Raw genomic sequence first — 65,077 nt, forward strand, 5'->3', positions numbered from 1 at the left:
AGAGGAGAGGAGAGAGAGAGAGAGAGAGAGAAAGAGAGAAAGAGAGAATAATGGAAGAGTAAATGTTGTATAGGAATGATTCGTTTTGTAGAGAAAGAACACTGTGAAAGTTAATCAATACTAATGGCGTGGATTGCCGCTGAAAACACAAACACATGGTAGACACATGATCTAATGATGTCTACAGTAGATTCTCAGCACTGAACCAAATGATTGCTCCAGATGAAGACCACGAAATTTGATTTTTTAAGTAACAAAGCATTCGAAATGTTGAAATGTTGAGATCATATGACCTAAAAACTATTACTTGCTTTCTCTTGGTTGTGAGTGCACTTTTAAATAAAATGGGTGTTTATGTCAGACTATATTTTGAAAATGTTTAAATGGTTCTTTTTTCAATGAATGAGTTACGAGTTAATTCTTGCTCATATTTGCTTTGAGTTTTTACTGTTTGTGTCCTCTCATAAGGACATTACCTTACCTGTCAAATTAGTTTCCAAAGATAACAAAGACGTATTGTCACAATGCAACCAATATGCACTGAATTGGCATTCTAAAGAAGACAGAAACATTTTTGTAATCCATCTTATTTAAGGGTGAAAGTTGAAAATCACCTCTTAGATAATTATTTTTCAAAAAGGTAATTGCTTCTGTATGATTGACAAAAATATTGTGCATTGTTAAGCTTGAACGTGATTTGCATTATAGTTGCTGTAGCTCAGGGCGAGAACAGTAAACAGCATCTGGAAATGATCAGGTTTCCAAGAGTAAATGGACAATATTTTCACAGGCTTAACTTTTAAAACAACGGTATCCCGGATGCATGGCAGACAGATGGAAAATTGCGTCGTTCACCTCTATTTCTCATGTTGTCAGACCCAATGAAAACTATGCAATAATGGTGTTGGGATTGGGTTTTATTGCAAACATATGATTTGGTCAATTTAGTCAGAAAATATTGTTGATCAGTATTTTGGTTTTTAACCAGTACAATTAATTTGATATAAACAGAGCAACCCAAAGCTGGACTATGACTGTATCATTCCAGTTAAATGAGAAGTTTAAACCAGGTCAACCGATTCACTGAAAAGATATGACTTATTGCAACTTCTCTCATGAACATTCCTACAAAATGTATCCATGTTTGAAAGAAAAAAAGGGTGAATTCTTTCCTCAACCTGTAGAAAAGTCAAGTCATTTTTATTTGTATAGTGCTTTTCACAACACACATTTCATTAACAAAAAATAAAAATAAAAATAAAAATAAAAATAAAAAATGAAACTGTAATATCTATAAAGTCTTAGTGTGATCATTGTGTATTTTTATTAAATATGGTTGTAAATTGTGTGTAAAAATTTAATAATTAAATAATAATTGTATTTAGAACCCATGTGAGCAAGCTGAAGGCGACTGTGGCAAGAAACACAAAACTCTATAAGATGTTGGTTAATGGAGAAAAATAACCTTGGGAGAAACCAGGCTCACTGTGTGGGCCAGTTCACCTCTGGCTAAATAACATGAATATAATATTAGTTTTTTGTGTGCTGTGCAAGTCATGGTTTAAAATGTGTAAATTAAGTAAGCATTAAGGTCCAGTGTTTAAAAAAACAAACAAAAAAAATTTTTTTTTAATTAACTTTAATATTAATGACTAATGTCTTTGAAGTTAACGTTTCTGCAGTTAATCCTGGATTAACTGCAGAAGTTCACATAGATGCATTGTCCTTTGTTAGTTGGCTGATGAAGGCTTTTGTTGGCAATTAAATGATAGTCTATGTTTTCCATTTCAAGAGTGTAGTCCATCAATAGACATGCAGGCAGAGGTCAATGAGGTACATCGCAGTTCAACCGGCAGGTCATTTCGGTGAGGTTCGGTGGGGTCCATCCTAAGTCCAAGTTTCAGGCAGTGGCATATGAATTATCCGATGTCTTACAGTTGGAGTTGGCATCAGTTCATCCTCTGAAGTCAAAAGACTGAAGTGATGTCTGGCTAGTACCGGCTGTAGTTTGTCGTCATCACTCAGCGACACGTAGCAGTGGAGTCCGACACCAGGAACGGAGCTGGATCTGGCCGGCTCTGGTTGAGACATGGAAACAAATAGAATAATATTAGCGTAGATGCCATTCAATTTTATGCAGAGTTATAGATCATGATAGATGTTTCTGGTTCCAGCAGACCTAACTAAAGCAGCATAATTGTGAGTTGATGGATAAATTAGGTGTATGCCTGGCTAAATAAATGAGTCTTTACTCTAGACTTAAACTGATTAAGTGAGTGAGTGTGTCTGCATCCCGAAAAGAGTTAGGGAGACTATTCCATAGTTTAAGAGCCAAATATGAAAAGGATCTACCTTCTTTTGTGGATTTTGAAATTCTTGGAATTATTAACAAGCCAGAATTTTGTGATCATAATGATCTTGACGGAATATAGCATGCCAGAAGGTCACTTAAGTGCTGCAGAGCTAGACCATTCAAAGCGTTGTATGTAGTTAACCGAATTTTAAAATTAATACGAAATTTAACAGGTAGTCAATGTAACGACAATAAAATGGGGCTAATATGATCATATTTCTTGGTTGTAGTCAACACTCTGGCAGCTGCATTTTGAACCAATTGAAGTTTATTTATTGAACTTGCTGGACATCCTCCCAGTAATGCATTACAATAATCTAGTCTTGAAGTCATGAACGCATGAATTAGTTTTTCAGCATCAGCAACAGAGAGCATGTGTCGTAATTTAGGAATATTTCTGAGGTGGAAGAATGCTGTTCTACAAACATTGGAAATTAGATTTTCAAAGGACAGATCGGTATCAAATATAACACCTAAGTTCTTTGCTGTAGAAGACGACATAACAGTACATCCATCAAGTCAAATTATATTTTACCGGCTTTTTCTTTTTTTCTTTTTTTTAGAGGTTTTTGGTCCAATAATTAGTACCTGTTTTGTCGAACTAAGTAGAAGGAAATTTCTGGCCATCCAGTCTTTGATTTCATTGATACACTGATAATTTGGAGAATTGTGAATTTTCGTTGGGTTTAGAAGAAATATAAAGTTGGGTATCATTAGCATAACAGTGGAAACTTTTTCCATGATTCCTGATAATATCACCCAGGGGAAGCATGTATAAGAAGAAAAGCAGAGGCCCTAAAACAATTCCTCGTTTACACATACAAAGTAGTAGTGGTCTGATAAATAGGACCTAAACCATACTAATGCAAGTCCACAAATGCCAACATAATTCTCCAGCCTATTCAAGAGAATGTTGTGATCTATCGTGTCGAAGCACTAAGATCTTAAAGCACTAGAAGAGAAATGCAGCCGTGATCAGATAATAAGAGCAAGTCATTTGTAACTCTGATAAGTGCAGTCTCTGTACTGTGATGGGGCCTAAATCCTGACTGAAATGTAGAAATGAACATAGTTGGGAGGACACTACCTTTTCTAGTATTTTCGACATAAAAGGTAGATTTGAAATTGGTCTGTATTTAGCCAATATTCCAGGATCAAGCTGTGGCTTCTTAATAAGCGTTTTGATAACTGCCATTTTAAAGTTTCTTGGGACATGTCCTAAGGATAGCGAGGAGTTAATAATATTAAGAAGAGATGTCTTTAGATGAAAGAAGAAGATAAAATACATCCCTATGCAGTTCTGTGGATTCCAGAAGACATTTGGGAATTGAAAAGGAGAAATGGAGATCTATGACCCTGCACACCGTTTATCTTTCCACTTGGGGTCATTCTTACCTAAAACTTGCAAACACAGGTCAGTGCGCATGGCACCAATTAAGAGTTCAACAAGGTGTCTACAGACATTAGGTTGGGGTTTGTGAACAAGTGAGCCAGACATGTATGTGTTTTAAAACTGTGCAGAGACAAGAGTGAAGGACCTGAAGGAGTGAAGGACTTAATTAACATAACCTCCAGTTTCATGTGGAAGTAGTGAATAACTGAATATAAACATATCTTTTAATTGTAATAGTATTCAATAAAGAGGTCATTTCAGAGAGTGCATTCATAGAAACATTTCATCTTTGTTTTCCCTCTGAGGTCATGACCTCCTGTGGCTTTCCAGAAGGTCTGCAGACACTGCACATATTAGGTAAATCCCTGCAACCATATGTATGTTTATACAAAGCAGTGTACCATATTACTGGGTTTTATTGAGACTTTTAGTCATTCATCAACATCTCTCCTAACATCCTCAGTGTCATTATGTCACCATTTAATTCATTATGTATTTGCTTTCTAAAACACACTCATAGTCATATTGCCTTTAAAGGGATAGTTCACCCAAAGATGAAAATGCTGTCATCATTTACTCACCCTTTTGTCATTCCAATTCCAAACTGTATGACTTTTGTTTTTGGTGGAACACAAAAGAAGATATTTAGCCTAATGTCCCAAGCTTCTCTTTTCTATACAATGAAAGTGGATGGGAACCAGAGACAATTTATGTTATGTATTGTGCAAGAACAAAAGGCTGTAAATGATGACATAATTATCATTTTGGGTGAACTATCCCTAACATTTGTTTTGTTTTATTTACCAGTTTGCTCTTAGATGCTCTCACCTTGATTATAGCATCTCAAGGTTTCAGATTCAGGGTGAGGAAAAATATTGAACTGATTCACACAAAAACTGTTTCCTCACATAAGTCCCGCAAGGTTTAAACATGGAGGGAAATTGACTTGAGCTCTTTCTCTTTAGAGTAACTGAAACAAAATTTTGTGCATGAGCATTCACAGCTTTGGGCCTGTGAAATCCCCAATCTATTACTGCATTCAGCAGTAGGGCAAAATTAGTTCACCATGTTGCAGAAGTGTCCAGTCCTCCACTCAACATCTCCCTCTCTCTCTTTCCTCAGAACCACAGAGGGACCACTTATGCCTGTCCACTCCTTTTCTCAGCATCCTTCGTTATATAATGCAGTGCTGCTATTTAAATGCCTATACTGCAGCCTTACAGTAATCAAAGTGTACACTATCTAAAGGGTTATCTAAACTGAGAGGCTTATTCAGATATTTGCTTTTAGCTTCTGGCTTTTGCAGATTTGTGGTCTTAAATCATACCATTCGCCTCATTAGACCATGTCCCCATTCCTTCCTTATACCTCCTGAGGGCTGACAGACTCCACGAATCCTATACTTTGCTCTGTTTTTATATTCTTAAAGTCTCTCCATTTTTTTTAAGAAAGACATCCTATATATTTTCAAATGACCCACTTTTGTGCACCTTGTGTTGTGGTTTTCGTGTCCCTCTCAATTTCCTCAGTAGCTGTTGGATCCGTGGCACAGTGGGTGGTGCACAGGCCGTCAGCATGTAGAGGAGTGTTGCACTTACAGCGATTCAGGTTTTGGCCAGCCATTTCCTGATCCAACCTTTCTGTCTATTCTTCCTCAATATCACGTACATTCTGCAGCGAAAAAACAACCTAAACCAGCATGGTTTTTCCTACAGTAACCATATTTTAACCTTGATATCCATATTAAAACCAAAGTACTAATACAGGAAATCAAAAACTATGGTAAAAATCATAATTTTGTGGTTATTATGGTTTTACTACAAATACCATGGTAAAGCCATAGTAACCACGAGATTAGCCATGGTTAATCCATAGTAAACCCATGGTTACTATATGGATACGGTATACTGTATTAAAACCATGGATTCCACCAAAAAAAACATACTTTTCTTAGTTACTACAATATTACTATAGTAAAAACATGGTTTCTGTAAAAAAAAAAAAAAAAAACATTGTTAGCCTACAACAGTCATTATAACAATATTACTATAGTAAAAACATGAAATCCGCCAAAAACTGTGGTTACTACAGTCTACAAAAAACAAAGCATGGAACAGTCATGGTTACATATAGTAAAGCCATGGTTTTACTACAGTAACCATAATTTACCTATGGTAGTTGTATTGTAAAACCATAATAACAACAAAATTGTGATTTGAATTACCACAGTTTTTGTTTTCCTGTATTATCACTACGGTTTCACAACGAATATCATGGTTAATATATGGTTACTGTAGTAAAACCATGGTAAATTTATCGTGAAGTAACGCAAAACTATTGTGAGGGCACACAAAACTATTGTGAGGGCATGCAAAACTATTGCGAGGAATGCAAACTACTGCGAGGTCAAGCAAAAATATAAATAAAAAAAATACAAAATAAAAAAATACTCTATAAGGGGATCTGCAGTAAGGCACTTACAATGGAAGTGAATGGGGCTAGTCCATATACGCTAAATAAATTACACACATTTTCAAAAGTATAACCACAAGACATACACTTTATACCTGGGGTACTCAATTAAAGTTCCAAGAGGTCCAGTCTCTATATTTCCTTACCAGCAATGTTCTGGATATTAATATGTAGCTTACATAGTGTCATGTGGCTATGAAATTATATTATATATATATTTTTTGAATAGTTTTTATAACTTGCCATATTGGCAGAAATAGTACTTTGTAAAAAACTTAAAAAATAAATCCTTAACAGTCAAAATAGTCTCTTCAGAACTCTCAGAATAAGATCAGCAGTTCATTTTGAAGCTGAATGACAGCAGTTCAGTTTTTGTGTTTAAATATTTTTAAATTCAGAATATGAATGGGACATAGCATAGGAGGCCTTTTGATGGTTAAAAAAAATGTGGATGGGGTTCAGGGGTGTCCCCTGAGAGAAAATTTATAAAAATGTAAAAGTCTGAATGGACCATTTTTATATTTTCCTTAAAGTGAGAATCTACTAACAAACAATGTACATAACAACAGTGAAGCATAAAAATACTGTTTAATTTAATTTAAGTATAAATAGGCTTCCCCTGCCACCCATGCCATGATTAAATCTCTGAATAATTTTCACAAAATTAGAATGAAAATCTGTTTATTATGAAAGGCTTACATGCTGATTAATGAAGCTAAATTTAGACAGAAAAAAACGTTATAGTGGCACTTTAACTTGTCCTGACACAAACCTGGCTAAACTGAACTACATCAGACAGTTGAAGATAGTTTCACTTCATTTTTGTTTTCTGCAGTGTGTTTAAGCGAAAGATGCCAGTATCTGTAGCGGTGTCTCTACCACTGTTGTTAAAATAACCACGCCTTCAACTACGTACAGTTCAGGCTTTATGCGGCGCCTCTATAGCGGGGAGAGGCAACGTGTGCAGAACGGGAATAAAGCACGTTCAGCGAGGGAATAAGCGTGTAGTGCTGCACGCCTGTACAGGTATGCTTACACAATCGCTTAGGCAGGTGTCAGATAACTAGCACAAAAATTTAGATCTCCGACCGGATTGAATTGTCCTTCGGTCCGGATCCAGATCGGAGTCCGCCTGTTGAGTACACCTGCTTTATACAGTACATGTTAACATGATTTTAGTCTTACTAACCTTATTTGTTTAAAGATATTCCCAACAATTTCGTTGTCACAACAACGAAATCCTGTAATGCCAGTATTAGATGTAACTTTACACTAAAGACTAGTATGAGGGTGAAGATGGATGAAGACAAGTAAACCAGTTTAGGCTGATTTAATATCTCTTTTTCAGAAGGGGAGGAAAGGCAAAATGTCCTGTGCACCCTGCTGAAAAAAAAAAAAAAACCTAATCTTAAGCCAGTATAAGATGGTTTGCTGGTCTTATCTGGTTTGAGGTGGTCTACCTGGTCTCCCAGACTTGCCAAAGCTAGTCTTCAGTTGGTCTAGCTGTTTTACTACACAGACCAGTCTGACTGGGCTGGAAAACCAGCTAAGACCAGCAAAAAAACTGCTGAATACACAGCCGAGTAAAGACTACTCTGTGCCTGCTCAAAATTCTGTTTAAAGATGCAATGCCGCATAAAAGCCAAACTAAATGATTCCTGCTCTGACCCACCTCAGCCCCAGGGATGAAAGGCAGTTCTGATGGTGTTTTGGCTCTTTTAAATTAAATGCAGCATCAGAGCATCCCTAAACTTGGCTGTTGTTATGGTAGAGCTTTAATTAATATAATATATAGTTTAATTTTTTTAAGTTTAATTTAATTTTTCATTAATTTCCTATTTCTTTATTCATAATTTTATATTAAAAAAATTAATCTCATATCATTATTTATGCAAATGTAATTGCTGTGTAAATGCATTTATGCCACCTCTGAGCAGCATTAAACAGTCTGTGTAAATGCACATTTTCTTGGTATGTATATATATATATATATATGCCACTTCAGATAAAGCTTTGTGTCACTTTTGCAGTGTAAAGATGGCTTAAGTTGGTTTGCTGGTCTTAGGTGTTTTTAGATGGTCTAGCTGGTCTTCCAGGCTGGTCAAGCTGGTCTAGCCATTCCCCAACTGACCAGATGACAAATGCCTAAAACCCCTTTAAAACCACCAAAACCAGACCAGCCTGACTAAGTTGGGAGAACAGCTAACCAGTTTAGGCTGGTTTAGTTTTTTTTTAGCAGAGCAGGAAAAAAAAAAAAAGCCCTGTAAACCCTGCTGAAAACAAAACTGCTTAAACCAGTCTAAGCTGATTTAAGATGGTCTAGCTCGTCTCCCAGGGCGGCTACAGTATGTTGGTCTTCAGCTGGTTTAGTTGTTTTACAAACTGACCAGCTGGCAAGTGCCCCAAACCCCTTTAAATACATGCAAATCAGACCAGTCTGACCAGGCTAGGAGATGAGCTAAGACTAGCAAAAAAGTTTAGGCTGGTTTAAGCTTTTTTCAGCAGAGAAAGACAGGCAAAATGCCAATACATACATTTTTACTATGTTCCGCAATAGCTGAGGTATATGTGAAGTTCACCCTTCCACCAAGAAAAGCATATGTTACATGATGTTTTAACTCATAGAACATGATGAGCACTCTGCTACATCACAGTCAACAGGCGGCGATATGCGACAAAGTGCTAACATCTGTGAGACCGTCTGCTCCAAGATGAACATACTGCAGACATACAATAAACCCCTGCTTATACACTTCCTAATGAGTGCCATATTGAGTTCCCGCTTTCGTATGATTTTCCCCTCTCACAGGCTTTTGCAGATGTCAAGGGAAACTCTTAATTTAGCACCAAGCCTCTCCACGTCAGCAATGCTCGATCAGCGAGAACGCAAGGCTCTCTAACAAAAACAGTAGCCGTTGACAAGAAAAACACAGCCCTTTCAAGAGGCCCTCCTGTCTCACAGTAGCCGTGCTCATGAAAGGAAAATAAAGCCTGGTGTTCCAGGGGGTTGAGAGACAGAGCCTCTTCTATATCCAACCACACAAACCTTTGCTAGGTTAAAAAAACCAATGAGAACAGATTAATTGTTGAGTGCAAGGGCACCTTACATGAATGATCCGATGAAGATGAGAGTTGATAAATGAGCCTGAAGAACTACTTAAGGCTCAAGGACATCAAACTTTCCCAACAAACTTTAAATCTTCATGAAAGTCTTTTTTTTTTCTTCACTTACAATCACATTTAAGATTAAACTTGTAGTAAATGGCTATGGCAATAATCAAAATTACTTTAAAATCCTTGGATTATTGATGCTTCTGAAGTAAATTATTTAAAGATAATGTGAGGACTGCCCTACCGAATTAGCTTGAGGTTTCATAACATCAACTATACAGGTATCCTTGTCCATGATGAAACTAGTCTGGAGTTGTGCTTTGCTCTCTAAAATATTATTTTTTTTTAAGTAGTTTGTGACATTAACTATACAAAATGGTCCAAGGTTCTATTATGTATGATGTGTTCTCATCTTTAGACATTTTTAAGCATAACTAGATTTTCTTGGATAAATTCTTTATAAAACAACTTTACGGCTATGTTCCTACGGTGCATTCCGAGCACCTAGTGTTCCAGAACATTTCAGGTTCACTTCAATAAATCATTCTAAATGCCAAAAATTGTCAGTTTTCAGTTGGCTTCAAACTTTTTAAAAAGTCATATTGAATGTGTACAACGCAGAGCGGCTCTGAAACAGCCTTTGTGTTTTACCAAAAGGTGTGTAATTCATAGTTTTAAATGAGAAACCCAATTTGCAAAATTGGCAACGGTAGAAGTCCCAGCCATTGTTAAAAAAAAAAAAAAAGCATCTGGAAAAAGCATACAGTAAATGTATTGTACATGATGTCTCAGGAACAAACACATCTCAACAAAGACCTTTGTACAGACCACAGTGGAATAAATATCGAGCATAACACTAAGGAGAAATTGACCACCTTCTGTAGACAATCAAAGCAATGCTGTTATTGAGATGAGTTTCAATGAGCTTTGTGAGCTGCCCATACTGAAAGACAGCAAATGATGTGCCTGATAGCCTCATAATTCACCCTTTCCTGGCACAAAAGTATGCTAGTTTTCTTGCCATGCTTTAACTCTTAAAAATGACAAATGGTTCCCTTCCTCTAAGGAATTTATTTTAACCTGCCTGAGTTTCTAGTGCCAATAGCACATTTAGCCACAAACAGATGGGGATTAAAAAGTACAAAATGTGTAGTCGCTCCCACATGTAACCATATAAGGATATAAGGATCACCATAAATTATACAAATGTTATAGTTTGACAGCCTTCTGTTCACTCAAGGAACAACTGGTTTTACAGGATTCCCTCTACAGAAGATAAACTAAAGACTATCTTTAGAGCATGTTCAGTCTATGCTCTGCACACATGCATTGAAAATGTTGATAAATCTCAATGAGAGGAAATGCTGCACTGCTCTGTTTGGATTTAAATGGCATCATTAGTGGCTTTTGAGAGTTATGTATATGCTGGAATATGGTCATGGGAGAAAATATTCTGGAGGTTTTGCCATAAGTCTACTGTTTGATATCAGTGAACTGTTCAATGGAAACATTTTGCAACCAACCGCAGCATGGCGGTAGGTGTATTTGGTATAAAGCAAAGGGACTGGACTCTTACTTCCAAAGCCCATTGGAACAGAAACTGGTCATCCTCTCTTTTTCTCTTATGAACGAGCCCACTGGCGCAGATGAAACCCACGCAATACCTCCCAAACCCAAAGAGATCTATGATTGTGGTCTATGACTGCATTCAAATCACATTCAATCATCATACAGTTGTGCTCAAATGTTTGCATACCCTGGCAGAAATTGTGAAATTTTGGCATTGATTTTGAAAATATGATTGATCATGCAAAAAACATGGATAGTGATCATATGAAGCCATTTATTATCACATAGTTGTTTGGCTCCTTTTTAAATCATAATGATAACAGAAATCACCCAAATGGCCCTGATCAAAAGTTTACATACCCTTGAATGTCTGGCCTTGTTACAGACATACAAGGTGACACACACAGGTTTAAATGGCAAAGGTTAATTTCCCACACCTGTGGCTTTTTAAATTGCAATTAGTGTCTGTGTATAAATAGTCAATGAGTTTGTTAGCTCTCACATGGATGCACTGAGCAGGCTAGATACTGAGCCATGGGGAGCAGAAAAGAACTGTCAAAAGACCTGCGTAACAAGGTAATGGAACTTTATAAAGATGGAAAAGGATATAAAAAGATATCCAAAGCCTTGAAAATGCCAATCAGTACTGTTCAATCACTTATTAAAAGTGGAAAATTCAGGGATGTCTTGATACCAAGCCAAGGTCAGGTAGACCAAGAAAGATTTCAGCCACAACTGCCAGAAGAATTGTTCGGGATACAAAGAAAAACCCACAGGTAACCTCAGGAGAAATACAGACTGCTCTGGAAAAAGACGGTGTGGTTGTTTCAAGGAGCACAATACGACAATATTTGAACAAAAATGAGCTGCATGGTCGAGTTGCCAGAAAGAAGCCTTTACTGCGCCAATGCCACAAAAAAGCCCAGTTACAATATGCCCGACAACACCTTGACACGCCTCACAGCTTCTGGCACACTGTAATTTGGAGTGACGAGACCAAAATAGAGCTTTATGGTCACAACCATAAGCGCTATGTTTGGAGATGGGTCAACAAGGCCTATAGTGAAAAGAATACCATCCCCACTGTGAAGCATGGTGGTAGCTCACTGATGTTTTGGGGTGTGTGAGCTCTAAAGTCACGGGGAATCTTGTGAAAATTGATGGCAAGATGAATGCAGCATGTTATCAGAAAACACTGACAGACAATTTGCATTCTTCTGCACAAAAGTTGCGCATGGGATGCTCTTGGACTTTCCAGCACGACAATGACCCTAAGCACAAGGCCAAGTTGACCCTCCAGTGGTTACAGCAGAAAAAGGTGAAGGTTCTGGAGTGGCCATCACAGTCTCCTGACCTTAATATCATCGAGCCACTCTGGGGAGATCTCAAACGTGCGGTTCATGCAAGACGACCAAAGACTTTGCATGACCTGGAGGCATTTTGCCAAGACGAATGGGCAGCTATACCACCTGTAAAAATTTGGGGCCTCATAGACAACTATTACAAAAGACTGCAAGCTGTTATTGATGCTAAAGGGGGCAATACACAGTATTAATAACTAAGGGTATGCAGACTTTTGAACTGGAGTCATTTCATTTTTTTCTTTGTTGCCATGTTTTGTTTTATGATTGTGCCATTCTGTTATAACCTACAGTTGAATATGAATCCCATAAGAAATAAAAGAAATGTGTTTTGCCTGCTCACTCATGTTTCCTTTTAAAATGGTACATATATTGCCAATTCACCAAGGGTATGCAAACTTTTGAGCACAACTGTATATGCACGATTATTGTTGGAAAATGGAACTTTATTTCAGAATGCTCAAAGTATTTACAGTATAGTGTCAATTTAATACAAATTTGTTAACCCAGACAAAGCTTAGCCATATTGAAAGCATGCAAACTGCACTTGAAATCTGAATTAAATATACAGTAGTAAAATATAATAATGTGAATCCATCAGAAACTCCAGCACTATTAGTAGATTTTTCGGTCTCACTGCTTGCTCTAATTTACTGTAGGCCTTACAATCCCCCACGCAAGCCTGTTGCTCAGCTCCCACAGAAAATGAATTGTACTGTTGAACTTTCTCAAAATCCTTTTTAAAAAGTAGCATACTGTGATGGTATCAAGAACTCCAAGCTACTAAAGTGAATATCATAGTACTACTATGGTACATGTAATGTCAAGACATACTAATATTGGGAGGGCCTGGGTAGCTCAGTGAGTATTGATGCTGACTACCACTCCTGGAGTCGCGAGTTCGAATCCAGGGTGTGCTGAGTGACTCCAGCCAGGTCTCCTAAGCAAACAAATTGGCCTGGTTGCTAGGGAGGGTAGAGTCACAATGGGTAACCTATTTGTGGTTGCGATGAGTGGTTCAGCTCTCAATGGGGCACATGGTAAGTTGTGCTTGGATTGCGGAGAACAGCATGAGCCTCCACATGCTGGGAGTCTCTGCGGTGTCATGCACAGCGAGCCACGTGATAAGATGCGTGGATTGACTGTCTCAGAAGCGGAGGCGACTGAGACTTGTCCTCCACCACCCGGATTGAGGTGAGTAACCGCGCCACCACAAGGACCGAGTAAGTAGTGGGAATTTAAAGTAATGCCAAAATTGGGGAGAAAAGGGGAGAGAGAAAAAAAAAGACATTAATATCATGCTACTTTTTCTAGTACTGTTTTGATACCCTTTAGGGTGGAAATGTGCAGAACAGAACAGAGTTCTTCAAAAGCTGCACATGCTGCTGTTGATTTTAATAAAGCTGTTTCTGCTATTAGTGGCCTCTTTGTCTTTTCAACTTTTTTGTTGCCATATTTATGAGTTTTGGTTATGTTAGCTGACCAAAAAACAAAACAAAAACAAGTGTCAGGTCAAGATTTGAACCCGGAACTCCATTCACTTTAAACAAAAACACTGCCACTGTGTAACAGGGTTCATTTGTGGAGACAAGGAAGAAATGGGAAACGGGACTTGAACTCAAACAGTTAATCTTTTATTTTCATAATTCAAAAACATACATTTTGTGTGCTAGCTCTCTCTCTCTCTCAGTCTCTAGCGTGGTTCCTCCTGATATCAATCTCCCAATTGCTCACTGCAATCAGAAACAGGTGTTAGACATATTGTGCTCAGGTGTGTGCACCCTTACCGCTTATTTCTCTCCGGATGAATGCTCCAACAAGCCCCCCATCTCCACATACCCCCCACCCCTATTTCTGGAGAGAAAGTCAGCAACAGCCATCCACGCCCCCGGTCTGTGGACCACTTCGAACTTAAAAGGCTGTAAAGCCAGATATCAACGGGTGATCCGCACATTAGTATCCTTCATGCGGTGGAGCCATTGGAGTGGTGTGTGGTTAGAACAGAGGGTGTTAGTATCGGAGGGTGAGAACAGCCCATTTGATGGTCAGACATTCCTTTTCAATGGTGCTGTACTTGGTCTCTCTCAGGGATAGCTTGTGGCTAATGTACAGCACCGGCTGCTCCTCCACTACCTGCGAGAGCACTGCCCCCAGCCCCCTGTCTGAAGCGTCCATCTGTAAAACAAAATGGGAGAGAGAAATTAGGTGCATGTAAAAGTGGCCCACCGCAAAGTGCAGCTTTCACCTGTATAAATGCCTGTTGACACTGCTCCGTCCACTGGACCAGGTCTGGAGCTCCCTTTTTAGTGAGATCAGTCAGCGGGCTGGTGACAGCCGAATAATTAGGCACAAACCTTCTATAATAGCCCGCCAGCCCCAGGAACTGTCTCACCTCCTTTTTGGTCTTGGGTCTCGGGCAATCCGCAAACGTTGCGGTCTTATCAATTTGGGGGCACACCTGCCCATGACCCAAGTGGAACCCCAGATACCTCCACCCGTCCAACTGCGCACTTCTTGGGGTTTGCCGTGAGTCCCCCTCATCGCAGCGACCTCAGAACAGCCCTCAGATGCTGCATATGTCGCTGCCAATCATTACTGTATATAATGATGTCATCCAGATAGGCAATGGTGTAAGCAGTGTGGTCTGAGAACTCGGTCCATCAGGCGCTGAAATGTAGCCGGGGCCCCCGAAAAAACTGAAGTATCACCAATTGTTGTAAGCCAAACGGTATAAAAAGGCCATTTTTATACGGGACATCAGCATTAAGGGGATCTGCCAATAACCCATTGTTAAATCCAGCGTCGAGTAAAAGCGAGCTGTGTCTAACCGATGGAACAGTTCATCAATATGAGGCTTTGGATTTGCATCAAATTTAGATACCGTGTTGACTTTTCTGTAATGCACGCAGAACCGAACCGACCCAACGCTCTTAGGGACTAGGACGACCGGGCTGGACCAATCACTGTGGGATTCTTCTATTACCCCCATATCGAGCATTGCATCTAATTCTTCCCGCACTACTTTTTTCTTGTGCTCAGGAAGCCGGTAGGGATGACTATGACCACTACCCCGGGCGTAGTTTCGATGTGGTCCTGTATGAGGTTTGTATGACCAGGTAGAGGTGAGAACATGTCTGAGAATTCTTTCTGCAACTTGGCAACCTCTGTGACATGAGATGGTGAGAGGTGGTCTCCACAAGTGGTGACATGACTGGCTTTTATGTTCACCTCTGGCCCAAGCTCTGCCCTCTCCGGAACTACCATTGCCAACATCACAGAGACTGCCTCCCTCCATAATTTCAGGAGGTTTAGGTGGTATATTTGACGTGCGTCGCGTGCGAGTAATTTGGAGCTCGAGGTTGGGAGTAATACAAGCACTTTATCTCCCGGTGTGAATTCCCATAGCCAAGCCCTTTCATACAGCCGGCTTTGTCGTTCTTGTGCTTCGAGCAAATTCTCCTGTGGCCGAATCACAGCAGTGCTGTTGTAGGGCCATATCGCACTCTTGCTCGTGTGGTATTACTTAAATATATTTAATTGTTTAGTTTTTTGCAGATAGAGTTGATTAGACACATTTTTACGATTTAAATCTTTGATAAAAGTATTTGTATACATGCCATAAAATCAGTTGACATCCTGTAATTAAAATCTGCTGCCATTTTCCAGTGGACTTTTTTAATAACAGGATCAAATGGGCAGATTCAATTCATATCAAGCTTTAATGGCAAGATAAACTTAAATGTAGGCTTCTTTGCCAGTGCATTATTAGACACGATACATACAGATATAAAACAAACTGAATGCTGAAGTTTAAAATCTCAAAACTCAAAAAAAAATTTCTTTGGTTGCTGTTAAGACTCTAAGGTCTTTTTCACGCAGTTTCGTTTTTGACACTGGTTCAGATAACAGTGAGTGAGCGTTTTCAGGCAATGCGAAGAGATACAGCAGCTTGCCCTTATCTCTCCCACACCTGGCTCACTACTTGTTTGTGAAGTCTCTATTCTCCATACAGTAAATCCACTCCTGTGTTTATTATTGCCGGGACATGTGCCACACGTAATGAATATGCGTACACTGCTACACACAATCAGTTTCTGCGTTAGAATGTGCAGTAGAGTCGAGTGTGTGGAAATGTATACATGCCCATTTTAGCCACAGAAAGTGAAGCTTCAGGAAGTGAAATGTTTTATTTTATTTTAACATGTTAAACAGTCAACTATTAATCACAGAAATTAATGCATTAAATTTCCCAGCCCTGGTTTTAACACTATACTACAAATTATAGCAATGCAAATTAAAGTTTTCATAATCATTCATAATAGATTCATATTCATAATAATTTCATGCTATGCACTTCATTTACATATCATCCTCCTCATAGAATTTAAGCATAGGTGACTAATTATATTTATTATATTACATAACTGAAAGGTTTCTAAAAGACAAGTGAGCTGCCTATCAAGGCAGCATTTTGAAGGCATCATAGGAGTACAACACGAAGACCAAAGGTAGCCTACAACATTATGTTCTGAGATACCTCATTTTGGTGGCATCGCATGTATCCTTCACAGATAAGGCAATCCTAGAACACGAGGAGCTCAGTGGAAGAAAGGCAATCCCAGAATGCAAGGAGTTCAGTGGAAGAATTCATGCAAACCGGCTGACGGAATCAAGAGAAATTTTTATTATAAATATTCTTTTATTTCATTATATTTCATTATATATTCTATAATTTCATTAAATATTTCATTAAAAATTTTTAAAAAATGTGTGTGTGATGTGCTTTTATGCTTAGTGTTTGTGCTGTTAGCTTAGCAACAAGCTAACATCAAATTCTTTTGGAATAAATAGTGATTCAAGGCTCTCCAGCACTTTGGGCACTGGATGCTATTTGTGTGGCGTGCGGAGTTGCTAACTGTGTAGAGTGTCCCTTATCAGCTACTTATGAGGTTTCACGACATTAAGGATTAAGGATGCGGCTTTAGAAGGTAGCTCTCTACGTAGTTGACAGAAAGGCAACTCACTAAGATTTGGAACAGGGCCATTATCCTATAGAGATCAAGTTTACTAATAATTTCTATACAAATCATTTAGAAAAATGGGCAAGGCACACTGGAACAACCAGAACTCTGAGACACGCATTCCTCCATGTGGCATGGGGAAAACCACTTGGTTTCTATACAGTCATTCATTACTCACGTTTGATTTTGTGAACAGTTAAAACTACCGGTAATGTGAATGTAGTGCAAAAACAGACCGACTATGTTTTCAAACTAAATGTTTTCATTCCAAGGAAAACTGATGCATACAGTGAGGAATGGCCATATACAGATTCATACTGGTCATATCAAGCAGGGTAATGAAAGAATTTTCAAATCTTACTACAATCTACTACAAGGTAGAGCAGCAGACTTGAAGCAGCCATGGAAGTTAAATCAGCCAAAAGGAATGCTTAAAATTTGGAGGTCTACCACATTAAAAGATCTCCCATGGTTTAGTGGAGAAACCACTGCTTTTCTCTAAAGACAGCCTCCAACAGTTTTAGGATGCTGACGCAAAACTCACTTCCCATTTGAAAATTTTGTCACCAAATAATACTTTCAAGTTCCAGGAATATTTGATTTAGGAATTATGGTTCTTGGTATCAATTAGTCACATAATGTAACTGCACATATAACAACTCATTTTATGACATAAAACATTTTTGTCTGCCTTAAACACAATTATATATCTGACAGAGTGCTGTTGCCTATGCAGATGAATGACAGGAAAGTCCATGATTACAGAACACACATTTTCCATCTAATGTACAAAAGCTGCTGGTCACAGACGTATTAAAGCAGCGATCAAAGGCATGGAAACCTCCATGTGGGAAAAGGCTTAGAAAACTCAGTCACTCTCAGCATGACTCAGAACTGAGCCCGTTCTCTCAGCAGGTAGATCCATTCAGTCCAGTCCTTTTCCCCAACACACCACTCAAACTTTCCCCAGTGTGAGCTGAAAACCAGTCATGCTTACCACCAAACCCCTGCCTCAGTGATGCAAGAGCACTGTCTGCCCACGTCAACGTGGAGGCAGACAGAGAGGTCCGAAATAAACTTTAGAACTGGCCACCTTCATTTTTCACACTCTGACTTTTAGGGTCATATCACCTAAATCTGCCAAAAAGACTTACGAAGCTGTGATCAGCAATATACAGTGCATCCGGAAAGTATTTACAGCGCTTCACTTTTTCCACATTTTGTTATGTTACAGCCTTATTCCAAAATTGATTAAATACATTATTTTCCTCAAAATTCTACAAACAATACCCCATAATGACAACGTGAAAGAAGTTTGTTTGAAATCTTTGCTAATTTATTAAAAATAAAAAACGAAAAAAATCACATGTACATAAGTATTCACAGCCTTTGCTCAATACTTTGTTGAAGCACCTTTGGCACCAATTACAGCCTCAAGTCTATTTGATTATGATGCTACAAGCTTGGCACACCTATTTTTGGGCAGTTTCTCACATTCTTCTTTGCAGGACCTCTCAAGCTCCATCATGTTGGATGGGGAGTGTCGGTGCACAGCCATTTTCAGATCTCTCCAGAGATGTTCAATCAGGTTCAAGTCTGGGCTCTGGCTGGGCCACTCAAGGACATTCACAGAGTTGTCCCGTAGCCACTCCTTTGTTATCTTGGCTGTGTGCTTAGGGTCATTGTCCTGTTGGAAGATGAACCTTCGCCCCAGTCTGAGGTCCAGAGCGCTCTGGAGCAGGTTTTCATCAAGGATGTCTCTGTACATTGCTGCATTCATCTTTCCTTTGATCCTGACTAGTCTCCCAGTTCCTGCCACTGAAAAACATCCCCACAGCATGATGCTGCCACCACCATGCTTCACTGTAGGGATGGTATTGGCCAGGTGATGAGCGGTGCCTGGTTTCCTCCAGACATGACGCTTGCCATTCAGGCCAAAGAGTTCAATCTTTGTTTCTCATGGTCTGAGAGTCCTTCATGTGCCTTTTGGCAAACTCCAGGCGAGCTGTCATGTGCCTTTTACTGAGGAGTGGCTTCTGTCTGGCCTCTCTACCATACAGGCCTGATTGGTGGAGTGCTGCAGAGATGGTTGTTCTTCTGGAAGGTTCTCCTCTCTCCACAGAGAAATGCTGGAGCTCTGTCAGAGTGACCATCGGGTTCTTGGTCACCTCCCTGACTAAGGCCCTTCTCCCCCGATCGCTCAGTTTGGCCAGGTGGCCAGCTCTAGAAAGAGTCCTGGTGGTTCCAAACTTCTTCCATTTACGGATGATGGAGGCCACTGTGCTCATTGGGACCTTCAATGCTGCAGAAATGTTTCTGTACCCTTCCCCAGATCTGTGCCTCGATACAATCCTGTCTCGGAGGTCTACAGACAATTCCTTGGACTTCATGGCTTGGTTTGTGCTCTGACATGCACTGTTAACTGTGGGACCTTATATAGACAGGTGTGTGCCTTTCCAAATCATGTCCAATCAACTGAATTTGCCACAGGTGGACTCCAATCAAGTTGTAGAAACATCTCAAGGATGATCATTGGAAACAGGATGCACCTGAGCTCAATTTTGAGTGTCATGGCAAAGGCTGTGAATACTTATGTACATGTGATTTTTTTCGTTTTTTATTTTTAATAAGTTTGCAAAGATTTAAAACACACTTCTTTCATGTTGTCATTATGGGGTATTGTTTGTAGAATTTTGAGGAAAATAATTAATTTAATCCATTTTGGAATAAGGCTGTAACATAAGAAAATGTGGAAAAAGTGAAGCGCTATGAATACTTTCCGGATGCACTGTACAAGCAAATTGCATATTGACCTGATTCTTCTACTAGTAATCAAATCAAATGAGAGTTTTGTTGACAAGCCATTCTTTATTTCTTGTAATTAGAATAAAACAATATTAACAGGTTAGTTCACCAGAAAATCATCATCATTATCTATAAAGTACCAGAGACTATTTAGCAAAGACGGGCCACTTCTATTAAAATGAATGGGCGAAATTGGGAACGCCCAATGTTCAACGGATGAAGAAAGAAATTCCCACCTTACAGGCAAAAGAGCCAATCACCTTTTCAATAAAGACATCGCTTGTCAATCAACTCAAGAACACGCATGCGCATTAGCTATATAAACCAGGAAAACTGTGTTTTTTAGCATAATCTGAGGTAAAGATGCAAAATGTATGATACCAGTGTTAGCAGATTCTACTGCTGATTTTAAATATGTTCTTTGATCATAATCTCAACTAACCATTTGGAGATTTCAGCCATCCCCATTCAAGTAGATAGGAGCTGCACTTGTATGCCACTTGTTTACATAATAAAATTGCTGCCCAAGAGCTTTTCAAACATGGCCGCCAGTAGACTGACTTGCTAGAAAGACTTTGATACTACCCAGTCATTCCACACCTGTAGCCGACTGCATGACTTTTTAAATTTTAAAGATTATGGAACCTATTTCATGTCTGGGTTTGGAACGCAAAAGTAAATTATAGTGAGGTAAACCTCTAGTTTTCTACTGCAGTAAATGGGAGACCAAAGAATGTTTTTTGTATTTTTATTTGCTCAAAAGTCCACTATTATGCAAAAAATGTATTTTGAAAGTCCACAACTTTCAAAAAATGAACAAATTTTTTTTTGAAAACAGTGGATAACAGCAGTCAGAAAAGTGAAAGATGCCACATTTCCTAAAAGTGTTGCGAAATCCACTACAAATTACTTATTACTTCTCTAAAATTTTAATCAGATTATTGACTAATTTAATCAAAAAGGTAATCACATTATTACTTTTGAGTTACTGTCTAAAAACATTTTTACATACATTTTGTTTTGTTTTTCTCCTCACCAAACTCTAAATAATATCTATAATTCTTCCTTTTTACATTGTTACATGCCAGTCATTAACAGCAGATGTTTCTCCCTCACAAAGACTCGTCACCAAAACGGCAACAGATTTATGTATTCTACATTCATATTATTTTGAAAATGTGTAACCCAAGTAATGTACTTAAAGTAATCTTAATTGAATGTAATTAGATTGCAGTAATTAATTACTTTGTAATTAGATTACACCCAAAACTGCTCCCTCAGCAGCTATTATTGAAACTCCAATGCAGCAGTGTTGACTAGTTTTTTTTAATTATACCAGGGTAATAACACAAGGAACATTGTTATACTGTAAAATACGGTAAATAATAATTTGCTCGATTTACGCTAATAAATAAGTCGGAAAAGCGTAATCACAGTCTTTTAAAAGGGTACTTTGAATTCTTTCAAATGAATCTGAATGGCAACTAAGGTTGTCAATCTCTAACATTCTATTTTTCCATGGAGTCAAAAAGGTCATATGGGTTTGTAATGACATGAGGTTGAGGAAATGATGAGAAAACGTTTATTTTTGGAACTATCCCTAACATTTTGTGTATGTGTATCATTCATGGATTCCAGATTAATTCTGTCATACAGCACAGTAGCTATTGCTAACTCCAATCAGGCACGTTGTCTTTTTTGAATTGTTTTATAAACAGACTTTGAATTAAAAAAAAAGTTTAAAAAAAAAAAAAGTTTAAAAAAAATTACAATGTAACCTTGTATTTTTTTTATTTATTTTTTTCATCTTTGATGGTTGACATTGGCATCAGGTGTAATACTTGAAGGAGCCTGTGGAACAGTCAGTTTAGTCTGTGCCTAGTAAGATTAATCAGCAGTTCTGGGCTCCAGGAGAATGTCTAACTCGGTTTCCTTACGTGAGTGAGAGTTCTCTTTGTTCATCTCTAAATGGTAATCTCTGCCTGAATGAAGTAATATTACTCAAAAATAAAGATGATTAAAGCTGCACTTAATCTTACTTGTACTGAAGTAAACAGGACAAAAGAAGCATGGATACCTATATATCTTAATCCATAATATCCTAATGGGGCTAATTTGGTTAAAAATCTGTTTGGCATGTAATATGCTGAATATACATATAAAGAAAATTTTATAATATATATACTTACTAAAATAGAAATTACTAAACAGATTAAACACGGTGTACCTTGTGTCTGAGCTGAATTGTCCAATCCACAGCTCCTGACAAGCTGGCAATGTTGGACAGATTTGTGTTTTTCAGGACCATAATTTTCTGTCTGCTGACTACACACAGAGAGGGAACCCTCATAGAGGTCCACATTTGCCCAGGGGAAAAGTCATGGACAAAAAGCCAGCCTTACTCAAGACCGCCCCTCAACCAACATGGTGGCAGTGGGAAATTTATGTGTACAAAATACACTGATCTCTCTGATCTGAATTATTTAAACGAATGGTTCATCCAAAAATTTAAATATTCTGTAATGTACTCACCTTCCTATAGTTTCAAATCATTTTGATAGTTTTTTAACTTTCTTCTGTGAAACACAGAAAGGAGATATTTTCAAGAATTTCCATGCTGATCTTTTCCATACAACAAAAGCATACAATGACCATGGGCTGTGAAGTTCCATAATCCAAGTCTTCTAAAGTCATACAATAGCTTTGTGCATTGTCTAAAATCTCTGTTGTGGTTCACAAAAGAAATGGTCAAATGGGACCACATGAGGGAGAGTATATAATGACACAATTTATATATTTGAATGAACTACTTTTTTTAAGATCACCTATGATTTTATATTAGATTTTCACTGGGTTCTAACTAACTGAATACATTTAAGTTGAATGTATATGTATAAGGTTTTCTTAATTGACACATTTCCCACAGAGAAAAGGCCATCTTGGGTAGACTGAGGTGTTGGACGTTGAATAATAGGCAGTACACTGTTCCAAAAGTCGGATCTATGGGAGAAACTCATTACAAAAAGCCCATATTTCTCCCAACTTCAGTCATGAGGCATAATGTCTGTGGCTATTTCTTGAAATCTTTCTTTGTATACAGTGAAAAAAATGGGAAAATGCAGGTTGTCCAATTTACTAAATCATATTATTTGTGATCTACATAACAAACTTGTTTTCAATTAATAAAATTCTCTAAAATGTGCACTCTACTACATTAGATTCCATTATGTAGGGTGAATGTGAACCAATCAAGTAACCTTTGTTCAACCAAATGGGCAAGGGAATTTGAGCAGGGAATTCGTAGTTCTAAGCACACTTTTCATTGGACTTGATGCAGAGAGAACACGTTAAAATTTATGTTAGTGTTATTTTATGCCTTTTTTTTTTCTTTTTTTTTTCGGATACACACAACATTCTGTATGTTGCTTTAATCAAGAAGCAATTACTACTTAGCATTTAGCATTCTAATGTATACTTTTGCTAGATAAATGTTAGCTAACTAGCATAACCTTACAACAGAAATCAGCCATGTGACAAAAATATTATGTAAAACTAAGAAAATGTATTATGTTAGGGGCAGATATAAAATAATTTTGAGGTTACTTAGTTGGGTCTTTTAAAAATAAATGTAATCCATCATGTTTCAATTACGTGAACAAATGATGTTTTCTGACAATTAGTGAGCTAACCGAGTGGAAAAAATATGTTGATGTATCTTATTTAATTCATGTGGAACTGATGTACATAATTAAATCATGTACATTCTAAGCATTTTTTTTTGTGTGTAGATACACTATATTGCCAAAAGTATTCGCTCATCTGCCTTTAGACGCATATGAACTTAAGTGACATCCCATTCTTAATCCATAGGGTTTAATATGACGTCGGCCCACCCTTTGCAGCTATAACAGCTTCAACTCTTCTGGGAAGGCTTTCCACAAAGTTTAGGAGTGTGTTTATGGGAATTTTTGACCATTCTTCCAGAAGCGCATTTGTGAGGTCAGACACCAATGTTGGACGAGAAGGCCTGGCTCGCAGTCTTCGCTCTAATTCATCCCAGAGGTGCTCTATCGGGTTGAGGTCAGGACTCTGTGCAGGCCAGTCAAGTTCTTCCACACCAAACTCGCTCATCCATGTCTTTATGGACCTTGCTTTGTGCACTGGTGTGCAGTCATGTTGGAACAGGAAGGGGCCATCCCCAAACTGTTCCCACAAAGTTGGGAGCATGGAATTGTCCAAAATCTCTTGGTATGCTGAAGCATTCAGAGTTCCTTTCACTGGAACTAAGGGGCCAAGCCCAGCTCCTGAAAAACAACCCCACACCATAATCCCCCCTCCACCAAACTTCACAGTTGGCACAATGCAGTCAGACAAGTACCGTTCTCCTGGCAACCGCCAAACCCAGACTCATCTATCAGATTGCCAGATGGAGAAGCGTGATTCGTCACTCCAGAAAACGCGTCTCCACTGCTCTAGAGTCCAGTGGCGGCGTGCTTTACACCACTGCATCCGACGCTTTGCATTGCACTTGGTGATGTATGGCTCGGATGCAGCTGCTCGGCCATGGAAACCCATTCCATGAAGCTCTCTACGCACTGTTCTTGAGCTAATCTGAAGGCCACATGAACTTTGGAGGTCTGTAAGCGATTGACTCTGCAGAAAGTTGGCGACCTCTGCGCACTATGCGCCTCAGCATCCGCTGACCCCACTCTGTCATTTTACGTGACCTACCACTTCATGGCTGAGTTGCTGTCATTCCCAATCGCTTCCACTTTGTTATAATACCACTGACAGTTGACTGTGGAATATTTAGTAGCGAGGAAATTTCACGACTGGACTTGTTGCGCAGGTGGCATCCTATCACAGTACCACACTGGAATTCACTGAGCTCCTGAGAGCGGCCCATTCTTTCACAAATGTTTGTAGAAGCAGTCTGCATGCCTAGGTGCTTCATTTTATATACCTGTGGCCATGGAAGTGACTGGAACACCTGAATTCAATTATTTGGATGGGTGAGCGAATACTTTTGGCAATATAGTGTAGATATTTTTGCACTCCAAAATGTTCAGTAGACTCCATTTTGTCACTGAACATCAAAAGCTTGACTACTTTTTCCAGAGATTATATGACCATGAGAATTTTCAGTTGAATACATTTAAACCAGATTAAACAAACCACTTTCAGCCGTGTCTCCTCTTAACATCAAGTTATGTGGGATAAGTAAGACTGGCTAAAAGTGCCATTGCTCAGACATCATCCTCTTCACCTCTCAGTTCTCAGTCCAAGGGGGAAACCCTGACCTGAACAGACTGAACTCAAGAACCCTTCACTGGACTCTGTGAAAGCCATCAACAGAGGAAGCCCTTATGCAGTTGAAGTCAGGAGTTTACATACACTTAGGTTGAGGTCATTAAAACTATTTTTTTTTAACCACTCCACAGATTTCATATTAGCAAACTATAGTTTTGGCAAGTCATTAAGGACATCTACTTTGTTCATGACATGAGTAATTGTTTACAGATTGTTTCACTTTTAATTGACTACATCACATTTCCAGTGGGTCAGAAGTTTACATATACCAAGTTAACTGTGCTTTTAAGCAGCTTGGAAAATTCCAGAAAATGATATCAAGCCTTTAGGCAATTAGCTTCTGATAGGCTAATTGGCGTCAATCTGCGGTGTACCTGTGGATGTATTTTAAAGCCTACCTTCAAACTCAGTGCCTGTTTGCTTGACATCATGGGAAAATCAATATAAATCAGTAAGACCTCAGAAAAAAATTTTTGTGGATCTCCACAAGTCTGGTTCATCCTTGGGAGCAATTTCCAAATGCCTGAAGGTACCAAGTTCAACTGTACAAACAATAGCACTTAAGTATAAACACCATGGGACCATGCAGCCATCATACCACTCAGGAAGGAGATGCACTCTGTCTCCTAGAGATGAACGGAGTTTGGTGCAAAAAGTGCAAATCAATCCCAGAACAACAGCAAAAGACCTTGTGAAGATGCTGCAGGAAGCAGGTAGACAAGTATCTATTTCCACAGTAAAACGAGTCCTATGTAGACATAACCTGAAAGGCTGCTCAGCCACTGCTCCAAAACTGCAATAAAAAAGCCTGACTACAGTTTGCAAGTGCACATGGGGACAAAGATCTTTCTTTCTGGAGAAATGTCCTCTGGTCTGATGAAACAAAAATTTAACTGTTTGGCCATAATGGCCATCGTTATGTTTGGAGGAAAATGGGTGAGGCTTGCAAGCCGAAGAACACCATCCCAACCGTGAAGCATGGGGGTGGCAGCATCATGTTGTGGGGGTGCTTTGTTTCAGGAGGGACTGGTGCACTTCACAAAATAGATGGCATCATGAAGGAAAATTATGTGGATATACTGATGCAACATCTCAAGACATCAGCCAGGAAGTTAAAGCTTGGTCACAAATGGGTCTTCCAAATGGACAATGACCCCAAGCATACCTCCAAATTTGTGGCAAAATGGCTTAAGGACAACAAAGTCAAGGTATTGGAGTGGCCATCACAAAGCCCTGACATCAGTCCAATAGACAATTTATGGGCAGAACTGAAAAAGCATGTGCGAGCCTACAAACCTGACTCATTTCTGTCTGGAGGAATGGGCCAAAATACCATCAACTTATTGTGAGAAGCTTGTATAAGGCTATGCAAAAAGTTTGACCCAAGTTAAACAATTTAAAGGCAATGCTACCAAATACTAACAAAGTGTATGTAAAGTTCTGGCCCACTGGGAATGTGATGAAAGAAAGAAAAGCTGAGATAAATCATTCTCTCTACTATTATTCTGATATTTCACATTCTTAAAATAAAGTAGTGATCCTAATTTACCTAAGACAGGGTATGTTTTCTACGATTAAATGTCAGGAATTTAAACTGAGTTAAAATGTATTTGGCTAATTTGTATGTAAACTTCTGACTTCAACTACATTACACCCCCATAACCTGCTTGCAATTCCCGTAATAGAGAGCGAAACAGCATATCAGAGGCTCTCTCTACAGAAACCTTGTATTGACTCATTAATCTGCACAAAATAATGACATGTCTTAACAAGAAACAATTTTATGTTTAACATCTTCCTAATTTGGGTGATTAGCACATGAAATCCGTGTCTTAGTACGCCACCATTAATTGCGCATTAGCACCTCCAAGTGGTCATTTGTGATATACAGCAAATAATACATAATAAGAGAACAAAAAGACTTTTATTTCATTGAGGATTAAATTGTAACACAGAATGAATTACACAGAGGTTCCTTCCTTGGCACATCTACTACCACAATTTGCAGAAGAAACCACAGTGCCATCACAATAACTCTCTCTCTGTAAAACAGAATCAGGAAGATCAGTAGCACTGACACCATGAGAAAACCATACAAAGTTACGTACAAATTTTGATTATTAAAGCAACTTCTATGAAAAGCAAACCCGGATATAAAAATTATACAAATATTAGTCAGCTGAAGAAGAAAAAAAAAAAATCAATCCTAGTTTCTGTAAAGTATGATTATAGTTTTAATCTCAACTGTATGCAAAAATGTAAAAAATATCACATTTATAGTGTAATGTGTGTTTATCCAAAGATACGGCTATGTTAACAGTGAAATAACTTATTACAGATAAAGGGGCTCTCACCCATGTAAGAGCAAGCATTTCCTATTCACCTCTTCAGTGTATGAATATGAGCCCAGATACAGTGAAGGCAAAAAGTAGATTTCACACTCAAAAACAGGAAGGGCACTTGTATAATTGCACAAGCTAAAATGTGTGCACTACAACAATGTAACAACTACTCAAAAAATAAAATGTGATTAAAAAAAACTTCAAAGAATAATTTGTATATGATTTACAATACACCACCCTTGTCACATGCAATGTTTAGCTAAAGCTATGAAAAGAGAACATTTGTATAGAAGCAGTTATGCTACAGAGGCACGTTACATCTGTAGAACAATTCACAAATATGTTGAAATCTCTTTGGGGCAAAAAGTAAGCTGGGAAATCTTCAACGGAGAGATTTATTAATGTAGACAGGTTCTTGAGAGAGAGAAAAACCTGAAAGATCTTTCAAAATCTCATTCCTTCAGAAGATGCTGCCAAAGTGGAGGAGAACTTACCAAAGCCCAAAATGAGCCCAAACACATTTTGAAACCATCCCATCAGGAAATAGTATGTTTATTATCAATATAAATCTATTATATATACTTATGATTCATATGTATTATATCCACAGCTACAGCAGTCATAAAAACTGTGTACACTGTTTAGGTTATCTATTTATACTTAAATAAACAATAGGCCTATACCACACTCACATTTATAACTGTCATATTCTGCATCTCAATCAACAGATAAAAAAGGTAAAGCAATACAAATAAAATGTTGGTCTACAAGGTAAACCGATAATTGACAATATGCTTTTTTCTTCTCTACCAAAACATCTCATGCACAGAGATGTTTTGATATCTGTGGGAACTGGTTTGAAAATAGGCTGGGTCCAGGTGCTTTGTTAGTATGAAGTCATCTTAAAAAGTGTCTCAGACTCCATTTCAGGAAATAATCAGACCGGAAAGCTCACATGGAAGACATACTGTATACTAAAAGCCCTTATGTAGAAGTTATGCATTGTGTATGTTTAAAGTAATGCCTTCTCTGGTTGCAAATAAACAAAATCTTCTCATTAAACAATCTTATGGACATCGATGTATCGAACTGTCTATTAAGGACTGAGGCTACTTTAAAATGGCATTGACAATCACATTCCTCATTTTCTAGCACATTTACAGAATGCAAATCCCACAGTCTTTCTGGGATAAAGATGACAGGAATCACTGACTATGAGTTCTCAAACACCTGTTTGGTTTATACTGATCGACACAATCCAAAGCAAGTCATATAGTTTTAAATGGCATCTGTAACGTTTGCCCAAAGCAGCACAATATCAACAGAACACCCAAAACACAGGAAAACATCAAAATGCTAATAAACATCAGCTTCTCCAAATCACAATAAAGCACACGGGGTTATCTGTCCTACTTACACTACCTTTATGCTAAAAGCTGCATCTTTTGTTCATGTACTGTATAACAACATCGGCTGATGAGGCATTAGAGGTCTAAAAGAACTGGATGATTTTAACACCAGCATGATTTTGTTGTTTTCTTTGACAGCGATTTACAATGAAACTGCCTTCGCTTCTCAGGATCAGTATATAAACCTGGTCTGTTGCTAACTTGAATGTATCTTCCACAGATCCAACATGCAAACTAATACATCATAGAACACCAAAATGGAAACGAAGGCCAAAAACACGTCACCTTCACACAACTCCTCTACTCGCAAGCAGCTATCAAAACCAAAATTCTGCGCTTTGGACTTCAGGGAATTCAAGCAATGTCCACCACTACAGAGAACCAATGAGAACTGGACTTTTGAAACATTTGATTGCACACAATGCTAAGAGGGACTGTCCGGAGACTATTGATGCGCATACTTAGATTATGAAAGAAGTTAACTATGTTGTTGTGTCAACATCATTCATTAGTGTGACTCCATGTCCGTCTATGCACAAAACATTCACTTACGAGTAGGTCGAACACTAAGAAAGGAAAAAGTACCCAAACAGTGACCGTAACACAAGCCCTGCGCTTGCAAATGGAATGGTGTCTGTCTTGTAAGGAAAGTCTTCCCAATCTCTATAAAAGGCAAGGTGCCACGTCTATGGCACAGGCAAGTAGTTAAGTTACAATCACAGCTGACAGCTATCCCACTACGAGAGAGGGAGAGTTCCCAAAGGGCAACTATATTACAGTAAAACTGCACAAACTCTGGGAACAATTTTGGTACATAATGCAGAGTAGTATCAAGCCCATAGCAGTACTGCACTGGGTCCTGGAGTCTCTTTAGGCTCATACAAGCACAGCAAAGAGCTCGAACTGAAGGAACAGGGCTTAGGATAAATTACTGCATGGGAACCACTAAAGGCTGGAGAAAGGAGCATTGCAAAGCAGCGACACTGTACACCTTAAAGGCCTGTGAGGTCAACAATGGTCTTGATGAAGATAGTGTCATCTCGGATGTAGGAGTTTTTGGAGTCTAGTTTGGAAAGAGGGCAGAAGAGTGGGCAGCCGCTGGCAATGTTCATGTCACTGACAGGCCTCTGGAAGGAGGAAGAGGAGATGTCCGGCCGGAAGGCATCAATAATGTGCTCTCTGTTGTTCTGATCAAGCAACATGAGTGTGACCTATGGACCAATAGAGGTTTTGGTTTAAAGAGGTATGAACAGATCCCATAAATGAAACCAATCATTCATGACTGCATGAAAAGAACATCACAAAAAATAAGCAAGAATACATATTTCAATGAAATGATGAGGCCTGTCAGGATTTCAGGAAAGAAAAAGGACCAGGTACAATGGAATAATAATGTTACAGATAAAGACGCTCTCACCCATGTAAGATCATGCATTTCCGATTCACCTCTTGAGTGAGTGAATATGAGCCCAGACAGATTGAATGTAAACAGTAGATTTCACACTCAAGAGAAGGAAGGACACGAGATTCATGATTCAATGAAAAGTACATTTAGGAACCACACTAAAAAAAATTAAATAAAAAAAATTGTAAGAACACAAAATTCAATGAAATGATGATGCCTGAAAGGATTTCGGGAATGAAATATCAGTTGGATTTGTTGATCAGACTAACCTTCTGGTTAAAAGGCCACTTGATCAAGGCATCACTGTGTCCCCTCATCACCACGAAAAACAGAGACAAGTGAGTACCACGTCCCGTCCCATCCCCATTCAGATAGATGCGCAAACACATCTTGTAGCCATATTTGCTTGTGTAAAATGCTGTAAAACACAACATGGTGCCTCAGAATGAGATGTCATACTTCATGATTGGCATATCAAAGCTTTTTAAGCAACATAAAAAGAAGCAATTCCTCACAGTAGCTAATAATCAAATAAAAACTAGAGCTGAGAGAAACACATACATCAATGCAAACACCAGTGGATGACTTTGCACAGGTCAGCGGCATCTCTACACATCATTACATCACTACATCATTAAGTGTGGGAAAAGTTGCCATACTTTCTTACTACATGTATCCATGTTTGCCTGTGTGTTCTGATGCAGTTTAAGAAAACAGAAATTTGAGATGGGAGACCAGTAAAGAGCACTGTTGCATAAATATACTTTGAGCATTAGGGCTGAGACTGTCGCCATGACAACCGTTCCACCGCGGTGGTGGAGTGCCACCGGCAGTAGTGTGCACGTCACACGACACATGAATGTTTCTGCTTGAGTGGACACTATGACAAGTATAAAGTACAAAGTTTTGTATACAAGTGTAATAATAATAATGTGGAGAAACCTGCCTTCAAAGAAATGCTCCACTCGTTCGATAAACAGTATGAATTGCCAAGCAAAAAATATTTTTCAAACACTGTTATCCCCCAGCTATTCAAGGAAACTAAGCAGAACATCATCACAGAACTGCACAACTGACATGTGGTCCAGCATTAACATGACTCCATATACGAGTCTGACCGTGCATTTCATAAATAAAGACTGGAAACTGAAGATCAGGAGCCTGGAGACTGTTTTCACGCCTGAGAGCCACACGGCCAATAATTTATCGGAATCTCTCCGCTGTGCATTCAAGGAGTGGGGATTAAATGGAAAAAAAGCTTGCCTGCATCACCACAGATGACGGGGCTAATACTGTGGCCACTGTTAAGAAGTTAGGATGGCCTTGGCCGAACTGTTTCGGCCACAATCTTAACCTGGCTGTCACAAATGCAATGTCAGCCGAAAAGGCGAGGACAGCCAGGGCCATGGGGCTGTGCTAAAATCTGGAGACTGCATTCGCCCACAGTTGGCAGAAAAAGAAACAACTTTGAGAAGCAAGAGTTTGCAAGAGGCCCTAAACCTACCAACGCACAGTTTGATAATGGTGAGTTGAAAGAATTACAGGAAGGGCGTTTCCATTGTCAATTCCAGTTAGAGGTGGGCGAAATAGGCAAAAATGTATACATCGGCCGAGCGATAATCTTGAATTTGACACGGACCCTGTTATAGCGTACATTTTTTTAATCAAAAAATAATTGAAAACGCCTGAAAAATAAAGTTTATATTTTATATTTATATATTATTTTATACAGAATTTTCTTTATTTTTAGGCTATATTTAAAATGTCCAAAGTAGACCTTCATACATTTTAAAACCTTTTATTTTATTTAAACACTTGTTTACATTCCAATGAAACAACTTTATCAGTAAAGAACAAAATATATATAAAAAACATTTTTATAATATTTAATCTATTGTACTGCTTTGCTTTCTAACAAAAAAAAAAAAGAGGCTTATTTATAGTTTTTACATTATAAGCATTTGTTTTGATTCTAAAGCAAACCTGCTTTTTATGATAACAATGATGGAATGCTGACCGTCATTTTGACAGAAAAAGAAAAGGGGGAGAGAAATTAAAGAAAGAAAGAAATTAATTTATGATGCGTGAAAAAAATCATCAATCATTTGCTTTATGGCATGGCAAATATTTGTATATTCATATAGCCAAAGTGACTAAGCTCCATACAAGCATGTAAAACAACAACAACAAAAAAAATGGTTTGTAATTTTGTATTCTCTTATTCCTTCACTTTGCCAACAGGATTGTCCCATGCGATGGGGAAGCAAACAAAAAATTATAATGATTTTTCAGAGAGTTTTGGAGCAAGCCCATGCAACTAAATGAGTGCTGGATGACCGACGCCATCAACACCTTAACATGACATGGCAGGACATGCATGTCGATAAATGCAGCACTTAAGCCAGTTGCAGAATTTACCATTGTTTTATCTAATGAGACAGTTGTCACTGCATCATCGGTAAGACCTGTGCCGAGACTGCTGACCAATGATCTCCTGGACCCTTCGCCAGAAGACAGTGACTTAAAAAATCTTAAAGCAAAGATGATCGCTGTCTTGGAGGATAAATACAAAGCTTTAGAAGGACAAAAAATGCTATCGAAAGCAACTACTTTGGATCCTAGATACAGGTATAACTTGAAGATGTCAAGGAAGAACTCATCGAAGAGATAATGCAGATTACCAAAGATCTGCCAGAAAACACTGAAACTGAGGAGTCACTGGATGCAGGGAAATGAATCTTGGATAGCTACTCGGGAAAAGAAAAGCGAAGGCCACGATTCCAATTCCAAAGAGAGTGCATGTTTTTCTGTCAAAGAATTTAAAATCTGAATAGAAAAGCCAAGATAGGCTTCAACCATTTAATTATTATCCACCTGTTTACTAATAAGCTTCAAAAGTTGACAAATTTATACATTAGTACACTGTTTTTTTCCAGCATGTGACTTAAGTTGTTACTGCAATCTAATGTTTCTTTAATTTAATATTTAACTTTTGTTAATTATTTAGGTTACCATTATTTACTGATATTTATTTCACTGTTTTATAGGTTGTATTGTGTTGTTTCATTGACAGAAGTGCTAAAATAAACACACAAGTTTGTTACGAAATGGATGTTTGAGCCTGTTTGATTTCAATTTTTATTTAATTTAGACCTATATAATTTTAGACCTAATAATATTTATATATATATATATATTTTTTTTTTTTACATATATATAAGCCCCACACCACGCTCACTGCCGGTAGTTGGTCATTTACCACTGCGGTGGTAAAAACTGCCACCGTCACAGCCCTAATGAGCAATATCCATACATATTTCCGAACCTACATTTACAAACTTTTTTTTTGTTTTCTTAGAACTGAATGCATTAATGCGTTAACTAAAAAAATTGAGTGATTAATCATGCTTACATATTTTAATCGATTCACAACCCTAATAAAAACACAATATGAAACTACACGAAATACAAAGTACCAGGAGAGAACATAGCTGGCGCCCGTCCAGCTACAGCATCCTGTCTCTTTTTTGAGAAGTCAGAAATCTTCCAGACAAAGACGCCATCGTAGGTGGCAGCAGACATCTCCCTCATCTTTGACTCCATCTCCACGATGGAGAGATCCCTTAGGCCTACCGTCCTCTCCAACTGTCGTACCTGCACAAGGATCCATGCACAGTAAGATCTAGTCCTGAATGAATCTATATCAGTAGACTAAGACATACAGTTGAAGTCATTAGTTTACATACACCTTAGCCAAATACATTTAAACTCAGTTTTTCACAAATCTGACATTTAATCGTACAAAACATTCCCTGTCTTAATACAGTTATGATCACTACTTTATTTTAAGAATGTGAAATTTCAGAATAGTAGTAGAGAATTATTTATTTCAGCTTTTATTCTTTTCATCACATTCCCAGTGGGTCAGAACTTCACATACACTTTGTTAGTATTTGGAAGCATTGCTTTTAAATTGTTTAACTTGGGTCAAACGGTTTGGGTAGCCTTCCACAAGCTTCTCACAATAAGTTGCTGTAATTTTGGCCCATTCCTCCAGACAGAACTGGTGTAACTGAGTCAGGTTTGTAGGCCTCCTTGATCGCACACACTTTTTCAATTCTGCCCACAAAATTTTATATCGGACTAAGGTCAGGGCTTTGTGATGGCCACTCCAATACCTTGACTTTGTTGTCCTTAAGCCATTTTGCCACAAATTTGGAGGTATGCTTGGGGTCATTGTCCATTTGGAAGACCCATTTGTGACCGAGCTTTAACTTCCTGGCTGATGTCTTGAGATGTTGTTTCAATATATCCACATAAATTTCCTTCCTCATGATGCCATCTATTTTGTGAAGTGCACCAGTCACTCCTGCAGCAAAGCACCCCCACAACATGATGCTGCCACCCACATGCTTCACGGTTGGGATGGTGTTCTTTGGCTTGCAAGCCTCACCCTTTTTCCTCCAAACATAACGATGGTCATTATGGCCAAACAGTTCAATTTTTGTTTCATCAGACCAGAGGACATTTCTCCAAAAAGTAAGATCTTTGTCCCCATGTGCACTTGCAAACTGTAGTCTGGCTTTTTTATGGTGGTTTTGGAGCAGTGGCTTCTTCCTTGCTGAGCAGCCTTTCAGGTTATGTCGATATAGGACTCGTTTTACTGTGGATATAGATACTTGTCTACTTGTTTCCTCCATCTTCACAAGGTCCTTTGCTGTTGTTCTGGGACTGATTTGCACTTTTTGCACCAAACTCCGTTCATCTCTAGGAGACAGAATGCATCTCCTTCCTGAGCGGTATGATGGCTGCGTGGTCCCATGGTGTTTATACTTGCGTACTATTGTTTGTACAGATGAATGTGGTATCTTCAGGCATTTGGAAATTGCTCCCAAGGATGAACCAGGCTTGTGGAGGTGCACGGTTTTTTTTCTGAGGTCTTGGCTGATTTCTTTTGATTTTCCCATGATGTCAAGCAAAGAAACACAGAGTTTGAAGGTAGGCTTTAAAATACATCCACAGGTACACCTCCAATTGACTCCAATTAGCCTAACAGAAGCTAATTGGCTAAAGGCTTGACATCATTTTCAGGAATTTTCCAAGCTGTTTAAAGGCACAGTTAACTTAGTGTATATAAACTTATGACCCACTGGAATTGTGATATAGTCAATTAAAAGTGAAACAATCTGTCTGTAAACAATTGTTGGAAATATTACTTGTGTCATGCACAAAGTAGATGTCCTTAACGACTTGGCAAAACTATAGTTTGCTAACATGAAATCTGTGGAGTGGTTAAAAAATTAGTTTTAATGACTTCAACCTAAATTTATGTAAACTTCTGACTTCAACTGTATTTGCCTGGCCTCACATTAAACACTTTACCTTGTTGTTTAGTATCTCAATCTTGTCCTGGTCAAGCCGGTGCTGGCGGTTATAGGCCTCCATGGTGGTGGCAGAGCGCTCCATCTCACGGTTGAGCACGCAGACGATGTTCTCAAAGGTGCTTACCTTCAGCTCCAGCTCCTGACAGCGACGGCTGAGCTCCGCCACTTTGGTCTTCTCGCTGTGTAGCTGCAGCTCCAAGGCTGCCCCAATGGCAGTAGGAAGGGGGGTGAAAGATGTACCAAGCGTTGGAGCTGATGGTGGAGGCAACAGTGCGCAGGCCCCCTGCACAGAAGCCGCCGCTCCATTCAGCTGGCCCATTTTCAGCTCCAGCTCCTGCAGAGACTGACGCAGCTCATGGATCTTGAGGCTGGCCAACTCCAGACTCTGAGGCTGCAGACTCTCCAAGTTCACCTTGATGCCCATGATGAAATGCAGTAGGAGGTTTAAGTGCTCGTAGGAACAGGCTTGCTCATGGTCATGGATCTTCTCCTTTTCCACCTACAGGTAATCAAGGGCCCTGATGCTTAGGATTTTTGTGGAAGTCAAATTAGCGAAGATGGAGGCATAAAAGGGACTAAGTACACATCCATATAAGGAGTTTACCCACCGTCATATCACAGCCTACAACATGAAATCTGCAGGGTGTTCTGAATTTGGAACACAGTTTAATGTGGTCCACATACTGTAGAAGAAGAAAGAAAAGACACAAAAACATCAATTTAAAAGTCTACCCTAGATACTACATGTAAACATACTGTGCATACAGTATGTAAATAGTTTATAGGGCTGGGTAAAAATATAGATTTTCTGCTGCATCGATTTTCTCGATATTCTTAAATCATTCTTAAATCCCAAGGTCGACCTTTCACTCTATGTGGCAACCCTCTATAATGCAAGTAAATCACTTGCATGTACAACCAAATCTCACGCTATGTGACTAAAAATGTCTATGATTAGCCACTGGCAAGTAAATGTTCAGATTTCTCCCACCAGTAATTTAGTATAGTGGAGAAGTTATTAACACCGAGGTCAATTCACTGCATGTTGAGGGTAAAAGAACTTGTTCTGTGTGTCCAAAAATGGATCCAAGGATCCTTCCGTCATTAAATGTAATACCCTTTCTGTTTTTTACTGTTAGTTGTTGATTAAAAACAACAACAAAAGAAACATTTCATTCTAATCACACAAGGATGTGCTAAAGAAATTATGCACATCTCTCATTATGTGCACTTACTGGCTGATGCCGCTAACCATAAAGAGAGAGCACCGATTAAGCACGTGTTCTACATATCAATGTATACTTGTAAATAGTACAAATTATGCAAGCAACAACAAAAATTTTACAAAAACATATATGCAGCATAATATGTAATTTTAAGACATTAATTGTTGGAATAGACTGAATTAACTAATGATGAATTATAATTTGAAAAATTTATATTTTCGAATTGTACCTAGATGAGTTGCCTAGAATATTCCTTTATAATTAAGAGCATTAGCTGAGAGAGAATTTATTTTATATGTAATCAAAATGGACATTGTAACAGAAATGTACCCATATGGATCAATATTGAGTCGAATCAAACCAAGATCAGAATCAAACTGAATCAAGAGCTTATGAATCGGAATCAAATCAGGAAATCTGTATCAATACCCAGCCTAATAGTTTAAATGATGTTTACTCACTTTCTCTCTGGGGATTTTTTTCTTGGCACAGCCTTCGCAAATCATTGGATATTTAGGGCATATCTCATCATGGGCCTAAAGAAAAACAAATTACATTACATGGCTTTTAGTTGTCACGCCACATCATTATAAAGTTCCAAAAAACGACATAGTCTCACATCATACCTTCATAAAAAAGAATAAATGGTAGGTGTTATAATATAGAATAGGGCTGAAATAAAATCGAAATTGCAATATGACCTTGTGCGATTATTAAACCGCAAAGGGCTGTGATTTATGTAAATAAATAAATAGGCTGCTCGTGCTGCTCCCTTCAAATTTAATGTGCGCTGCTCTGTCCTGTCTGTATTGTGCATTATTACAGTGGTTTCACAGCGGTTCTGTGCTCCACAATACTCAGAGTAACAAATGTGCCAGATTCCAGATTCACTTTAATTTCAATATTGCTTAATTTCAAATATTAATGTACAAGTGTATATACAAATACAAATATCCACCTAAAGGAACCAGGTATTTGTGGACAGAGGAGGAGATGTTAAAATGAGGAGCATGTTATACAGCTTTTGTGAATTCAGCTACATACAAACATTTTCTGCTGTTTCCACCAAAATAAAAGTTTGACAGTTTAGAACTCTTTGGTTTAACTGAATCGCATAGCAACGCCCTGTGCAGGTTAAGATTTTATTACAGAAATGAATTACTATTGTATAGAAATAATAATAACAACCAATATAATATTATAATATTATAAATATACAATTTTCAAGTTGACTGTGTTCCAAAAAATAAAGATAATGAATAGTGGGCTGAGATCTTATCACAAAGTGGACAAATATGAAGAAAGTGTGTTTGGTTCTTTTTAAGAGGACTCAAGTGTGAAGCCTCAAAGAGAAGCCTTTGTCTTTTTATTTGCAGCAAAGCATGGGCAAAACATTACCTTATTTAGGTCAAAGGGGATCACTTACTAGTTTTTTGTTTACCGTATCGCAATTGAAAAAAAATTCAAAATGATTGAAATATGACTGTTTAAAACGTGCAGCATTAATGGTGTTTTCAAGTCATGTTGGAATTACCATATTTACAAGTTGAACGCACATGAATGCCACTTCAAAGTCGTAATTACGAGTGGGAAATTCTGGATTTTCTTTGGATACTTTTTCTCGGGAAACTCGGGGTAGCCTTGTCATTCCGGGTTGGGGGCGTGTCAATTTAAGAATCATGGTCGAAGCAAATTTTTATTGGTAATAATTCCGTTTTGCTTGTGGATTTTGACTGCAGTTCAGTCTGTATGCATTTTTTGTACTTGTAATGAAGAATAACAATAACGCTTGCCAGAAAATAATTTGCTGGTTTATGCAGCAACAGGCTTTTGCAATAAAACTACATTTCCCATCATTATATGTAGCCACACAAGAATGATAAACTAGATAGATAAATAATTAATTACACACCTAATGTGCTGCTTTCACTTCATTTTGTTAAAATGGTACTAAAAAAGCATCCTGTTTTCACTAGTGTGAGAAAGAGAAATATGAAATTGCTAAATGGGTCCATTCTTTCCAACTAAAATAATTTGAACGCACATCACATCGTATTTACGATCTCCGACCTCGTAAGTACAAACTTCCCAGGAGGACTTGAACGCACCACAATATAGAATAAAGGATTGATTCCATACTTAATTATTTTTACTGCATAGCAGTTTAAGATTTAGGAATTCAGCAATTCATAGATTAAAAAAAAAAAAAAAAAAAATCTTACCTTAATATTTTTAAAATGAAAAGGCTCCTTGCAGTATTTACAATTCAGAGTCCTTTCTGGGCATTCTCTTTCATTGTGTCGCTCAAGTTCGTTGGCTCTCAGAAGCTCTTTGCATGATGGGCAGGGCAGGATTCTAAAGTCACACTTTCCCTCATGGTTTGCCTTAGAGAAATGAACACCAGGTCAGATGGTGGACTTCTGATATTTAAAATGCTGAACACGAAATACACACTACCTCATATTCTTTGATGGTGCCTGTCCAACTACATTCTTCATTGATGCAAACTGCTTCAAGAGCTTCAACTTCTCTTTTGGCAGCATTATCAGGAAAAGCCTAAGAGATTGCAGATAGTCAAAGTGAGATCTCCTTTCAAATTTCATGCATCTCATTACTAGCAGTGACAAATGGGTTTGCAATCAACATATAGGCTAGCCTAAAATCTGGGAAGCCAAAATAAATCTTTTAAATTATTATAAGAAACTTACACACTGCATGCTTTTGATTTTATAAAATCATACACACTCAAAAAGCTATTACACATTTTGTTAACACTTGACCCTTATAAGAATTTACCAAGAAAACCATGGTTTCCACTAGCATAGTTACTACAGTTTTACTTAGTAAAACTGGAATTCTTTATTTCAGTATTAGATACCACTATCATCAATAATATCAGTAAGATAAAAAAAATAAAAATAAATACACTGCTTGAACGAGATCCCATTTTAAAGGAATGGTTCACCCAAAAAAAAAAAAAAAAAAAAAAAAAAAAAAAACCTCTCATCATTTACTCAACTTCATGCCATCCCAGATATGTATGACTTTCTTTCTTCTGCAGAACACTAATGAAGGTTTTTAGAAGAATATCTCCACTCTGTTGGTCCATACAATGCAAGTGAATGGTGATCTGAAATCTGAAGGTCCAAAAAGCAGACAAAAGCAGCATAAAAGTAATCCATAAGACTCCAGTGGTTAAATCGATATCTTCAGAAGCGATACGAGAGGTGTGGGTGAGAAACAAGTCAATATTTAAGTCCTTTTTTACTATAAATCTCCACTTTCACTTTCAGATGTGAAAGTGAAACTAAAAGGCACCACATGTGACTTTCAGATGTGAAAGTGGAGATTTTAGTAAAAAATGACTTAAATATTTATCTTTTTCTAACCCACACCCATTATATCGCTTCTGAAGATATGGATTTAACCACTGGAGTCATATGGATTACTTTTATGCTGCTTTTTGGACCTTCAGATTTCTGGCAACCATTCACTGGAGCTGAGATATTATTCTAAAAATCTTCAGTTGTGTTCTGCAGAAGAAAGATCCGGGATAGCATGAGGGTGAGTAAATGATGAGAGAATTTTCATTTTATCCCTTTAAATGATTGTGGTTTACAGTAGTAACTATAATTTCTGTTGCTCCTGGATTTTCGGCAGAAACTATGGATACCGTGGTAAATTGTTGAAAGGGTAACCACTTGCAGTGAAACATTTTTAAGGCGGTTTTCCCAGAATTTAGATCTTACTGAATATTAGAAAACCACATAACTTACACAGCCCTGTTTCAAAATTGATGTTGGCTCTTCAAATATGTCCTCTTTTATACAGGCACTGCATTTCTGTGGTTCGGAGCTACGACGGGAAAATGGAAAAATGGTTTCAGACATTTCACAAAAGCACAAGACATTTCGCTGACAAAACTAAAGGCAAACCACACATACAACAAGAGTTGCTTTTAACAATGCTGCAACCTGTCTGCTACAGTGTAATTTACAGCTCGCTCAGCAAACCGAAAAGAACCTGACAGCCTCCATTTATTTATGTTCCCTCTTATGGACCAACGCTTACTGCTCGTTTACTCGTTAAAATATATAATATACCATAAAAATGGCACGGAAGGCCTGAAAGGTCGTATTCATCTTTTGTAGTGTCGTGTCAGGTGGGCCATCTGGACTGAATGTCGCTTACCTCACAGCTTTATTAAAACAATATGAACAGAAACGATGTCCGCACTGCGCCTGAAAAGGTCTCCGAAGGATTTTCTGACAGATATTGCACAGATGCTTGTCCTCCAGCTTGTTGGCGAGTATTTTCTTGGGGAAGCCAGGTTTGTTGCCTTCTAATGAAGATGGTGGTGAGGGATCCTGTGCAGCCATTATTCCCGAGCGCGCATGTGACCAGGCTCCGGAGAAGAGACGGGGATCTTACTACACATTTCACTGAAAGGGTTGTAAACAGAGGATTACTCAGGGGGACATTACGATGTGACACATAAAAGGATTAACTTAATCTGTGTCATTTAATACATCTAAATTCACGTAAAGTGTAATATTCAAGCAGACATGACAACCACAGCCAAATACAATCTTCGTCGCAATAAAGTTTTACATTTACTGTTATTGGTATGTCAAACAAAAATCCATAAGAATAATTAGTATTATATTTTTAAATTGACATATGTCCTACCATACTATGATCCAACGAACACTATAAAAGCTGCTGTGCTGTAAAACATTGTATTAAATGTATTCAGCGTTCTTGTCGTGCGTAGTCATAAGTGTAATAATCATATTTTATTTTTATTTATGGTGTTGCTCAGAAATGTGAATAACTGCAGGCGTCGTGCTCCCCATCTGATCATGGACGACGATGACGAGTGGCGTCCACTAGGGGGCGAACAATGATCAAATATGTGAAGATAGAAACTGCACAGTACTGCAAAAGGATAGAATAAAAGTTTTCTTATGGTTATTCCAATGTCAAAAATGTCAAAATATCTCATATTTTTTTAAACTTCACTGTACAAATAGATTTTAATTTAAAATGTTGTTCAGTTGTTTCTTTTAAGGTTTATATAGTTAACAGTACTCTAATACTGGGTAGAAAAATACACTGTCAACTTAATGCAAAGTAAATATTTTCCAAATAAAATGTTGTGTTTATGTTGGCTTTAGTGCAATGGCGGTTTAACTGGCAATTAATTAATGTTTTTCTTACACAGTATAAATATATATGAGTCTGCATTAAAATAAACAGTTGCCTTCATATTTTAGGGGGTACCAAGGGGGTCCCTCTCAAGGAGACTGGCATATTTGGGGGTCCTTGGCATCCAAAAATTGGAAAACTCCTGGGTTACTCCACCTGACTTTGATTTGACGGAGAACTATTTAAAAAAAAATATTAATAATAATTTAAAACAAAATTGCTCCACGGCTTTTTTTATTTATTTTTTTATTATTATTTATTTATTTATTTTTTTTTTTTGAAATAATAATAAATGTTTTTTTTTATTATTATTATTATTTTGTCGAGTGTCTTTTATTTTGAAAATAATAGCTATCGGCATCGCCATCTGTCAGCGTAGCTGTTTTCACGAATACCAACGCTTGTTGACACTGTCACGAAACGAAATCTGAACTGATCATTGCGCTTGTTGAAACAAAACTATCTCAGGCTAGTAGTATTTTAATAGTTGTTTTTGTGTATGTGTTTGTGGATTTACAGAGTCTAATGACTCGAGTCTCATGACCCAATATAGTGAGCTTTATAGCTGACCAGAAAAGGACTTTACATTTGGCAGCGCAACCGGCAACTAGACATTTAAACCAAGCTAGGATAGCTTTTTTTAAAATACCTTTTGTGCCTATCTTCGTGTTGTGTAGCCATAATAAGGTTTTATATCTTCATATCCTTAAATAATTCCGCAGTATTTCGCTGTTGGACCGATAACAAGGTCCTTGTGAATAGTTCACTTCTCTACCGAAACTGCTGCTTCAAGTAGTCGCTGAAAGCTTCGGCAATAATAAGGTAAGTGTGCAATGTTAGTTTAGTCTTCTTCCAGCAGTAACATGTATTAAGGACAGGATGGTCGATTTTGAACTCAGTGTGCAGCTAAAATAATAAGTCAATACTGTGTCCCTTTTTCTTCGTTATCAAACGATATTTTAACGAGCTTGAGCCAGGAACTGTTTAATTGAGCGAATGATTATGCTGTACGTGTAACTAATACGTTGTACTTAATGGGATTTTCTTTCTTCATACAAGGTATGGCTGAGGAAAATACCCAGTTCTGCAGTAATTGGTAAGTTAGTTAAAGTCCTAAGATAAGATATGTTGTTTCGGCTAAACTGACAACTTTTACTTTCGTTAGGTGTGCTTTCTGTCCCTCCCATCAACTCTCTTTCGTGTACTTAAGTGTCCTCCCTCACTCATTATCATAACTACTAATTACTCATTTAAGATGACGCTTTTATCCAAAGCAACTTCCAATTCATGTATTTTGGGACCATCCCCCTAGAGCAACCGAGGGTGACTTTTCTTGCTCAACATTGAGGGATTCGAACCTATAACCTGTCAACCAACTAACCGTGCTATCCTGTCTGTCTCTCCAGTAAGCATGACATTCCAGAGGCCAACTTTACAACACATGAGATTCACTGTCGGCGGAACATTGCTCTATGTGATGTGTGCCAGGAGCCCTTTCCACGTTCCGAACTTGTGCAGCACAATGAGCTGGATCATGCAGAGGTACGATCCAGCCATGATGTACGAATCCATGATGAATAGATGATAAAATCCCTATTAATCTCTTACTGTATATAAAGCTGTGCATTGTGCATATTGCAGATATTTCAGAAAATCTCATTGGAGCAATTCTCATTCTCACCAGGTTGATAAAAAATAGATAGTAAATAGATATCTTTTTTTATAGGAACAATGCAAGTGTGGATTAAAAATAGAGAAACAGTTCATGGAGACTCACCAGGTACTATTGTGCAACACAAACTGTTTTCATATTGATGTTTTAATGTAATTGATGAATTTTATGAATTTGTCTAGTGACTTTTGCTTCCAGTGGGTTAATTTGCTGCAAAATCCTAAAGTTTTCACAATTTGAAACCTTTGAAAGGAATATTCAGGGTTTAATACAAGTTAAGGTCAATCAACAGCGTTTGTGGCATAATGTTGATTACCAAAAAAAGTATTTAGACTTAAAAAAAAAAAAATCGAGGTTACAGTGAGTCACAAACAATGGAAGTGAATGGGACCTATTTTTTTGAGGGTTTAAAGACAGAAATGTGAAGCTTATAATTTTATAAAAGCATTTACATTAATTCTTCTGTTAAAACTTGTGTATTTGAGCTGTAAAGTTGTTTAAATTGTCATTATAGGGTTTGTTGACATTACATAGTCATGGCAATGAAGTTGTAAAATTGTCTATAACTTTACACTGAAAAGGTTAATAAGGGTTTTTATCACACTAAAATCATGTTAACATGCGTATTGTTTATACTGTGGTTAATAGTTTGAAATAGTGAGTATTATAAAGTTTAAAGATTGGCCCCATTCACTTCCATTGTAAGAGTCACTGGAACCTAGATTTTATTTTATTTTTTCTTTAAGAAAAGTAGTGGCAACTCAAAATTAATATTTGTAGTAAGAAATATGACACCACAAATGCTGTCCATTTTTCTTAACTTGCATTGAACCCGGAATATTCCTTTAATTGTTTTGATTGCCATCTAATCCATATTCATGTTACCCCTCTCAGAGGTCAGAGTGCAGTCACCGACTTGTCCCATGTCAATTCTGTGATCTGGAGCTGGCCTTCTGTCAAGCTAAAGAGCACGAGGAATACTGTGGGACCCGCACTGAGCCCTGCACGGTCTGCAAGTGTAACGTTATGCTGAGAGAGCAAAATGACCATCCAGCCCTGTGCGGTAGCTTCATGCCCCCTCGAGAGAGGAATAGCGGTAGGGCAGTCTCACAGTCTCCTGGAGCTTGGTTTGACACTCACTCCATTCATAACCTGTTGAGGGCCCAGGAGAGAAGCCACAATAACAACAACATAGGGGCAGCAGACCGCAGGGGCCCACCACGACCCTTGGAGGACAGACTACATAATAGCACCAGAGGAACAGTGAGGGCAGGAACCAGGACAAACACACAAACAAGGAACAATGAATTTGCATACTGTATGTATCAGTCTGAATGTTTAAGTACTTACTTTAGAAACAGTGCTGTTCAAATTTGTTCAGATTTTAAAACAAAGAAACATTACAACAAAAATGAATTAGAAATATTTAAGATACTGCACAATTTCTAGATCACTAAGCAAATAAGCAAATTTGTAACATTGACCACTTTAACTCCTTTGTGTAAAAAATTAGATTTCCTTGCTTCCAATAAGGCACACAAGATGCTTTTTGCATGCTGGGATAACATGGAGCATCAGGTTTTGCACAAACTTGTGTTGTCCATGCCAGATCAAGTGAGTGCTTTCAATAAAGCAAAAGGGGGACATGCCAAATTCTGAAATTTATGTTGATTATTCAATTTAAACTTTGAACTCGTATTGTTATTCTGATTAATATAATTTTGTAATTAAAAGGAATATTCTGGGTTCAATACATGTTAAGCCAAATCAACAGCATTTGTTGCGTAATGTTGATTACCACCAAAATTTCGACTCGTCCCTCCTTTTCTTTAAAAAAAGCAAAAATCGAGGTTACAGTGAGGCACTTAGAATGGAAGTGAATGGGGCCAATTTTTGGAGGGTTTATAGGCAGAAATGTGAAGCTTAGAATTTTATAAAAGCACTTACATGAATTCTTCTGTTAAAACTCATGTATTATTTGAGCTGTAAAGTTGTTTCAATTTTAATTTTTACAGTCATTTTAGGGTTTGTTGGCATCACATCATCATAGCAACAAAGCTGTAAAATTTACCATAACTTTACACAGAAAAGCTTAGTAACTGATTTTATCACACTAAAATCATGTTAATACACTTTGTATATGTCTTGCAGCTATACTTTTAAAATTGTGAGTATTTTAATGTTTACAGATTGTCCCCTATCACTTAAAAGAGGGACAAGTCAAAATAAATATCTGTGATAATCAATATTATGCCACAAATGCTGTCAGTTGAGCTTAACTTGTGGTGAACCTGGAATACTCCTTTAAGAAAACTGTATTAAATTAGAAGATGCAAAATAAAAGCATTTTCAAAAGTAGACTCAGACCTTTGAACAGCACTGTAATTTACAATTAATATAATGGGGTGTTTTAAATAAACTGCTTGCATATTTTTTGGAATATGATAAGTTTTCTCAGGGCATTAACAGGATGCTGGCACATTTTTTCAGCACTACAAAAAAAATAAAATAAAAAATAACCTTCTACTCTACTCATTTCCTCAGTGCTGGATCAGGAAGGAGAGCTGGGGAACAACAACAACAGCCTGCTGTGGTCTCTGGGCCAGCTGCCAGACTATGACTCCTCCAGTCTGGACTACATGCTGGCCCTCAGCCTGCAAAATGAAGGTGACTTGGAGGACCCAGGGGGTCAGGAGGGTGTGTGGACTGATGTGTGGGACTATCACCCGGAAAGGACATCAGCCCATAGCAATCTTACTACCCAGCTCCCTAACAACACTAACAACAACTGCACTGCAGCTCCCCCTAAATCCAATACAATCCCAGGCCATAGCTCTTCATCAAATATCATGCTACCTTGCGAGTTCTGTGAAGAGCTCTTTCCAGAGGAAGACCTTATCTTACACCAGGTAAGTGCTGAGGCCTCAGTTATCCCATCATGTTACACTCCCTCTTGGTTTGATATTTAAGCCAGGCCCCTTTGTTTAGATACCACTAGTAAGTATGAAGTTGCATCAGCCTCTTAAGTGCCTCTTTTGAGTTCTTTTGCATGTTTATGTTGAAAGAGTACAACATAAGCGAAGGCTGTTGTCATTTCAGCACGGATGTTTAATCTTCCACTCTATTCCTTCTTGTTAGATCTCTATTGTTTCACTATGTGGTGTTTAGTTTCCATGGGAACCTCCTCAAATTTCAGCCCTCTAGTTTCTCCCACAGGCTGAAGCCTGATCAGATTCTTCTCCTCTTTCTTAGACCGTAGAGAAGTATTTATTTATCTGGGTTAGTTGTTTTGGATTTTTTGCCCTTATTGACCACCATAATGTAAATACTCTGTTTTCTGTATCTTTTAGACCGGCTGCAGCCCGGCCTCTGCTATCGCTTCCTTCAGTAAACAGGCTCCCTCTTTTCACTATGAAGACATCATAGCACAAGGGGCTGATCATGCCATTCCTCCCTGCACACCCAGTCCACCCACCCTGCCCCTGTCTGTCTCTCCACTCAGTTCGTTATCCAGTCCTGTTGAAGTGCTCATTCCTTGTGAGTTTTGTGGCGTTGCCTTGGAAGAAGATGTGCTCTTTCACCATCAGGTATTGAACATCTGTGAGGTGTAATGTCTTTAGATGATGATTCTAGTCATTATATTAAAAGAGTGGGTGATATGTTAAGTGAGAAAACAATTAAACATTTTCATTGCTCTGTAAGGAGAATAATTATATAAATGTTAGCTTATTTTAGATGCCCACAAACAAAAGGAACTCTCCACTTTGCTTTAGTTGTGACTCAGCATATGTTGCAAAGTTATAATTTCTGTAGTTAATTGTTTAGAGAACTTTCATGTGGGGGTGAATTGTCCCTTTAAGCAAGGAACGTCTATTAGCTTTTTATTACTTTTCAGCTAGTATGTTGTTTATGCACTTTTGTAAATGTAGAGTAGAATTGGAGCTATCCATTCAGTTGATTAACATCACACTGAGCCAAAAGGAATAATCCAGATTCAATACAAGTTAAGCTCAACTGACAGAATTTGCGGCATTATATTGATTACCACAAAAATTATAAGTTTCAATAATGTCTGTATGTCATTGTAATGTGTGGTCATCAATCACTTTTATACATAATTAATCCAGCCCCTTTTCTTATTGAATGAGATTGACGATAGAAACTAACGAAATGCTGCTCCTCCTCTCATTCGCCCGGTCAGCATTCATGATGACTGATTCATTCATATCAGTCGTGAACAAGTTTACCAGTACATTCAGTTCGTCCACATCACAAATGAAATGACTGTCTAGTTCATTGAAGGGGCGTATTCGATCAGTGGGTCCAACAAAGGATATACTCCTTCACAGCCCGCTCTCAACTGCTATTGGCTCACACAAGTCAGTCTTTAAAAGCGAAACAAAAGGAAGACAAATGGAATTTGCATGTCTAAGAGTTTAAATACCATAACCGTTTTCACCACAGGTCTTATTTTCCCTATATTTTGTTAAATGCTGGGCTTAATTATTACCAAGACAAAGAAAAGGTTTAAGAAAATCCTAAATATCTTGCACTGTGAATCAAAGCAACACATTTCCATCCTTAATTCATGTCATTTTTATTGTACTGTCTTCAGTCATTTTGACACATTCATAAATTGGGGATCATGTTTTGAGAATACCTATAAACTTGTCAAGTGCATTTCACCAGTCTCTCCTTGTTGAACGCAATTGACTCGCACACCTCCTATCATTCAGCAGATCTTCGTTCACAAATCATTCACAAACAAGTTTACCAGTATATTCAGTAGTGATGGGTCGATCATGAACGATTTGTTCATTTTGAATGAAACTTTTGTTACTCGGAAGAACGAGTAGTCTCAGAGAGTGATTAGTTCATTTTGTGTTGGCCGCGCATGTGCATTGTGCAGCCTCCGTTCGTCCGTCACGTGACAGCCGTATACGCTATGCACTGACAAAAGAATGAATGACTCGGACAAAAAGATTCCAGAGGTGAACTAATTCTGTTTCTCATCATTTGTCCTTGGCTGCATTATCAATTTTTCCTTATTGGGGCTGTAATCAAAGTTTGCGTAAGTAGACATGTTGGGGTGGGGTGGGGGGGGGGGGATTTGGCTATTGAAAATGTAACATTTTAATTTAATTCTGCTCAAATGAACAAAATGACTTGAATAAAGATTCGTTCATTTTGCTAAACGAGACTCAAAGATTCAAATCAGTAAAATGATCCGATCTTCCAATCACTAATATTCAGTTCGTTCACCACCTCAACTCTTTTGGACTCAAATGACCGACTAGTTCAGTCAAGGGGTGTATTCGTTCGGCGGGTCAAACCAATGATATGCTCCTTCACAGTCTGCACTCGAATGCTATTGGTTTGTGCTATCCACCTTATTTTTCAGCGAAACTAGTGTCGCCATTATTAACCTTGAATGTGGACCGCTTCCGGTATCAGCCACTTCCAGCTATTTTAGTGATACAAAAATACTACATTATGCTGCTTTATATTACAGGCTGGCAATATATGTTGTCATTATATCATTTATTATGATTTTCATAAACTCACTACTGGATATCGCATTTTACCATTGTTTTATCACAGTGTTGCACAGGCAGAATGAATGAGAGATCAGGTCTCAGGACAGAAACAGGACAGTCCTCCACACCGTCCGACACACCTCAACCAACAGAGAGCAGAAAGCTGCTGGGCAAATGCTGCTTTAACTTTCTTTGCACCAAAACTGCATCTTGTTTCATCTTGGCAAATAAATAAACGCATTTTACTCTCCGTTCTTGTCAGAGAGCATTCTCTCTTTCTTAGCGGTGTATAGTAAACTGACACGCAGATAAGGCATTCAGCATGGCTTATGAAACATCACCTTTGGAAATGCACAAATAAAAGGCATCATTGGAGGTTATGCAGGTACATATAAATGGAGGTTTACATGGAGACAAGAAACACTGCATCGTCAGGATCTCGTTAAAATAAGAAGCAGATTTTATTACGGTCTCTTCGATACAACACACAGCAACAAGTGAATGATTTACTTACCCTTTTACTATAAATGCTGAAGTTAGAAAATTATCCGACATAAGGCCATTATTCTGCTGTACAGCCTGTGGTTGCGAGATAGTTTATAAACTTATCACTAAATTCTGGTATTATTATCCTTCTATTCATTTATATTGTGGTCAATAACAGCAGAACTTTTACACATTCGCCAGAAATGCAGCTGCTGCTTCCGCATTGCAAAAAAATATGGATAATCAGACTTTACAGGCATCGAAAGGGAGAGACGTCAGTGAACAAAAACAAATATGAGTCAGTGTATGGAGGTTAATGGACTGACTCGTTCAATTAAAAGATATTAAAAGATAAAAGATGATTCGTTCACGAACGAAACGTCGCTAATCTGGGTTCCAGTGAGGCACTAAAAATGGAAGTGAATGGGGCCAATCCGTTAACATTAAAACACTCACTATTTCAAAAGTATAGCCACAAGATGTAAATATGCATATTTAGTGTGATAACCTTTTCTGTGTAAAAGTTATAGCCAATTTTACTACATTGCCATGATGATGACAAACCCTAAAATGATCATTTAAACAACTTTACAGCTCAAATAACACATAACTTTTAACAGAAGAATTAATGTGCTTTCATAAAATTATAAGCTTCACATTTCTGCATTTTAAACCCTCCAAAAATTGGCCCCATTCACTTCCGTTTTAAGTGCCTTACTATAACCTCAATTTTTGCTTTTTTTAAAGAAAAGTAATCAACATCATGCAACAAATGCTATCGATTGAGCTTAACTTGTATTGAACCTGGAATATTCCTTGAATAATATTGTCCTACTGTATAGGATAAGTGTGACCTCCGCCCCCAGACAGCTTATTCAACAGATGAAGTGTCTCCACGGAAACCACACCACACAGTCAAAGCACATGAGTGGAGCTCTCCTGAGAGGCAGAGAAGCTCTCCTGAGAGGCAGAGGAGGGTGGGACTTCAAGGTGAGATGCCAGAATAGATAAACACAATCTCAATTACATTGTTAATCATATTTGTAATCTGCTTATACATTTGACTTCTTGTTTCCTTTAAAAAAAGAAATATGTGCTTGGCTTTTGATTTAAAAGGGAAATCAACAATTCACCTACAAATGAAAATTGTCATAATTTACTCCCCCCTAATGTTGTTCCAAACCTGTATGAAAGTAATACAGGTTTCGTACAACATTAGGGTCATTAAATTATTATAGAATTGTCATTTTGGGTAACGATCCCTTTAACTGTAACCAGTCATACCTGTACATCTTTTTGCAGCTGACCCAGGTGAGGAGCTCCTGCAGCAGACAGCTCAGGGGTGGCGGAGAGGCACGTCAGGTTTGGACCAATGGAAGCCCTCAACCTACGGCTATACAAAGAACACTAATGCTGAGCAGCAGATAAAGAGCAGGAACCAAAGGCGCAGAGCAGTCGAGGTTAATACCTATCCAACACCACTCAAAGAAAGCCTCAAGCCCCTTTCTACAGCCACATCAGGGTATGCTCAGTGCTCTATTGGGGTGACGAACAAAATTATCAAGTTATGATTACTTTCATGTTTATTGAATAATTTACCCTTTTTTGGCTGCTTCAGATATGGTATGTAGCCTGGATATCTGACAAACTATTTTTGAAGATATTTTTCTGAAGTAATTACATGTAGTTATAGCTGAAATCAGAAGTTTACATACACCTTAGCCAAATACATTTAAACTTAGTTTTTCACAATTCCAACTTTGTTGTCCTTAAGCCATTTTGCCACAACTGGAGGTATGCTTGGGGTCATTGTCCATTTGTAAGACCCATTTGCTACCGAGCTTTAACTTCCTGGCTGATGTTTTGACTGTTGCCTCAATATATCCACATCATTCTCCTTCATGATGCCATCTATTTTGTGAAGCACACCAGTCCCTCCTGCAGCAAAGCACCCCCACAACATGATGCTGCCATCCCCATGCTTCATGGTTGGGATGGTGTTCTTTGGCTTGCAAGCCGCACCCTTTTTCATTATGGCCAAACAGTTCAGTTTTTGTTTTATCAGACTAGAGGAAAATTTTTCCAGAGAGTAAGATTTTTGTCCCTATGTGCACTTGCAAACTGAAGTCTGGCTTTTTTATGGCAGTTTTGGAGCAGTGGCTTTTTCCTTGCTGAGCAGCCTTTCAGGTTATGTTGATATAGGACTCATTTTACTGTGGATACAGATTTAGATTTTCCCATGATGTCAAGCAAAGAGGCACTGAGTTTGAAGTTAGGCCTTAAAATACATCTACAGGTACACCTCCAATTGACTCCAATTAGCCTGTCAGAAGCTAATTGGCTAATTGCTTAAAGGCTTGACATCATTTTCAGGAATTTTCCAAGTTGCTTAAAGGCACAGTTAACTTGGTATATATACTTCTGACCCACTGGAATTGTGATATAGTCAATTAAAAGTGAAACAGTCTGTTTGTAAACAATTGTTGGAAAAATTACTTGTGTCATGCACAAAGTAGATGTCCTAGATGACATGCCAAAACTATAGTTTGCCAGTATGAAATCTGTGGAAAAATAATTGTTTTAATGACTTCAACCTAAGTGTATGTAAACTTCTGACTTCAACTGTATATGGTAGCTATGGGTCTAGTTAAGCTCTACTGTAAAATATTTAATTACCTAAATACTACTCTTGGTTAGAGCTTGTGTGGTGTACAACTGACCTGATCCTCTTTATGTAGGTTATTTTCAGGTAATTGTTCGAAATTGTTCACAAAGTATTCTAAGTGATTCATTGGCAAATTGTTCTGATTAAAATTGATTCTTAAAAATTGGTTTTGATGGGAAAAGTCATGGAATTTCATTGGTTAAAAAGGGTGGGAACCCTGAACATATTTGTTTCCCCCATGACAGACCTCCCTACAGAGGAAGGCTAGAAGGTCAAGGGAGTGAGAAAAATACAGAGACACCAAAGGTATATACCTATTTTATTAAAGTGTCATGAATTGAATTAAGTCTTGTCCTTTAAAAAACAAAAAAAACTAATAAAGGTTACAGTGAGGCACTTACAATTGGAAGTGACTGGGGCCAATTATTTGAGGGTTTAACAACAGAAATGTGAAGCTTATCTTTTTATAAAAGCACTTACATTAATTCTTCTGTTAAAACTCATGTATTATGTGAGCTGTTAAGTTGTAAAAATTTTTATTTTTACAGTCAGTTTAGGGTTTGTTGCCATTACGTCGTCATGGCAACAAACTTGTAAAATTGGCTATAACTTTACACAGAAAATGTTAGTAAGCGATTTTTATCAAACTAAAATCATGTTAACACGCATTTTTTGCATCTTGCTTCTATACTTTTGAAACAGTGAGTATTTTAACAATTACAGGTTAGCCCCATTCACTTCCATGAGGGGCATGACAAAATGAATTTTTGTGGTAATCAATATAATGCCACAAATGCTGTCGATTGAGCTCAACTTGTATTGAACCCAGAATATTCCTTAAAGTGAAACCTCCATAGTACATATTATATGATGTTACCAGATATTTTAATCCTTGAATCTTCAAACACTTTTGATGTTTTTTTTTTATTTTTTATCTGCAGGTGCCTAAAAAACATAATGTTGAAAAAGAAGAGGAGTAAAAGAAATCAAACAAACTTTTGTTACTCAAACAAATGACCTCTTATTACTATTGATGGGCTGTTATGTTTGTGTCTGTTTTAAACATCTGTCTCTGTCCAGGTGAATTAAAAAATGATTTGGCTTGTACATGTATTTCTATGATTGCACTAGTTTTTTAATTCTTTTTTTTTTTCTATGGTGTTTGTCTGTGATTTAAAATCTTTGTTTTAAGCTTCTTATTATTTCCTTTCATAGACATACTTGGAGAAATGTCTAAAAACTGTACACGTTGAAAAATGCTTGTATAAAAATTATAAATTCCTATTTGATCCTGATTGTGAAGTAATTTTCAGTGCACAGTTACAAAACACCAAGTAGTGCTAAAAACAAGACATGCACTGTTCAAATTTGTGAATATTTGAGAAACATTTAATTGTATTATTGTAAGGCTGTCTCTAAGGTGGCGCATTGTTGTCGCATAAATATTTTCTTCAATCGGTTATGTTATGTATCAATCACATGTCTTTTCAATAAAAAAGATTTAACTGGGGCTGAAGGCTCTCTTAACCCAGCCTACGCAGTGATGCCTGTCCATTTCAACAATCAGTAGATCAATATGAGTACATCTTTATCACTCCTTTGTTGGCATGCACCCTGTACTACTCAACACCAGAAAACAAGCCATGCAGGGGTTCTTAACCCAAGTAGTGTCAACATCATTTCATGCAGGTCGTGAGTTACAAAAAGATTTGACTTGTGTCTGTACAAGAACATTGCGAGAGAGCTTCTATTGATTGTACTGAATTATGTCCATTAGTTAATGTTTAAAGTATTTCCAGCAATTCAACATAAAAGTTAAATAGTGTAAAGGTTATTTTCTGGTTTAAACTTAGGTAATTAGACTTGTAACAATTCAGTCCAGTTTGGGAAGAGAGACAGCAGCTGTCTGGTACTGGTGGGAAATTTGTGCATTCACATAAGGAATTCCATTGCGTAACATTTTATAAATACATACTGTTCATCTGTTAGCAGAACTTAGGGAATGGAAAATTGGATGACGTAATAAGAAACAAGTTTTTTTATTATTATTATTATTATTATTTGTCAATGATGTCTTAAACTACTTGATTTTTGCTTCTCTGTGTGGCATCATAATGTTGCAAAACAATGTTGTTTTTGTAATGTTTCCTCAGGGAACTTGAAAAGGGATAATGGAAATGAACATCATATGTGGATTTGTGCTTTGGTAATCGTTCACCCAGTAGTCAGTGGAAATCAAGAGACTTCAACACAGTCTCCTGTCTGTGATAAACTCCCATCATTGTCAAGGATGAACAATGATTTTGCTTTTCGCCTGAACAAGAGGCTTGCAGAAATGTCTGAGTATCAGTCCAAAAACATATTTTTTTCTCCATTAAGTGTGTTCATGGCTCTCTCAGCACTGTCTTTAGGAAAAGTAATTTAACCCAAGCAGGACCCATGAAGCTCAGTTCCATTTGTATGATGAGACCACTGTTCCAGCACAAATGATGATGCATCAATTAGATTACCTCAAATTCTGACCTGGAACTCAACACCAAAGTCCTCTGTCTTGACTACAATGACTCTTTCTCCATGTTCCTGGCTGTCCCAAACCATGGATCTAGAATTAAAGGAATAGTTCAACCAAAATGAAAATTTGCTGATAATTTACTCACCCTCAGGCCATCCAAGATGTATCTGAGTTTCTTTCTTCATCAAAACAGAATTTCTAAGATTTTTAGGATTTCATTTCAGGACTCCTCCTTTAAACAATGCAAGTGAATGTACTCCAAAATGGTCCAAAATGCATATTTAGGGTGCATCAAAATAATCCACACGACTCAGTCGACAAATAAAGTTCTTCTGAACCCAAACAATTGATTATTTTTAGAAACAAAACAATACTTATATACTTTTTAACTACAAATGTTCACTTCCGTGACACGCGCTCACGAGAGGGATGGCATAAGCTCATTGTTAATGTCACGTGTCATGTGGAGGAGGAGGCAGAAAGCCTGTCATTGTTTACAAGAGAAACTTGCACAGACCATGTGCCTTTCACAAACCAAAACATTCCAAAACAATTTCCAAATAATAATAATAATAATAATAATAAACAACAACATTATTGCAGTAAATAACCAGCCTTTATTTCAGAGCAATGCCATTGTGTTATCTACTTGTGCTTTTTCTTTAGCAGAAATATATAGGCTATATGACTGTCAGGAATTAAAGCCACACAAGTTGTAGTTAGTGAAACCAAGCGCGAGAGCATATACTGAGATTCACAGGATTTACACAGTGAGATTAATGGTACAGGTGATATCACACAGAAGAGAAGCTTCACAAACTGAAGAAGAGAAATCTGGCGAAACAGCAGGGTAAGCACTAAACAGATATCGACGAAGATCAAGAGCAAATACAGACAGGTAAATAAACACTGCGAGTCCTTTGTGTGAGACTTGACAGTGAAGTGGCGTGAAGGTGAGTTATTTATGCAGGCAGTGATGAGAGAGTGAACTGAGTGCAGGTGCGGTGAATTAGAAATCGAGTGATGAGGAGCTGAGGGAGGTGCAGAGCCCGAGAGAGGCGTAACAATGACAAAGTTTTCACACATACCTGAGTTCGTTGGAAAAACAGCACGGGCACAGCCGATGAATTCAGATATCGACCCTTTGTTTCTTTTGATGGTCTGAAATCCTCAGGGGTAAAATGTTCACTACACACCCTCCAATGTTTGAAAGAATGTAAGGGTGTACTGATATCCAGGTTCAGTGCGATAAACCAGAGCTTCAGTCGCTCATGATCATGTATAGGCAATCGATGAAAAGATCATATTTTTCCTGGCGTGCATTTTCTTTGGAGTTTCTGAAGGTTGAAGCATCCAGGATACACACACCAAATGACTATTTTGAACAATACACTTATACAAATACAAATCTACAGCAAAGACAATAAAATTTTGTACAGCGCTGCTCCTCTTGTACACAATGACGCGCTTCCTGCCTCCTCCTCCACGTGACGCGTGACTTACCAATGAGCTTACGTCATCCCTCTCATGAGTGCGCATCACAGAGATGTATGGAAGCGAACATTTGTAGTTACAAAGCATAGAAGTATTGTTTTTTTTTTTTTTTTTAAATGATCAATTGTTTGGGTTCAGAAGAACATTATTTGTTGACTGGAGTCGTGTGGATTATTTTGATGCACCCTAAATATGCATTTTGGACCATTTTGAAGTACATTCACTTGCATTGTTTAAAGGAGGAGGCCTAAAATGAAATCCTAAAAATCATAAATTATGTTTTGATAAAGAAAGAAACTCAGATACATCTTGGATGGCCTGAGTGTGAGTAAAAAGTGGAGGTGAGCTGTCAAGAAAAGGTTAAAAACAAACATTTATGTTCCTAGTTAACTACATTGTACACAGTAGTGGTTTTAACCACCACGCAATTGCGTGGGGCCCCGGACATCGAGAGGGGCCCCACCCCGGTAGGAAAGCTACGCAAAAACCGCTTACATGTTGTTCTGGGTACACGCACGAACATGCCATTGTCAGCGCTCTCAGAGTGGTTCACGTTAGAAGCTGCCGGGTTCAGGTCAGTAGGACTTTGGATTTGTGTTTGTAATTTATGAAAAAATGTATAGGCCTTCCGAACTTGTTTCACTCACACGCTCAGATACGCGCGAACAGATGAGTTAGGGGCCATTCACACCAAACGTGTTTTTGTGCTCTGTTTTATCATTGTTTTCCTGTGTAAACACAGGACGAACGTCCTTGACTGCTGCACCGCATCTCTGTGTTTCTTCAGTGTGTCACGCAGTGACCGGCACATTTTTAGACACTGTTTCAAGTTAATAAGAACTTCAGGTTTCAAAAACGTATGTCGAGACACCAGCGTTCTGTTTCATTCGTTGCACTGCGTCTAGACTGTTTTTAGTGCAGGTGTCACACAGATTTAACGTTCTGAACCAGTTCAGGTTGCAAAGAGGTGACTGTTACGATGCTTAACATTATTCCAGATTGTTCTGCACCAAGCAAAGTTTCAGCGCTTGATAAGCGGCAATGTTTTTTCCCCTTCTGCTCTAGTGTGCTGAGGGGCCACCGTGACTTGTGAGTTTACCGTGGTTGGTTACTGTTATGAATGTTGCCTACAATGCTTACATAAAGTACTGCCTTTAATAATAATACTATAATACTATTGTATCCAACAAATCCTCAAAGTAATAATAATAACACTGTATCATGTTATAATGACAAACTGGACAACAATAATTAATTGATGGGTTATAATATTAATAAATACCAACTAAATTCCAAAATGTTACTGGGAGAAGTAGTAGGTTTTGCACACCCTGTTCACACACGCACACACACACAAAAAAAAAAAAATAAATAAATAAATAAATATATATATATATATATATATATATATATATATATATATATATATATATATATTTGTTTTGTGCAAATGTGTTTGTAAATATTGCTTTTTTTTTATCTGTGGAAAAACTGGAAAACATGCATTAATAACATTTAACTAGATTTTTATTTCATTAAACATTTTGAATGTATGTACAGCTTATAGGACGAATTAAAAATTATGATTTAAATAAATTTCATGCAATTTTTTAAGCAACAATTTTCAAAATGGGGCCTCAGGTTGGTCGGTTGATTGGGGCCTCAGAAATCATAAACCCGCTCCTGATTGTATATTGTAATAACTCTTTGCAGCAACAGATTTAACATTATCTAAAACATTAAGGTCTTCCCTAGGCTAATTCATAAACATTTTTGTTAATGTCACTTTAACTGTTTTTTTTTCTACAGTAAAGCTGACATCTATGTGCCAAAACTGTCTCTTAAATCACCATTTTCCCTAAACGATATTTTGAAGGTAATGGCTAATATGTTTACAAATGCAGGTGACTTCACTGGAATTTCAGAGAAAAGGATGTTCATTACAGAGGTAAAAAGACAAATTAGTTGGCTGATAGTGATAAAAAAAAAAAAGACAAATAACTGATACCTAAGTTATGCAGAACGAGTATATCCAGTGATCATGACACAATTTTAAATTGATTCTATGATGTACTTTCAGGCTTTGCATCAAGCCACTCTGGATATACAGTAGATGAGGAAGGAACCACTGCTGCGGCGGTGGTAACAGTTCAGATCAGATCATTTTCCTTCAACATAATGAGTGTCATACGTTTTGACCGTCCTTTCATGGTCTTTATCATAGACCAAAAAATGACAACATTGGAAAGGTTGTCTACCCGGCAGAAAAACAGTGACATGAGATTCAACTGGAACAGACATCAGCTAGCAGGTGGCCATGAGTTAACAATTGCCTGTATTTTGAGAAGGGTCTGCCTGTGTCCTGCAAGACTACTACAAGGCATGCCAATATAAGTTAGCTATGTGTACTACAAGTGATGCATGTGGACAGAGGATTTTCTTTATTTTATACTTTGCTAATATGATATTATGCTTGGAATCAATTATAATCAGCTATGAATTCATATTCATATATGCAAATAAATGTAATTGTTTATGTATACATTTATGTAATCAGTGTACTTGATAATACTCAAAATGTATGCAGGGATAGATAAGTATTTCTTTTGTTATTCAATGTTCAGTGACCATGTTTTTGTTACTCATGGTGCCTAGTGCTAGAATTAATTAAGGTTATGATAAAAACTGTTCTGTCTTTAAAAAATACTGCTTACACAGTTTTAGGCCCTGAATGTCATCGAGACCCAGGCTGAATGTGTTGTTTTCTCTGTCAGAACAAAAATATTGAGATAAACCAAGCTTACATGCAGGCCTCAGTCTATCTTAATCCTTTCCTATACTTAGTTCATTAGATGAGACAACATACTATAGCAGTGGTTGGCAACCTTTTTGACACGGAGTGCCATTTTTTAATTTTTTGGTCAATGGCTGTGCCGACGTATAATAATAATATCTGTTTATTATGGGTGAAGTCATTTTCAGCACCTATCTAGATTCTAACACCCTAATTTTCCGGTGTGCTTAGATTTGTTTAGCAGAACTTCACCTGAACCATTTAGATTTAAAAGGGTGCACAATTTCTTTTACAATGCATAGTGTACATTGATGGAATTAGAGCATTCATGTTATCCTTCTCACTTTAATTGGTTATTTTTAGATGACCTGAGCCAGCTGTGCCATGGCTATGGGGAGGAAAGTGGTGATAATAATTGGGTAATAGGGGTGGGCAATATGACCAAAATCTTATATCACAATATGAGTAATTTTATATCATGATAACGATATATATCACTATATAGTTTTCTGTAAAATAAATAAAAATGGATTTAGATATTAAATAAACTTATTGTAATGACTGTTTTTTAAACTCCAGTCAGTGAATTAAATACTTTATAATAAAAACTACTTCCTCTTTACCAAAAAAAAAAAAAAAATCAACCTTACCAAAATGCCAAATTTCACAGTATGCCACATTTCAGTTTGAAATGTGTTGATTGTTGATTATTATTATTATAAACTTTCCTCAAGAAACTTAAGATCTTCTCAAATCAGTGTGAGAAAGAAAATAAAACATTAGTAAATATATATATATATATATATATATATATATATATATATATATATATATCCAATGGAAATAAACACTTCTTGAAGAAAATAAATATCAAATAGATATAACATCTTGCAAAATAAATAAATAACCAAATTATTGCAGAGTTCATCTTTTGGCTTTCATAATATTCTTTTGCATGCTTCATTTTGAGGTGGTAAAACAAATTGCTTGTATTACGAGTGAATATATCATTGTGCGACACAGTTTTCAGATTAAATTTTTCTGCTCTGTGCTGGCTTTTGTGAACCCACACCACAGATGTTGCACCAGTTTTAATAACAAGCTCCTCTTCATTTTCTTTACCTGTTTGGGAGTCGTCCTGTTCTGTGAAGATTCTACCTCCCTCAATAATCCAAACCTATTTTTATGACTATCTGAGCATCCAGCTAAAAGAATGAGGGAGGTAGAATCCAGGCAGGTGGGAAAATATGACCTCACACAGTTTTTACCCCCCTGAATAATAAGACTAAGTCCAAAGAGTCAAATGCTTTATGGGACATACAGTGTTGGATTTATTAATCCACCAAACCTATTTTTATGACTATCTGAGCATCCAGCCAGAAGAATGAGGGAGGTAGAATCCAGGCAGGTGGTTAAAAATGACTCTGCCCAGTTATTACCACTCTGAATAATAAGACTGTCTATGTCCAAAGAGTCAAATGTTTTATGGGACATACAGTATTGCATTTATTAATCCACCAAACCTATTTTTATGACAATCTAATCATCCAGCTAGAAGATTGAGGGAGGCAGAATCTAGGCAGGTGAGAAAATAAGACCTCGCCCAGTTATTACCCACAGTTTGCAGATTAAATTTTTCTGCTCTGTGCCAGCTTTTGTGAACCCACATCACAGATGTTGCACCTGTTTTAATAACGAGCTCCTCTTCATTTTCTTGACCTGTTTGGGAGTCGTCCTGTTCTGTGAAGGTTTCTTTCTCCATTTGTAGTTTTCCTGAGTCAATAATGATTTGAGTTGCGCGAGTGATCCCGCTCTAAGTTCTCCTGTCTCTGAAGCACAAATATTGGACAGCCTGCTGTATTCATGCACACTTCAGAGCTCCTGAGACAGCATGCGCCAGAGTCATGTGAAACATTTGCCTGTCAGATGAGAAGATATTTAGAAGCACCAAACGCGCAATGAAGGTTATTAAATTTGCTTGGGCGGCGGCAGAAAAATGTTCAATTCTGGAAAAACCCTGTCCATGTTTCTTCAATTCTCTCAGTCTCACATGAAGCCCTGCCCACAGATAGAAAAGCTCACGCTGTGCACATGGATATTTACATATCATACACGATATAGCAAAATCTCTATCGACTGACACTTTATATCATCGCCACAATATATATCGTCATTTTGCCAAGCCCTACTAAGTACCCAGTCCACCAAAAGTTACAGTGTCTGTCCGTAACATTGCTGAAAGATCATACATTTTTTGCCTAATTTCAGATTGCCTGTGACTGCTGCAATCGGTGGTACCACCAATCTTGTGTTCAGGGACATCAAAAGTGCATTTTCTGTGTCTTGCCTGTTACAAGTATGTAGACATGAAGGACACCATCAAACAGGCTTAATGCTCTATATCATTCGAATAAGATGAGGTATAGGAAATACAGTATAATGTTGCTTTTGTTACTACACCAAACCTATTTTTATGACTATCTGAGCATCCAGCCAGAAGAATGAGGGAAGTAAAATACAGGCAGGTTAGTAAAAATGACCCCGCCCAGTTTACCCCACTGAATAGCAAGTTTGTCTATGTTATTCAAATCAAATGCCATAGGGGACATATAGTGTTTCTTGTGCTAATATACCAAACCTATTTTTATGACTATCTGAACATTCATCCAGAATATTGAGGGAGGTAGAATCCAGGCAGGTAGGTAAAAATGAACCTGTCCAGTTATTACCCCCCTGAATAATAAGACTTTCTATGTCAGAAGGGTCAATTGCTTTATGGGACATACAATGTTGCTTGTTTTAATCCACCAAACCTATTTTTATGACTATCTGAGCAACTAAGCAGAAGAATGAGGGAGGTAGAATCCAGGCAGGTGGCAAAATATGACCTTGCCCAGTTTTTACCCCACTGAATAATAAGACTGTCTATGTCAATAAAATCAAAGGTGTTATGGGACATACAATGTTTCTTGTGTCAATCCACCAAATCCATTTTTATGACTATTTGAGCCACCAACCATAAGAATGAGGGAGGTATAATCCAGGCAGGTGGGTAAAAATGACTCAGCCCAGTTTTTACCCCCTGAATAATAAGACTGTCTATGTCAGTAAAATCAAAAGTGTTATGGGATATACAGTGTTGCTTGTGTCAGTTCATTAATCCATTTTGAAGACTGTTTGAGCACCAAGACAGAAGAATGAGGGAGGTAGAATCTAGGCAGTTTGGCTAAAATGACCCCACCCAGTTATTACCCCCTGAATAATGAGGCTATTTATGTCAAAATAGTAAAATGCTCAATAGGAAATAAAGTGTTGCATTAATCAATCCACTAAACCTATTTTTATGACTATTTGAGCATCCAGCCAGAAGAATGAGGGAGTTAGAATCCAGGCAGATAGGTTAAAATTACCACGCCAGGTTATTACCCACTGAATAATGAGGCTATTTATGTCAAAAGAGTCAAATGCTTAATTTGACTTATAGTGTTGCCTGTGTTAATTCACCAAACCTATTTTTTATGACTATCTGAGCATACAGGCAGAAGAATGAGGGAATTAGAAACTAGATAGGTGCTGAAATTGACTTTGCCCATAATAAACAGATATTATTCTGGTATATGACAATGTTTTTTCCCCGCCAATGTTGCAAGACAGGCAATTACAGCACATTTTCTGTGACTACTGCATGTATCATTTAAAACTAACAGGTTTATGAAATATAATACTAATAAAAAAATTATAATCATGCATGTTAAATACAAATTTGTGAATTTGTACAATATCGTTTCATTGCATGAGTTAGTAGTGTGTAATAATGACAAAGAAAATATTTATTTCTTAAATGTATTTATTTTGTGAGCAGCTGACACTGTAGTGTAAAATTCTCCTCATACTGATTTTACTTTCAAGCAGACCAAGAAAATGACCTCAAATGACCCATCAACGTGTTAAATGACATGCGTTGTATAGAAACACTATAAAAACATATAACTGTGGTCATATGCACGTTTGGCAAAGACGTTTGAAATGAGATTTGAAGGCCATTGAGTTTAATTTCTGAGTCTATGGTGCCATCTATGGCATGGCATGATATGTTCATCATGATGGCGTCGCAGATGGCTGCCTTGGTGTGGAGCTCCTCAGTTCTTTCGTTGTTTTTGTTTGTTTGTCCTGTGTTTAGTAATTTTTTTCAAGTCATTTTTAACAGAGACGAACTGCTGAACATTCGACAGCATGTACCAGACAATCTTTTCCAGGTTTTCGAATATTCAGACATTTTGCTAGACATTTAGTTGATATTTAGTTTAGTTGCTGTTCAAGAGACGCTCAAAACGGTGGAGATCAAAATCAAATCAAAATCAAATCACTTTATTGTCACACAGCCATATACACAAGTGCAATGGTGTGTGAAATTCTTGGGTGCAGTTCCGATCAACATAGCAGTCGTGACAGTGATGAGACAGTACCAATTTACAATAACATCAAATTAACACAGCACAATTTAAACATCTGATATACACATAATTACACTCAACAATACACAAATAATAACATACACTGTACAGTATACAATACGCACTATATAGATACACATTATTCAATAAAAATAAAAAATAAAAATATATAAAAAAGTATATATAGTATATATAGAATGTACAGTATTGTACTGTATTGACATTCAGGCTGTCGGTTGATAGTCAGTTGTTAAGAGAGAATATAATCTAATAATAATATAATTTATGACAGTCCGGTGTGAGATATAAGAGTAAGGGTAATAAAGTGCAGTGCTGATAAATTTTGATCGTGGGAGATCAAGAGTTCAGAAGTCTGATTGCTTGGGGGAAGAAGCTGTCATGGAGTCAGCTGGTGCGGGTCCTGATGCTGCGATACCGCCTACCTGATGGTAGCAGTGAGAACAGCCCATGGCTCGGGTGGCTGGAGTCTCTGATGATCCTCCAAGCTTTTTTCACACACCGCCTTGTATATATTTCCTGGAGGAAGGGAAGCTCACCTCCGATGATGAGTCTGGTAGTTCGCACCACCCTTTGCAGTGCTTTGCGGTTGTGGGCGGTGCTATTGCCGTACCAGGCGGAGATGCAGCCAGTCAGGAAGCTCTCTACAGTGCAGGTGTAGAACCATGTGAGGATGTGGCGGTTCATTCCAAACTTCCTCAGCTGTCTCAGGAAGAAGAGGCGCTGATGAGCCTTCTTCACAACAACTTCAGTGTGGATGGACCATGTGAGTTCCTGAGTGATGTGGACACCAAGGAACTTGAAGCTGCTGACTCTCTCCACTGGTGCTCCATTGATGGTGATGGGACTGTGTTCTCTGTCTTTTCTTCTGAAGTCCACCACAAGCTCCTTTGTCTTACTGACGTTGAGGGAGAGGTTGTGCTCCTGACACCAGTGTGTCAGAGTGTGCACCTCCTCTCTGTAGGCTGTTTCATCATTGTCAGTGATCAGACCTACTACCGTCGTGTCATCAGCAAACTTAATGATGGCATTGGAGCTATGTGTTGCCACACAGTCATGTGTGTACAAGGAATACA

General features: G+C 37.8%; 2 protein-coding genes and 1 pseudogene across 7 annotated transcripts; 2 read left to right on the forward strand and 1 right to left on the reverse strand.

Moving 5' to 3' along the window:
* Window positions 1-14,119: 14,119 nt before the first annotated feature.
* Window positions 14,120-42,587, reverse strand: LOC127418979 (TNF receptor-associated factor 2-like). Of its 5 annotated transcripts, none has more exons than XM_051659956.1 (11): window positions 41,851-42,587; window positions 41,353-41,603; window positions 40,938-41,016; window positions 39,619-39,717; window positions 39,384-39,545; window positions 37,623-37,697; window positions 36,544-36,618; window positions 35,934-36,434; window positions 34,028-34,205; window positions 30,821-30,969; window positions 14,120-14,434 (listed from the first exon to the last, which is right to left on the reverse strand). In XM_051659956.1, the coding sequence occupies exons 2-11, from the start codon at window positions 41,538-41,540 to the stop codon at window positions 14,270-14,272; spliced, it is 1,671 nt and encodes a 556-aa protein (XP_051515916.1). In that variant the 5' UTR covers window positions 41,541-41,603; window positions 41,851-42,587; the 3' UTR covers window positions 14,120-14,269. The 5 variants fall into 5 exon arrangements, 4 of the variants coding, with proteins under 4 accessions (XP_051515916.1, XP_051515942.1, XP_051515907.1 ...); XM_051659947.1 differs by lacking the exon at window positions 14,120-14,434 and adding an exon at window positions 27,301-30,357; XR_007893580.1 differs by lacking the exon at window positions 14,120-14,434 and adding an exon at window positions 30,213-30,357 and having other exon boundaries at window positions 30,564-30,969.
* A 190-nt stretch (window positions 42,588-42,777) lies between these two features.
* Window positions 42,778-54,256, forward strand: LOC127418992 (TRAF-type zinc finger domain-containing protein 1-like). Of its 2 annotated transcripts, XM_051660004.1 has the most exons (12): window positions 42,791-42,837; window positions 43,092-43,191; window positions 43,429-43,465; window positions 43,776-43,911; window positions 44,096-44,149; window positions 44,936-45,359; window positions 46,586-46,950; window positions 47,392-47,628; window positions 50,907-51,054; window positions 51,367-51,586; window positions 52,975-53,035; window positions 53,671-54,256. In XM_051660004.1, the coding sequence occupies exons 3-12, from the start codon at window positions 43,431-43,433 to the stop codon at window positions 53,707-53,709; spliced, it is 1,719 nt and encodes a 572-aa protein (XP_051515964.1). In that variant the 5' UTR covers window positions 42,791-42,837; window positions 43,092-43,191; window positions 43,429-43,430; the 3' UTR covers window positions 53,710-54,256. The 2 variants fall into 2 exon arrangements, with proteins under 2 accessions (XP_051515955.1, XP_051515964.1); XM_051659995.1 differs by having other exon boundaries at window positions 42,778-43,191.
* An 80-nt stretch (window positions 54,257-54,336) lies between these two features.
* Window positions 54,337-59,011, forward strand: LOC127417956 (thyroxine-binding globulin-like; annotated as a pseudogene).
* Window positions 59,012-65,077: the final 6,066 nt, after the last annotated feature.

Source organism: Myxocyprinus asiaticus, chromosome 3 (genome assembly GCF_019703515.2).
Source record: "Myxocyprinus asiaticus isolate MX2 ecotype Aquarium Trade chromosome 3, UBuf_Myxa_2, whole genome shotgun sequence".
Classification (NCBI taxonomy): Eukaryota; Metazoa; Chordata; class Actinopteri; order Cypriniformes; family Catostomidae; genus Myxocyprinus; species Myxocyprinus asiaticus.

Coding starts and splice junctions, on each gene's coding strand:
- LOC127418992 (XM_051659995.1), top strand. CDS start 43,431: ATGGCTGAGGAAAATACCCAGTTCTGCAGTAATTG. Junction 43,912..44,095: donor ATGAGCTGGATCATGCAGAG/GTACGATCCAGC, acceptor CTTTTTTTATAG/GAACAATGCAAGTGTGGATT. Junction 51,587..52,974: donor CTTTCTACAGCCACATCAGG/GTATGCTCAGTG, acceptor CCCCCATGACAG/ACCTCCCTACAGAGGAAGGC.
- LOC127418979 (XM_051659947.1), bottom strand. CDS start 41,540: ATGGCTGCACAGGATCCCTCACCACCATCTTCATTAGAAGGCAACAAA. Junction 37,698..39,383: donor TTCATTTTAAAAATATTAAG/GTAAGATTTTTT, acceptor GTTTTTCTTTAG/GCCCATGATGAGATATGCCC. Junction 30,970..34,027: donor GCCAGCTATGTTCTCTCCTG/GTACTTTGTATT, acceptor TGTGTTTTACAG/CATTTTACACAAGCAAATAT.